Here is a 62,500-nt window from a genome sequence, read left to right as displayed (position 1 = left end):
AACTTACAGTATTGTGTCTCTAGCTGTATAACCATTCCTGCTGCTATTTGTTCTGATATATATTTTAACAGTATTGTTTCTCCAGCTGTATCAGGTTGGGTGTGTTGGGGTGGTCCCAGGAGGGGTTGGAGGGTGGTTTGGGGTGGTCCCTGGAGGGGTTGGAGGGTGGATTGGGGTGGTCCCAGGAGGGGTTGGAGGGTGGGTTGGGGTGGTCCCAGGAGGGGTTGGAGGGTGGGTTGGGGTGGTCCCAGGAGGGGTTGGAGGGTGGGTTGGGGTGGTCCCAGGAGGGGTTGGAGGGTGGGTTGGGGTGGTCCCAGGAAGGGTTGGAGGGTGGGTTGGGGTGGTCCCAGGAGGGGTTGGAGGGTGGGTTGGGGTGGTCCCAGGAGGGGTTGGAGGGTGGGTTGGGGTGGTCCCAGGAGGGGTTGGAGGGTGTGTTGGGGTGGTCCCAGGAGGGGTTGGAGGGTGGGTTGGGGTGGTCCCAGGAGGGGTTGGAGGGTGTGTTGGGGTGGTCCCAGGAGGGGTTGGAGGGTGGGTTGGGGTGGTCCCAGGAGGGGTTGGAGGGTGGGTTGGGGTGGTTTTCCAGTAGGGGTTGGAGGGTGGGTTGGGGTGGTTTTCCAGGAGGGGTTGGAGGGTGGGTTTGGGTGGTCCCAGGAGGGGTTGGAGGGTGGGTTGGGGTGGTCCCAGGAGGGGGTTGGAGGGTGGGTTGGGGTGGTCCCAGGAGGGGTTGGAGGGTGGGTTGGGGGTGGTCCCAGGAGGGGTTGGAGGGTGGGTTGGGGTGGTCCCAGGAGGGGTTGGAGGGTGGGTTGGGGTGGTTTTCCAGGAGGGGTTGGAGGGTGGGTTGGGGTGGTTTTCCAGGAGGGGTTGGAGGGTGGGTTTGGGTGGTCCCAGGAGGGGTTGGAGGGTGGGTGATTGTATATGTGGTTTATCATAATTGTATTTATCTGCAATAACTAGTTTCCATAATATACTGATATATAATTTAACAGTATTGTGTCTCTAGCTGTATAACCATTCCTGGTGCTATTTGTTCTGATATATATTTTAACAGTATTGTGTCTCTAGCTGTATAACCATTCCTGGTGCTATTTGTTCTGATATATATTTTAACAGTATTGTGTCTCTAGCTGTATAACCATTCCTGCTGCTATTTGTTCTTGTCTGTGTTCCTTTGAAAATAAATAAAAAGTTAATCATAAAAAAAGGAAAAGTGCACAGAGTTTCAACTGAAAATCAGAGACGGGAAATCAAGTCACATGCTTCCACTGTGGCAAGGTAGGACATCAAGTATCAACATGCTGGTGTAAGGACATGGATTGTCCAGCCTGTGGTAAAAAGGGCAACATCGGACAAGTCTCCAGAAACAAAAAGAGAACAGAGAAATCACAAAAACGGGAAACAAGAAACAGGCATTCCAACGAAAGACAAATAGACATGTTCACACTGTTGAGTAAGAGAACACTGAGGTGAGTGACTCATCAGACCAGGAAGTCACACTGAAAATCCTGACTTTTTCCTGGCGGGCCGCACGGCTACTATGTCTCCCCCTTGCTAGAGGGACAGCCGGTGGGTATGGAGATTGACACAGGGACAGCTGTATATCTTGTGTCAGAAAAAATATACTGAAACACCTTCCACTTCAACCAGCGCACCTCGTGTTAAAGACTTACACAGGTGAATCTGTCGCTGTGAGAGGCATCACTGATGTCACAGTTCAGGTAAACAGACAAACTGAAAAGCTGCCACTCTATGTTGTGAAAGGAGACTATGCATCACTACTGGGATGTTCATAGATGGAGAAAATCACACTGGACTGGCCATCAGTGTATACAATGACACATGGAGTAACAGACCTACAGTGGGGGAAAAAAGTATGTAGTCAGCCACCAATTGTGCAAGTTCTCCCACTTAAAAAGATGAGAGAGGCCTGTAATTTTCATCATAGGTACATGTCAAATATGACAGACAAAATGAGAAAAAACATTCCAGAAAATCACATTGTAGAATTTTTTATTAATTTATTTGCAAATTATGGTGGAAAATAAGTATTTGGTCAATAACAGAAGTTTCTCAATACTTTGTTATATACCCTTTGTTGGCAATGACACAGGTCAAACGTTTTCTGTAAGTCTTCACAAGGTTTTCACACACTGTTGCTGGTATTTTGGCCCATTCCTCCATGCAGATCTCCTCTAGAGCAGTGATGTTTTGGGGCTGTCGCTGGGCAACACGGACTTTCAACTCCCTCCAAAGATTTTCTATGGGGTTGAGATCTGGAGACTGGCTAGGCCACTCCAGGACCTTGAAATGCTTCTTACGAAGCCACTCCTTCGTTGCCCGGGCGGTGTGTTTGGGATCATTGTCATGCTGAAAGACCCAGCCACGTTTCATCTTCAATGCCCTTGCTGATGGAAGGAGGTTTTCACTCAAAATCTTACGATACATGGCCCCATTCATTCTTTCCTTTACACGGATCAGTCGCCCTGGTCCCTTTGCAGAAAAACAGCCCCAAATCATGATGTTTCCACCCCCATGCTTCACAATAGGTATGGTGTTCTTTGGATGCAACTCAGCATTCTTTGTCCTCCAAACACGACGAGTTGAGTTTTTACCAAAAAGTTATATTTTGGTTTCATCTGACCATATGACATTCTCCCAATCCACTTATAGATCATCCAAATGCACTCTAGCAAACTTCAGACGGGCCTGGACATGTACTGGCTTAAGCAGGGGGACACGTCTGGCACTGCAGGATTTGAGTCCCTGGCGGCGTAGTGTGTTACTGATGGTAGGCTTTGTTACTTTGGTCCCAGCTCTCTGCAGGTCATTCACTAGGTCCCCCCGTGTGGTTCTGGGATTTTTACTTGTGATCATTTTGACCCCACGGGGTGAGATCTTGCATGGAGCCCCAGATCGAGGGAGATTATCAGTGGTCTTGTATGTCTTCCATTTCCAAATAATTGCTCCCACAGTTGATTTCTTCAAACCAAGCTGCTTACCTATTGCAGATTCAGTCTTCCCAGCCTGGTGCAGGTCTACAATTTTGTTTCTGGTGTCCTTTGACAGCTCTTTGGTCTTGGCCATAGTGGAGTTTGGAGTGTGACTGTTTGAGGTTGTGGACAGGTGTCTTTTATACTGATAACAAGTTCAAACAGGTGCCATTAATAAAGGTAACAAGTGGAGGACAGAGGAGCCTTTTAAAGAAGAAGTTACAGGTCTGTGAGAGCCAGAAATCTTGCTTGTTTGTGGGTGACCAAATACTTATTTTCCACCATAATTTGCAAATAAATTAATAAAAAATCCTACAATGTGATTTTCTGGATTTTATTTTTCTCATTTTGTCTGTCATAGTTGACGTGTACCTATGATGAAAATTACAGGCCTCTCTCATCTTTTTAAGTGGGAGAACTTGCACAATTGGTGGCTGACTAAATACTTTTTTTCCCCATTGTACCTGCCATCTTAAAGAAATATGGAGAAGTCTTTAATGGACAGCTGGGTAGTATGAACGACATTACAGGGAAGGTTAGCATTAAGCCAGACAGCAAACCAACGTTTCTGAAAGCAAGACCAAAAGTCAAGGCTGATTGGACGCTTTAGTCAAGAACAAAGTATTGGAGCCAGTCAGCATGAGTGAATGCATGAGCAACACCCATCTACCAGTCATTAACACTAGAATCGTCTGGCCTTTCAGCTAGTAGGGATGGGTACTCCAATCCTCGGGGTGTCACACTTTTCCCCCATCCCTAGCAAACACAGCTGATTAAACTAATCGCATTCTAAATTGTAGATTATGATTAGTTAATTATTGGAGTCAGGTGTGTTAGCTGGGGCTGGGGAAAAAGTGTGACACCAATCAGGCCCGGAGGACTGGAGTTGCCCATCCCTGCACTAGAGCAAGGTGTGACACCAATCAGGCCCAGAGGACTGGAGTTGCCCATCCCTGCACTAGAGCAAGGTGTGACACCAATCAGGCCCCGAGGACTGGAGTTGCCCATCCCTGCACTAGAGCAAGGTGTGACACCAATCAGGCCCAGAGGACTGGAGTTGCCCATCCCTGCACTAGAGCAAGGTGTGACACCAATCAGGACCAGAGGACTGGAGTTGCCCATCCCTGCACTAGAGCAAGGTGTGACACCAATCAGGCCCCGAGGACTGGAGTTGCCCATCCCTGCACTAGAGCAAGGTGTGACACCAATCAGGCCCAGAGGACTGGAGTTGCCCATCCCTGCACTAGAGCAAGGTGTGACACCAATCAGGCCCAGAGGACTGGAGTTGCCCATCCCTGCACTATAGCAAGGTGTGACACCAATCAGGCCCCGAGGACTGGAGTTGCCCATCCCTGCACTATAGCAAGGTGTGACACCAATCAGGCCCCAGAGGATTGGAGTTGCCCATCCCTGCACTAGAGCAAGGTGTGACACCAATCAGGCCCCGAGGACTGGAGTTGCCCATCCCTGCACTATAGCAAGGTGTGACACCAATCAGGCCCAGAGGACTGGAGTTGCCCATCCCTGCACTAGAGCAAGGTGTGACACCAATCAGGCCCCCGAGGACTGGAGTTGCCCATCCCTGCACTAGAGCAAGTTGTGACACCAATCAGGCCCCCGAGGACTGGAGTTGCCCATCCCTGCACTAGAGCAAGGTGTGACACCAATCAGGCCCAGAGGACTGGAGTTGCCCATCCCTGCACTAGAGCAAGGTGTGACACCAATCAGGCCCCCGAGGACTGGAGTTGCCCATCCCTGTGCTAGAGCAAGGTGTGACACCAATCAGGCCCCGAGGACTGGAGTTGCCCATCCCTGCACTATAGCAAGGTGTGACACCAATCAGGCCCAGAGGACTGGAGTTGCCCATCCCTGCACTATAGCAAGGTGTGACACCAATCAGGCCCCCGAGGACTGGAGTTGCCCATCCCTGCACTAGAGCAAGGTGTGACACCAATCAGGCCCCGAGGACTGGAGTTGCCCATCCCTGCACTAGAGCAAGGTGTGACACCAATCAGGCCCAGAGGACTGGAGTTGCCCATCCCTGCACTAGAGCAAGGTGTGACACCAATCAGGCCCAGAGGACTGGAGTTGCCCATCCCTGCACTAGAGCAAGGTGTGACACCAATCAGGCCCCGAGGACTGGAGTTGCCCATCCCTGCACTATAGCAAGGTGTGACACCAATCAGGCCCAGAGGACTGGAGTTGCCCATCCCTGCACTAGAGCAAGGTGTGACACCAATCAGGCCCAGAGGACTGGAGTTGCGCATCCCTGCACTATAGCAAGGTGTGACACCAATCAGGCCCCCGAGGACTGGAGTTGCCCATCCCTGCACTAGAGCAAGGTGTGACACCAATCAGGCCCCCGAGGACTGGAGTTGCCCATCCCTGCACTAGAGCAAGGTGTGACACCAATCAGGCCCAGAGGACTGGAGTTGCCCATCCCTGCACTAGAGCAAGGTGTGACACCAATCAGGCCCCCGAGGACTGGAGTTGCCCATCCCTGTGCTAGAGCAAGGTGTGACACCAATCAGGCCCCGAGGACTGGAGTTGCCCATCCCTGCACTATAGCAAGGTGTGACACCAATCAGGCCCCGAGGACTGGAGTTGCCCATCCCTGCACTATAGCAAGGTGTGACACCAATCAGGCCCAGAGGACTGGAGTTGCCCATCCCTGCACTATAGCAAGGTGTGACACCAATCAGGCCCAGAGGACTGGAGTTGCCCATCCCTGCACTAGAGCAAGGTGTGACACCAATCAGGCCCAGAGGACTGGAGTTGCCCATCCCTGCACTATAGCAAGGTGTGACACCAATCAGGCCCCAGAGGACTGGAGTTGCCCATCCCTGCACTATAGCAAGGTGTGACACCAATCAGGCCCAGAGGACTGGAGTTGTCCATCCCTGCACTATAGCAAGGTGTGACACCAATCAGGCCCCGAGGACTGGAGTTGACCATCCCTGCACTAGAGCAAGGTGTGACACCAATCAGGCCCCGAGGACTGGAGTTGCCCATCCCTGCACTAGAGCAAGGTGTGACACCAATCAGGCCCCGAGGACTGGAGTTGGCCATTCCTGCACTAGAGCAAGGTGTGACACCAATCAGCCCCGAGGACTGCAGTTGCCCATCCCTGCACTAGAGCAAGGTGTGACAACATGGTTGATAAATAAACGCTTGATAAATAGTGCATAAACTATTGTAAAGGATTAATTGCATGAAGAAATATTTGTGGAAATATATTTTTTTTGTAACTTAAAAAAAAGTTAATTCTACAAAGTAAAATAAAATAAAAAAAAGGCCTATAGCCTATTTCTGTTTCCCTTACAATAAAAACATTACAGTGTAATTATCCATGTGATCTACTTTATTTGTAGATTCAATTAGTAATAGAGTTTTAGTACTTAATAAAGTCCATTTACAGTTTATTTTGACAAAGTACAAATCAAAAAAAGTATTATAATAATAATATAACTAGCCAGGTGCTCAGATGAAATTATTTGCTGTATTCATAATCAAAAGCACCAGTGCATTAACAATTGTAAAGGATGAATTGCATAAATAAATATTTGTGGAAATATATTCATGACAAGATATAAAACAATAATGTGTTGATTGTATCAGACACTGTACCGAGCCTTTTCACATGAACCAGTCACGTCTTCTCTTTATGCTTCAGGTCCACAGTCAGCACACAGCTTCGGGGCTTTGTGTGAGCAAGCCCCACAAAGAAATCGGTTGCCCTGCACACAGTTTTTATGGGACTTTTTCCGTCCGCACTTACTTACTTGACATTGTGTCTCCTTTTTCCCCAGTGGGAGCTGTGGTGCTTGGGGAAGAGGGAGAACAGGACCTGCTGTCTTGGCATTGTGTCTTTTTCCCCTGTGGGAGCTGTGGTGCTTGGGGAAGAGGGAGAACAGGACCTGCTGTCTTGGCATTGTGTCTTTTTCCCCAGTGGGAGCTGTGGTGCTTGGGGAAGAGGGAGAGCAGGACCTGCTGTCTTGACATTGTGTATTTTTCCCCAGTGGGAGCTGTGGTGCTTGGGGAAGGGGGAGAGCAGGACCTGCTGTCTTGACATTGTGTATTTTTCCCCAGAGGGAGCTGTGGTGCTTGGGGAAGAGGGAGAGCAGGACCTGCTGACTTGACATTGTGTCTTTTTTTTGGGGCTCCACGTGTCTCAAAACCACAGTCTCAGACAGTCTCTCACTCAGCTGATCTGGTTTCAACTTTCCCCAGATATGGAAAGACACTGAGCAAGTTGGTTTCGACATCCGCTGCTAACCAAAACAGAAGTCACATGCATCATTATCAGTTTCTATCTGGTTTCTATTGGCCATTCATCCATTGACGACAGAATATTATGTTACTCGTTGTTGCTTAGTAGCCAGAGCAATGCTGGCACTAGAGTGGTCATGTGCTAAATGAATGAACAGCAGGGATGTTGGTGAAAAAATGATATTTGGAAATAGATCTTCACCTCTTGAATTTGGAGAGTTATTTGATAAAGGTAAGTGCCATAGAAACTGCAGAATATGCTCTTTCAGATACAGCACTATATAGAAATCACAATGTTTTACCTGCATGTGACTCTGAAGGAGGATTTGATAAAGAGATGCTCCTTTCCCTGCATCTGTCAATTACAAGATGCGCCCATCTCTTCATGTACAATTTGACAACTGATAATATTGTCACTCATCAGATTATTGTCAGTGTACTCTTATCATGTGTAAAATTAGTTTTGGTATAGTTTAGGTGTAGTTTTGATGGGCCGGCTGTGAGGCTGACTGGCATCATTTGTTTGTCACTCATCAACTTCGGTAGTCAAGGATATGTTTTGCATTATTCTAAAGGCCTACTTTTTGCAACACAATCTCACACTCAATTCGAGCAAATTTGTACAAAAAGTTTTTGAGCAGATTTTGTGCGTTTTTGTGTGGCTTAATTCGCCCCCCAAAATATATTTTCCTATGAATGAAGTCGTACAAAAATGTGTATTTTCCCACGAATTAAGCCACACAAAAATGCACAAATACGCACAAAATCTGCTGAAATACTTTTTGTGCATATTTGCACGGATTGAGTGTGAGATTGTGTTGACTGCAACACATAGCATGTTTTCATTTCCCACAATACATTTGATTAGTAATAGAGTTACAGTAAATAAAACAGTCCCATAAGAGCTTATTTTTACAAAGTAAAATGTAGAACAGAACGGTATCAACCTGCAAGATGCGGTCAAATGATTTGCTGCTGATAAACAGGCATAACACAAACTCATCATTACACTATTGTCTTTCTAAATTAAATCAACCTCTTCACCCTCCTTATCATTCAGTTGGGCCTAATTTAAATTAATTAATGAAGTAACGTGCACAATTATCTCCCATTTATCCATTTGTCATTCATTCAGTGAGGAAAGAGAGAGTCATTAGTGCCTGGCTGGGTACCAACGTCCTACAGCGGATTAAATTGGGAATAGGTTAAAAAACGGGTAAAAAAAAAAAAAAACGGGTAACAAGGCATAGAATACTTTTCTATTTGTGATTTTAAAATTCTGACAAATGAGCAGTGTAAAATACAAACAGATGAAAAGTCAGGGAGCAGGACATAGGTTTATTTGGGGTCTGATTCTAGTGTTAAAAGGCAATTCCGCCACTTTCAACCTCATATTCATCCTCTCCAGCACCACAACAGTGTCTATATTTGTGAAAACAGCACGTTTCTATGATCTGCAGTTAAAAAGACAAGAAGAAAAGTCTTTACAAAATGTGACATAAAAGTAAACCCAGTGATTTCCACCTGCAGTGAGTTTCTAGTTTCCAGCCCAATGGAGTAAACCCAGTGATTTCCACCTGCAGTGAGTTTCTAGTTTCCAGTCCAATGGAGTAAACCCAGTGATTTCCACCTGCAGTGAGTTTCTAGTTTCCAGCCCAATGGAGTAAACCCAGTGATTTCCACCTGCAGTGAGTTTCTAGTTTCCAGTCCAATGGAGTAAACCCAGTGATTTCCACCTGCAGTGAGTTTCTAGTTTCCAGTCCAATGGAGTAAACCCAGTGATTTCCACCTGCAGTGAGTTTCTAGTTTCCAGTCCAATGGAGTAAACCCAGTGATTTCCACCTGCAGTGAGTTTCTAGTTTCCAGTCCAATGGAGTAAACCCAGTGATTTCCACCTGCAGTGAGTTTCTAGTTTCCAGCCCAATGGAGTAAACCCAGTGATTTCCACCTGCAGTGAGTTTCTAGTTTCCAGTCCAATGGAGTAAACCCAGTGATTTCCACCTGCAGTGAGTTTCTAGTTTCCAGTCCAATGGAGTAAACCCAGTGATTTCCACCTGCAGTGAGTTTCTAGTTTCCAGTCCAATGGAGTAAACCCAGTGATTTCCACCTGCAGTGAGTTTCTAGTTTCCAGTCCAATGGAGTAAACCCAGTGATTTCCACCTGCAGTGAGTTTCTAGTTTCCAGTCCAATGGAGTAAACCCAGTGATTTCCACCTGCAGTGAGTTTCTAGTTTCCAGTCCAATGGAGTAAACCCAGTGATTTCCACCTGCAGTGAGTTTCTAGTTTCCAGTCCAATGGAGTAAACCCAGTGATTTCCACCTGCAGTGAGTTTCTAGTTTCCAGTCCAATGGAGTAAACCCTGTGATTTCCACCTGCAGTGAGTTTCTAGTTTCCAGTCCAATGGAGTAAACCCAGTGATTTCCACCTGCAGTGAGTTTCTAGTTTCCAGTCCAATGGAGTAAACCCAGTGATTTCCACCTGCAGTGAGTTTCTAGTTTCCAGCCCAATGGAGTAAACCCAGTGATTTCCACCTGCAGTGAGTTTCTAGTTTCCAGCCCAATGCAGTAAACCCAGTGATTTCCACCTGCAGTGAGTTTCTAGTTTCCAGCCCAATGGAGTAAACCCAGTGATTTCCACCGGCAGTGAGTTTCTAGTTTCCAGCCCAATGGAGTAAACCCAGTGATTTCCACCTGCAGTGAGTTTCTAGTTTCCAGCCCAATGGAGTAAACCCAGTGATTTCCACCTGCAGTGAGTTTCTAGTTTCCAGTCCAATGGAGAGGATTGTATTGCTCCCCACACCACTGCAAATCTGATTGGGTTTGAAAATCACTGGTTTTAAAATGTTTAAACTTTTAAATTAGGTCTTTTTAACTTTATATATTTTTCTACAAAACTTAGAAATGCACAATTTTCACATATGATCTTCTTTTATTTTTACGGCTGCATTGGACCTTTAAAAATTAAAGGTAGTTTTTTGTAAATATAGTTTGCCTCCACAGCAACATGGACACCTGCATACACCTGCACGCTATAGGAGGACAGGCTCATTGTAAATATAATATATATATATAGTTTGCCTCCACAGCAACATGGACACCTGCATACACCTGCACGCTATTGGAGGACAGGCTCATTGTAAAGACTGGAATGGAATAAATGGAACGGCATCAAACACTTCATTTATTTATTCAATTTCAGCCATAAAAATGAACCCGTCCTCCTATAGCTCTTCCCACCAGCCTCCTCTGGGAAATGTCTCTGTTCTGGTAAAAGAGAAGTAGATAGTACCACATCTTGTTTCTGTTGTATCTACATGTTTCTACATTAAACCCCAGGTTCTGTTCTTGAGACTGATGGGGAAGAGTGGGGTGGAAAGGCTTTTGCAACACTACTTAGTTAGCACAACCTTGTGACTAATTTTACTTCCTGTTTGCGATACTTGGGGGAAATGCAATGTTATCTTTCTACCTTCCCAATACCTTCCCCCATGTCTCATATTCACTGTTATCTTTCTACCTTCCCAATACTTTCCCATAGAGTGTATAGTCCTTTAGTCTCTATGGACCAGATGGCCAGTTGGTGAGGGCCACAGCATGGGGAAAGAAACTGTTCAGATGGGGGTCTATAACATCCAATCACATAGGTTTACAGCAGCTGACAGTTGCAACGTTATTGCTAATAACTCAAACTGTGTGGTTTAGATAAAGACAATATCTGTAAAGATGTAGGATCTTAATTTAATGACCCGGTTGCTAATTGCAACTAATTTAAACTGCGTGGTTTAGATAAAGACAATATCTGTAAATGTACACTTTTCCACAACAGAATTCCATTAATTATAATCCACATAATAATTCACATTTCCCGTCGCTTCAGGATTATTTTCCAGCTGTAGCAAACTGGCTCAAATTAAGATCCTACATCTGTAGCAATATACCTGTCTTTAATGTACATGGCTATATTAGGAGGACATGATTCTCTTTACACCATTGTTTTTTGACCATTTGACATATTTTATTTACTGTTGTTTAGGCTGGTTGAATGAGTTCCCTATGAGAGGCTACTTCATCTGCAAGAAAACAGGCGGCCGCACCAGTTTCCTCATATGAAATTAAAAGTAAGTGTGTAGCCTACGCAGTTACACAATGGATGTTGAAACTGTGGTGCAAATTTCTAGGCAACATTAGAAGCCGGATAAATGTGTTGATTTGAAGGAAAGACGGGCAGACTCTGGTAAGTCTAGGCTAACTATTATGAAGTTCGGTCGTCAAACATTCAATAGAGTAGCCTTGAGATATGATATCATTCAGTTAAGCCTCATTTAAATTAAATTCTGAAGTAAGGTGCACAATTATCGCCCATTCATCCATTTGTCATTTATTCAGTGAGGAAAGAGAGACTCATTAGTGCCACATTGTCTTGGCAGATTAAGTTGGGAATAGGTGTGAAAACAACGGGTAACAAGGCATAGAATACTTTTCTGTTTGTGATGTAAACATTCAGACAAATGAGCAGTGTAAAATACAAACATTTAGGAAAAGTCAGGGAACAGGACATAGGTTTATTTGGGGTCTGATTCTAGTGTTAAAAGGCAATTCTGCCACTTTTCAACCTCATATTCATCCTCTCCAGCACCAAAACAGTATCTATATTTGTGAAAACAGCACGTTTCTATGATCTGTAGTTAAAAAGACAAGAAGAAAAGTCTTTATGAAATGTGACATAAAAGTAAAACCAGTGATTTCCACCTGCAGTGAGTTTCTAGTTTCCAGCCCAATGGAGTAAACCCAGTGATTTCCACCTGCAGTGAGTTTCTAGTTTCCAGTCCAATGGAGTAAACCCAGTGATTTCCACCTGCAGTGAGTTTCTAGTTTCCAGCCCAATGGAGTAAACCCAGTGATTTCCACCTGCAGTGAGTTTCTAGTTTCCAGCCCAATGGAGTAAACCCAGTGATTTCCACCTGCAGTGAGTTTCTAGTTTCCAGCCCAATGGAGTAAACCCAGTGATTTCCACCTGCAGTGAGTTTCTAGTTTCCAGCCCAATGGAGTAAACCCAGTGATTTCCACCTGCAGTGAGTTTCTAGTTTCCAGCCCAATGGAGTAAACCCAGTGATTTCCACCTGCAGTGAGTTTCTAGTTTCCAGTCCAATGGAGTAAACCCAGTGATTTCCACCTGCAGTGAGTTTCTAGTTTCCAGCCCAATGGAGTAAACCCAGTGATTTCCACCTGCAGTGAGTTTCTAGTTTCCAGTCCAATGGAGTAAACCCAGTGATTTCCACCTGCAGTGAGTTTCTAGTTTCCAGTCCAATGGAGTAAACCCAGTGATTTCCACCTGCAGTGAGTTTCTAGTTTCCAGCCCAATGGAGTAAACCCAGTGATTTCCACCTGCAGTGAGTTTCTAGTTTCCAGCCCAATGGAGTAAACCCAGTGATTTCCACCTGCAGTGAGTTTCTAGTTTCCAGTCCAATGGAGTAAACCCAGTGATTTCCACCTGCAGTGAGTTTCTAGTTTCCAGTCCAATGGAGTAAACCCAGTGATTTCCACCTGCAGTGAGTTTCTAGTTTCCAGTCCAATGGAGGGGATTTTATTGCTCCCCACACCACTGCAAATCTGATTGTGTTTGAACATTCCTGGTTTTAAAATATTTAAACTTTTAAATTAGGTATTTTTAACTTTATATATTTTTCTACAAAACTTAGAAATGCACATTTTTCACATATTATCTTCTTTTATTTTTACGGCTGCATTGGACCTTTAAAGGTAGTTTTTTTTTATATATATAGTTTGCCTCCACAGCACCATGGACACCTGCATGCTGTCACATAACCAGAGGAGGCTGGTGGAGGAGCTATAGGAGGACAGGCTCATTGTAAAGACTGGAATGGAATTAATGGAACAATATCAAACACTTAATTTATTTATTCAATTTCAGGCATAAAAATGAACCCGTCCTCCTATAGCTCTTCCCACCAGCCTCCTCTGGGAAATGTCTCTGTTCTGGTAAAAGAGAAGTAGATAGTATCACATCTTGTTTCTGTTGTATCTACATGTTTCTACATTAAACCACAGGTTCTGTTCTTGAGACTGATGGGGAAGAGTGGGGTGGAAAGGCTTTTGCAACACTACTTTAGTTAGCACAACCTTGTGACTAATTTAACTTCCTGTTTGCGATACTTGGGGGAAATTCAATGTTATCTTTCTACCTTCCCAATATATTCCCCCATGTCTCATATTCACTGTTATCTTTCTACCTTCCCAATACTTTCCCATAGAGTGTATAGTCCTTTAGTCTCTATGGACCAGATGGTAGTGTACAGTTCAGAGATGGCTTGATGTGGTGAGCAGCATAGAGTGTATAGTCCTTTAGTCTCTGTGGGCCAGATGGTAGTGTACAGTTCAGAGATGGCTTGATGTGGTGTGCAGCATAGAGTGTATAGTCCTTTAGTCTCTATGGGCCAGATGGCCAGTTGGTGAGGGCTACAGCATGGGGAAAGAAACTGTTCAGATGGGGGTCTATAACATTCAATCACATAGGTTTACAGCAGCTGACAGTTGCAACATCATTGCTAATAATGCAAACTGCCTTGGTTCAGATAAAGACAAGCTATGTACAGATGCAGGATCTTAATTTAATTAGCCTGTTGCAGGAGAACTAAAACTTGTTGTGAATTTGAGGGTTAAAAAGGCTTCTGAAGTTTGTAATTTAAATTTTTTAACCTTTCCCTTTTGAAAAATGTCAATTTATTATTACATTTACGTCATTTAGCAGACGCTCTTATCCAGAGCGACTTACAGTTAGTGAATACATTTTTTTATACTGGCCCCCCGTGGGAATCAAACCCACAACCCTGGCGTTGCAAACGCCATGCTCTATCAACTGAGCTACATCCCTGCCGGCCATTCCCTCCCCTACCCTTTACGACGCTGGGCCAATTGTGCGCCGCCCATGAGTCTCCCGGTCGCGGCCGGCTACGACAGAGCCTGGATTCGAACCAGGATCTCTAGTGGCACAGTTAGCACTGCGATGAAGTGCCTTGGACCACTGTGCCACTCAGGAGACTGATTATAATCCACATAATATTTCAAATGTCGTGTTGCTTCAGGATTATTTTCCTGCTGTAGCAAACCGGCTCAAATTAAGATCCTACATCTGTAGCAATATACCTGTCTTTAATGTACATGGCTATATTAGGAGGACATGATTCTCTTTACACCATTGTTTCTTGACCATTTTACATATTTTATTTACTGTTGTTTAGGCTGGTTGAATGAGTTCCCTATGAGAGGCTACTTCATCTGCAAGAGAACAGGCGGCCGCACCAGTTTCCTCATATGAAATTAAAAGTAAGTGTGTAGCCTACGCACTAACAAAATGGCTGTTTAAACTGTGGGACACATTTCTCGGCAACATTAAAATTAGGGTACATTTGTTGATTTGAAGGAAAGACGGGCAGACTCTGGTAAGTCTAGGCTACATAGAACTATTATATTAAAAAGTTAGGTTGTTTACAGACATTCAATAGTCAGAGTAGGTTTGATATATGATCACTTATCATGCTGACCAACCTGATGGTCTCTGTTGGAAATGTGAAACATGTCATGCCTAGGCAACATGCTCTGTCCTGCTACTGGTAGGCCTGTAACATTATGGGAACTGATCTGAACAGGTTTAGGCTGGTCATCTAGGATATGTAGGCTATAGCTGAGGTATAGACCTCCATCTGCATATCACTAACAAACCGCTATTATATACTCAGCAAAAAAAGAAACGTCCTCTCACTGTCAACTGCGTTTGTTTTTAGCAAATTTAACATATTTAAATATTTGTGTGAACATAACAAGATTCAACAACTGAGACATAAACTGAACAAGTTCCACAGAAATTGAAAAATGTGTCCCTGAACAAAAGGGGGATCAAAATCAAAAGTAACAGCCAGTATCTGGTGTGGCCACCAGCTGCATTAAGTACTGCTGTGCATCTCCTCCTCATGGACTACACCAGATTTGCCAGTTCTTGCTGTGAGATGTTACCCCAGTCTTCCACCAAGGCACCTGCAAGTTCCCAGACATTTCTGGGGGGATTGGCCCTAGCCCTCACCCTCCTATCCAACAGATCCCAGACGTGCTAAATGGGATTTAGATCCGGGTTCTTCGCTGGCCATGGCAGAACACTGACATTCCTGTCTTGCAGGAAATCACGCACAGAACGGGCAGTATGGCTGGTGGCATTGTCATGCTGGAGGGTCATGTCAGGATGAGCCTGCTGGAAGGGTACCACATGAGGGAGGAGGATGTCTTCCGTGTAACGCACAGTGTTGAGATTGCCTACAATGACAACAAGCTCAGTCCGATGATGCTGTGACACACCGCCCCAGATCATGATGGACCCTCCACCTCCAAATCGATCCCGCTCCAGAGTACAGGCCTCGGTGTAACGCTCATTCCTTCGACGATAAACGCGAATCCGACCATCACCCCTGGTGAGACAAAACCGTGACTCATCAGTGAAGAGCACTTTTTGCCAGTCCTGTCTGGTCCAGCGACAGTGTGTTTGTGCCAATATGTGACGTTGTTGCCGGTGATGTCTGGTAGGGGCCTGCCTTACAACAGGCCTACAAGCCCTCAGTCCAGCCTCTCTCAGCCTATTGCGGACAGTCTGAGCAGTGATGGAGGGATTGTGCTTTCCTGGTGCTTTCCTGGGCAGTTGTTGTTGCCATCCTGTACCTTTCCCGCAGGTGTCATGTTCGGATGTACCGATGCTGTGCAGGTGTTGTTACACGTGGTCTGCCACTGCGAGGATGATCAGCTGTCCGTCCTGTCTCCCTGTAGCGCTGTCTTAGCCGTCTCACAGTACGGACATTGCAATTTATTGCCCTGGCCACACCTTGCAGCATGCCTAAGGCACGTTCACGCAGATGAGCAAGGACCCTGGGCATCTTTCTTTTGGTGTTTTTCAGAGTCAGTAGAAAGGCCTCTTTAGTGTCCAAAGTTTTCATAACAGTGAACTTAATTGCCTACCGTCTGTAGGCTGTTAGTGTCTTATCGACCGTTCCACAGGTGCATGTTCATTAATTGTTTATGGTTCATTGAACAAGCATAGAAAACAGTGTTTAAACCCTTTACAATGAAGATATGTGAAGTTATTTGGATTTTTACGAATTATCTTTGAAAGACAGGGTCCTGAAAAAGGGACGTTTCTTTTTTTGCTGAGTTTATATTATAACCTAGCCTACTTTACATAATATAAATATCCTACTTGTTGCAAAAAAAACTTTCTGAATGTATCAATGATTTCCCCTCAGATCAATCATGCCCGTTTTAGCCCTTCTGTCCACATTCTCAGATACGTTTAGAAAAGAACAGATTGAAAGACAATAAATAGCCTACTTTTAATTAATACAAATACTGTAAGTGTGAGACATGGCCTTGTGTTGCTGCACTGTCTATAACTACCTTAACAAACAGTGACTTATTATTATTATTGACAGTTAACATGGAGAAGAGATGTCACAACCAGATGTTCATGTGATTGCATTAAATAGCCTGACTGTTTCGATATGTCTGTTAGTAAATGTTTTATTTCTAAGAGAATATGAATAAGAGAACAATGGAAATTCTAGAATTAGTTGTCACTGTGTTCACCACAACCAACATGCTGCATCTCTGTTTAGGGGTCAGTGGTCTAAAATGAGTCTCTCTGGGGAGAGAGAGGAGGGGGGCCCTGCCTCTAAAATGAGTCTCTCTGGGGAGAGAGAGGAGGGGGGCCCTGCCTCTAAAATGAGTCTGTCTGGGGAGAGAGAGGAGGGCCCTGCCTCTAAAATGAGTCTCTCTGGGGAACATGACACCAAAGCTAAGAGGTGAGATTACAGTTTTGTTTAAGAATTATTAAGTACATTTCCAAAATTCTATGTCCACAATTTTTTCAATTTATTGCTTATGGGTACCTAAAATATTACGGTTTGAACACACCGACTGCGTCATTGCGCAAAATAGTTTGCAGCATCATCTAAATATGTGTGCAACAAAAGTTAAACATTCACTTTCTGCTACCATTTCTGTCAAGCCGTCTATGTACACATTTTGACGCATACGTTCGATTAATCCAATTTATGCACCACACAGAACGCACTGCAACTGCCTCTGCAACGCAATGCTGCAAGGCAAAGCAGTGTTCCATTGGAAATGAATGTACTTCTGGTACCAAAATGCAATAACGCAGTCGGTGTGTTCAAAGCGTTACTGATCTCAGATTTTTAATTAATAGATTTTAGATGTATATGAAAATGTGTTTTTCCGCAAAACGCTATATATCCAATGTTTAGCTGGAATGGGATGTTCGTTTCCTGTATATTTGACTGTGATATGTTGTTGTCTCACTTAGCTATCTTAAGATAAATGCACTTAATCCACATAATAATTTGACCCAGTTTCTCGTAGCAGAAAGATTATCCTGGAGCAACAGGAAATGTGAATTATTATGTGGATTATAATTCATTAACATTTTTTGTTAGGGCAAATCAAGTCTTTTTAAAGCTAAAATACACTACAATACGGCAACTGTATTGTAAGTCACTCTGGGCCCGTTTTTCCGATAGCGATGGAATTTAGGTTTACGAGTGTTTTAACGGTCGCTATGATGACTGAAAACACAACCGTGGGACAAACGAGTGACACCTTTCTGAAGATGTAACATGCATTTCCCACGCACCACGCAGAGAGAACGGGCCATTTAAAATGCATTTCCCACGCACCACGCAGAGAGAACGGTCCATTTAAAATGCATTTCCCACGCACCACGCAGAGAGAACGATCCATTTAAAATTCTTTTCCCACGCACCACGCAGAGAGAACGGTCCATTTAAAATTCATTCATTCTTCCCTCACCCTTTGCCCTGCAAGTGTCCACTCATCATACGACATGATACGTCATCAGAAGTGTCCACTCATCATACGTCATGATACGTCATCAGAAGTGTCCACTCATCATACGTCATGATACGTCATCAGAAGTGTCCACTTAACTTGAGGGCTGAGGGGAGAGGGAGTCTTTGAAGTGTTTGAAACGCTGCCATGGATAGTTTCGAAGTAACATTACCACATGATCAATGACGTCCGAAGCTTTGTTTAATCTCGTGCTTTTTCAAACCATGTGTTGCAAAATGCGAGAGATCTCACTGATTTCTCCCTGGTACCGGTGCTTTTTTCAAAGCAAAGTCTTTTTCTAACACTGACCTCTACTGGACACCTTATTTACACATTTAGTTTGATGTCTTCCAGTTTGTAGCCCCTGAATGGGAGCTCAGCAGGTAGGGACGGGGATTGGGATCAGACATCAACATAGGCACAAGATTGAATCCCTGCTATAGTTGAACAATTATTTTCTGTGAAACCGCACTATCTTCCCATTGTTGTTTAAATAATGTGTTTTATTTAGTGTAGCCAATAATAATATTATGTCTTTAGTATCCTAAATAATACCACATATGCATCGTTTTTGAAAACATAGTGAACCTGGAGGCAAAAAGCGAACCCCACATTCTAACTAAATGTTGTTTATTAGCACTCAAATCTATCAAGGGGATTTTCGGCACAATTTGGTGAAAGCCCCAAAGCGTTCAGAAAGCCTCTGATTCCCATCACTAGTGGACACCCCCATGAGTGTCTTTCAGAACCCCTCCTAAAACCACCTGTTTCGTTTTGGTTGTTGTTAGTGACTCTTTGTTAGTTCCTTCTTCTGTTTGAGAGACAATGTTTTATTTCTTGTCGAGGAATGTAACAATGTTCATGTGATTAAATTAAATCACCTGAATGTTTGGATATGTCTGTTGGTAAAATTTTTATTTCTAAGAGATCATGAGTAAAAGAGAACAATTGACATTCTAGAATGAGTTGTCACTGTGTTCACCACAACCAACATGCTGGATCTCTGTTTAGGGGTCAGTGGTCTAAAATGAGTGTCTCTGGGGAGAGAGAGGAGGGGGGCCCTGCCTCTAAAATGAGTCTCTCTGGGGAACATGACACCAACGCTAAGAGGTGAGATTACAATTTTATGAAGAATTTATTATGTTTATTTCTAAAATAAATAGCTATCTTAAGATGAATGCACTTACTGTAAATCACTCTGGATTAGAGTATCTGCTAAATCAGGAGTTCCCAATCCGGGGTCAGTGGAGGTACTGCAGGGGTTCTGCAGCACCCTGACTGGACTCGTTGCAATGGAAGACATTTTATAGAATTTTAATACGACATGACCACTTTGCCTACTCTTCATTATTGCCTAATATAATGGAATGCATATTTCTTTTACCAATTCTGATGGTTGTTACAAGCGGAATTTTGACAATATTACCATTTTACCAATACACTCTTCACACCTGTTTAACAACTCTAAATAGCTTTGGCAGAAAAAACATTTGTCTCTCTGAAATGAAGCCATTAAGTGATCGATTTTAAACAAACACATGTCTGTCATTGAACAACACCATGCCATGATTAGCTAGTGAGAAAACACAACCATTTATTTGATAATTTCTTTAAACAATAGAAGCTAATTTACGAATATTTCTGAATATGGATATATAGCGTTTTGGAATGAAACTCTTGTTATGTTTCCAAATCTGAGCTCAGAGTAGATGAGAGACGTAATGTTTGTCTCTGTTGTGTTGAAGTCCAATCATGCAGGAGAGACCAGCCTCCCCTGTACCCAGCTGTGTGTCCATGAAGAGTGACCGGTCTATGGAACTTCCTATATTCTTCAGAGAGGGAGACTTTTCTAGTGAACAAAGGTAAGAAGAACTCATGGGTCATGGTCAGTGAGTTAAACAACACTGTCTCTAGTCATTTCTCCTCTCCCATTTTCCCATTTATTTTTGTTGTTTTCATAATCCATATGCTAATCATTTTTTCCATTTTCATAGTCCTGAAACAATATTAAACAAACACAACATTCCCTCCCTGTGTGTGAGTGTGTGTGTGTGTGTGTGTGTGTGTGTGTGTGTGTACTCCCTGGATGAGGAGATGTAATCTCTATCCTGATTGCCTAGTCACTTTTACCCCTACCTACATGTACATATTACCTCAACTACCAGGTACCCCTGGACATTGACTCAGTACTGGTACTCCTTGTATATAGTCTAGTTATTACCTCAACTACCTGGTACCCCTGCACATTGACTCAGTACTGGTACTCCTTGTATATAGTCTAGTTATTACCTCAACTACCTGGTACCCCTGCACATTGACTCAGTACTGGTACTTCTTGTATATAGTCTAGTTATTACCTCAACTACCTGGTACCCCTGCACATTGACTCAGTACTGGTACTCCTTATAGCCTCATCATTAGCTTCCGCATTGTCTCCGTGCTGCTCTGCTGTTTGTTGCTACTCGGCTACCTGCCAAACTATTCACGTTTTACTTTTAATAAACGTTTAATCAATCTCTGTGTTCAACAAATTTACCAACTTTTTAGTTTTGTCCTCACTCATCTTTTTTCGTTAAACTTTTTCACCCCGGACGTTTATCCCGAGACAGAAGAGTCATTTTCCTGTGCGTTTTAGCTGCCAACTTTACGTTATTTTCCTTTTTTCCATCGCAACTTTTTTCCCTTATTCAACTTTTTCACTCCGGACGCTTTATCTGGACATGGTTCATCAACATCTTCAACAGCCCGAAGCTAAGTAGTAACATTAACATGATGTCTTCTAATTGCAGTCGCTGTACTCATAATATACAGGAGAATTCTCGCCTTACGGCGAGAATAGCTGTGCTACAAGCCCAGCTTCAGACGCAATCGTTAGGCAAGGGTAATATCAGTGTAGGAAAGGAAGAAACAGCGTCTGTGCCACCAGTAAGTACAGACAGTAATGTTAGTATAAATCCCCCCGCACAGTCCCGCTGAGCCGGACAACTTTCTCATGGCTTCTGGAGGGAAATACTGTTGGAATGCTCAACCGGTGTCGCTCATTCAGCCGACAGAAACCTTCAACCGGTTTTCCCCATTATGTAGCGAGTCGGAGTCTGAGTCGGAGTCTTCTCTAGTCTCTACTCCTCCCGTTACGGGGTCTGAGACTCCGAAGGCTCCCACCATTAGCTCTGACAAATTGAAAACCCTAGTCATTGGCGACTCCATTACCCGCAGTATTAGACTTAAAACGAATCACCCAGCGATCATACACTGTTTACCAGGGGGCAGGGCTACCGACGTTAAGGCTAATCTAAAGATGGTGCTGGCTAAAGCTAAAACTGGCGAGTGTAGAGAGTATAGAGATATTGTTATCCACGTCGGCACCAACGATGTTAGGATGAAACAGTCAGAGGTCACCAAGTGCAACATAGCTTCAGCGTGTAAATCAGCTAGAAAGATGTGTCGGCATCGAGTAATTGTCTCTGGCCCCCTCCCAGTTAGGGGAAGTGACGAGCTCTACAGCAGAGTCTCAGCACTCAATCGCTGGTTGAAAACTGTTTTCTGCCCCTCCCAAAAGATAACATTTGTGGATAATTGGCCCTCTTTCTGGGACTCACCCACAAACAGGATCAAGCCTGACCTGCTGAGGAGTGACGGACTCCATCCTAACTGGAGGGGTGCTCTCCTCTTATCTACCAACATAGATAGGGCTCTAACTCCTCTAGCCCCACAGTGAAATAGGGTGCAGGCCAGGCAGCAGGCTGTTAGCCAACCTGCCAGCTTAGTGGAGTCTGCCAATAGCATAGTCAGTGTAGTCAGCTCAGCCATACCCATTGAGACTGTGTCTGTGCCTCGACCTAGGTTGGGCAAAACTAAACATGGTGGTGTTCACCCTAGCAATCTTATTAGGATAAAGACCTCCTCCATTCCTGCCATTATTGAAAGAGATCGTGATACCTCACATCTCAAAATAGGGTTACTTAATGTTAGATCCCTCACTTCAAAGGCAGTCATAGTCAATGAACTAATCACTGATCATAATCTTGATGTGATTGGCCTGACTGAAACATGGCTTAAGCCTGATGAATTTGCTGTGTTAAATGAGGCCTCACCTCCTGGTTACACTAGTGACCATATTCCCCGTGCATCCCGCAAAGGCGGAGGTGTTGCTAACATTTACGATAGCAAATTTCAATTTACAAAAAAAAAATGACGTTTTCATCTTTCGAGCTTCTAGTCATGAAATCTATGCAGCCTACTCAATCACTTTTTATAGCTACTGTTTACAGGCCTCCTGGGCCATATACAGCGTTCCTCTCTGAGTTTCCTGAATTCCTATCAGACCTTGTAGTCATAGCAGATCATATTCTAATTTTTGGTGATTTTAATATTCACATGGAGAAGTCCACAGACCCACTCCAAAAGTCTTTCGGAGCCATTATCGACTCAGTGGGTTTTGTCCAACATGTCTCTGGACCTACTCACTGCCACAGTCATACTCTGGACCTAGTTTTGTCCCATGGAATAAATGTTGTAGATCTTAATGTTTTTCCACAAAATCCTGGACTATCGGACCACCATTTTATTACGTTTGCAATCGCAACAAATAATCTGCTCAGACCCCAACCAAGGAGCATCAAAAGTCGTGCTATAAATTCTCAGACAACACAAAAATTCATTGATGCCCTTCCAGACTCCTTCTGCCTACCCAAAGACGTCAGAGGACAAAAATCAGTTAACCACTTAACTGAGGAACTCAATTTAACCTTGCGCAATACCCTAGATGCAGTTGCACCCCTAAAAACGAAAAACATTTGTCATAAGAAACTAGCTCCCTGGTATACAGAAAATACCCGAGCTTTGAAGCAAGCTTCCAGGAAATTGGAACGGAAATGGCGCCACACCAAACTGGAAGTCTTCCGACTAGCTTGGAAAGACAGTACCGTGCAGTACCGAAGAGCCCTCACTGCTGCTCGATCATCCTACTTTTCCAAATTAATCGAGGAAAATAAGAACAATCCAAAATTTCTTTTTGATACTGTTGCAAAGCTAACTAAAAAGCAGCATTCCCCAAGAGAGGATGGTTTTCACTTCAGCAGTGATAAATTCATGAACTTCTTTGAGGAAAAGATCATGACCATTAGAAAGCAAATTACGGACTCCTCTTTGAATCTGCGTATTCCTCCAGGGCTTAGCTGTCCTGGATCTGCACAGCTCTGCGAGGGCCTGGGATCGGGAGAGACACTTAAGTGTTTTAGTACTATATCTCTTGACACAATGATGAAAATAATCATGGCCTCTAAACCTTCAAGCTGCATACTGGATCCTATTCCTACTAAACTGCTGAAGGAGCTGCTTCCTGTGCTTGGCCCTCCTATGTTGAACATAATAAACAGCTCTCTATCCACCGGATGTGTACCAAACTCACTAAAAGTGGCAGTGATAAAGCCTCTCTTGAAAAAGCCAAACCTTGACCCGGAAAATATAAAAAACTATCGGCCTATATCGAATCTTCCATTCCTCTCAAAAATTTTAGAAAAAGCTGTTGCGCAGCAACTCACTGCCTTTCTGAAGACAAACAATGTATACGAAATGCTTCAGTCTGGTTTTAGACCCCATCATAGCACTGAGACTGCACTTGTGAAGGTGGTAAATGACCTTTTAATGGCGTCAGACCGAGGCTCTGCATCTGTCCTCGTGCTACTAGACCTTAGTGCTGCCTTTGACACCATCGATCACCACATTCTTTTGGAGAGACTGGAAACCCAAATTGGTCTACACGGACAAGTTCTGGCCTGGTTTAGATCCTACCTGTCGGAAAGATATCAGTTTGTCTCTGTGAATGGTCTGTCCTCCGACAAATCAACTGTACATTTCGGTGTTCCTCAAGGTTCCGTTTTAGGACCACTATTGTTTTCACTATATATTTTACCTCTTGGGGATGTTATTCGAAAACATAATGTTAACTTTCACTGCTATGCGGATGACACACAGCTGTACATTTCAATGAAGCATGGTGAAGCCCCAAAATTGCCCTCGCTAGAAGCCTGTGTTTCAGACATAAGGAAGTGGATGGCTGAAAACTTTTTACTTTTAAACTCGGACAAAACAGAGATGCTTGTTCTAGGTCCCAAGAAACAAAGAGATCTTCTGTTAAATCTGACAATTCACCTTGATGGTTGTAAAGTCGTCTCAAATAAAACTGTGAAGGACCTAGGCGTTACTCTTGACCCTGATCTCTCTTTTGACGAACATATCAAGACTGTTTCAAGGACAGCTTTTTTCCATCTACGTAACATTGCAAAAATCAGAAATTTTCTGTCCAAAAATGATGCAGAAAAATTAATCCATGCATTTGTTACTTCTAGATTAGACTACTGCAATGCTCTATTTTCCGGCTACCCGGATAAAGCACTAAATAAACTTCAGTTAGTGCTAAATACGGCTGCTAGAATCCTGACTAGAACCAAGAAATTTGATCATATTACTCCAGTGCTAGCTTCCCTACACTGGCTTCCTGTTAAGGCAAGGGCTGATTTCAAGGTTTTACTGTTAACCTATAAAGCGTTACATGGGCTTGCTCCTACCTATCTTTCCGAGTTGGTCCTGCCGTACATACCAATACGTACGCTACGGTCACAAGACGCAGGCCTCCTAATTGTCCCTAGAATTTCTAAGCAAACAGCGGGAGGCAGGGCTTTCTCCTATAGATCTCCATTTTTATGGAACAGTCTGCCTACCCATGTGAGAGACGCAGACTCGGTCTCAACCTTTAAGTCTTTACTGAAGACTTATCTCTTCAGTAGGTCATATGATTGAGTGTAGTCTGGCCCAGGAGTGTGAAGGTGAACGGAAAGGCTGGAGCAACGAACAGCCCTTGCTGTCTCTGCCGGGCCGGTTCCCCTCTCCACTGGGGTTCTCTGCCTCTAACCCTGTTGCAGGGGCTGAGTCACTGGCTTGCTGGTGCTCTTTCATGCCGTCCATGGGAGGGGTGCGTCACTTGAGTGGGTTGAGTTACTGACGTGATCTTCCTGTCTGGGTTGGCGCCCCCCCCTTGGTTTGTGCTGTGGTGGAGACCTCTGTGGGCTATACTCGGCCTTGTCTCAGGATTGTAAGTTGGTGGTTGGGGATATCCCTCTAGTGGTGCGGGGGCTGTGCTTTGGCGGAGTGGGTGGGGTTATATCCTTCCTGTTTGGCCCTGTCCGGTGGTTTCTTCGGATGGGGCCACAGTGTCTCCGGACCGCTCCTGTCTCAGCCTCCAGTATTTATGCTGCAGTAGTTTATGTGTCGGGGGCTGGGGTTAGTTGGTTATACCTGGAGTACTTCTCCTGTCTTATCCAGTGTCCTGTGTGAATTTAAGTATGCTCTCTCTAATTCTCTCGTTCTCTCTTTCTCTCTGAGAACCTGAGCCCTAGGACCATACGTCAGGACTACCGGGCATGATGACACCTTGCTGTCCCCAGTCCGCCTGGCCTTGCTGCTATTCCAGTTTCAACTGTTCTGCCTGCGGCTACGAAACCCCTACCTGTCCCAGACCTGCTGTTTTCAACTCTAAATGATCGGCTATGAAAAGCCAACTGAGAGACCTGAGCCCTAGGACCATACGTCGGGACTACCGGCCGTGGTGACTCCTTGCTGTCCCCAGTCCGCCTGGCCTTGCTGCTATTCCAGTTTAAACTGTTCTGCCTGCGGTTATGGAACCCCTACCTGTCCCAGACCTGCTGTTTTAAACTCTAATGATCGGCTATGAAAAGCCAACTGAGATTTATTCCTGATTATTATTTGACCATGCTTGTCACTTATGAACATTTTTGAACATCTTGGCATGGTTCTGTTATAATCTCCACCCGGCACAGCCAGAAGAGGACTGGCCACCCCTCATAGCCTGGTTCCTCTCTAGGTTTCTTCCTAGGTTTTGCCTTTCTAGGGAGTTTTTCCTAGCCACCGTGCTTCTACACCTGCATTACTAGCTGTTTGGGGTTTTAGGCTGGGTTTCTGTACAGCACTTCGAGATATTAGCTGATGTAAGAAGGGCTATATAAAATAAAATTGATTGATTGATTGATTGATTATTGTTATTTTATTGTGTTACTATTTCCTTTTTTTATTTAGCTAATTTTTGTTACTTTTTAACTAAATTGTTGGGAAAGGGCTCGTAAGTAAGCATTTCACGGTAAAGTGTACCACTGTTGTATTCGGCGCATGTGACAAATACAATTTCATTTGATTTAATTTGAAGGTCATGCGTAAAAACATGTCATCAGGTCGAGCAGTGGTCTCACGCCGAACGGTCGTCTCACGCCGAACTGAGCATGTGCAGGCTGTCAAATCAAAGGCACTCCTTCCATATAAAGTTGTTTTTGACTAACATGAAAACGTGTCAGTTTGTCACTTTCACGAGGTTGAAGTAATAATGTGTTCAACTACTAAAGACAGAACATTTATAAAATGAACAAATCAATCAACCAAATTAGATTTGTCACATGCTCCTAATACAAAAGGTGTAGACCTTACTGTGAAATGCTTACTTACGAGCCCTTAACCAACAATGCTGAGTTAAAAAATGTTTTACTAACAACTAAGGAAGTCATTTTTACTTCTTTGACTTCTCAAACCCTAAACCCTGGCCTGGTCTGCTTCATATGCGTACCACAATTATATATTTTTTTACATCAGCAGTTGTCACAAAGTGCTTATATAGAAACCCAGTCTAAAACCCCAAAGAGCAAGCAATGCAGATGTAGAAGCACGGTGGCTAGGAAAAACTCCCTAGAAAGGCAGGAACCTAGGAAGAAACCTAGAGAGGAACCAGGCTCTGAGGGGTGGCCAGTCCTCTTCTGGCTGTGCTGGGGGGAGATTATAAGAGGATATGGCCATTAAGTTCAGATCGTTCTTCAAGATTTTAAAATGTTCATAGATGACCAGCAGGGTCAAATAATAATCACTGTGGTTATAGAGGGTGCAACACGTCAGCACCTCAGGAGTAAATGTCATTTGGCTGTTCATAGCCGAGCATTCAGAGGTCGAGACAGCAGGTGTGGTAGGGAGAGAGAAGGAGAGGGAGGGAGGGAGGGAGAGAGAGGGAGAGAGAGGGAGAGAGAGAGAGAGGGAGAGAGGGAGAGAGGGAGAGAGGGAGAGAGGGAGAGAGAGAGAGAGGGAGAGAGAGAGAGAGAGAGAGAGAGAGAGAGAGAGAGAGAGAGAGAGAGAGAGAGAGAGAGAGAGAGAGAGAGAGAGAGAGAGAGAGAGAGAGAGAGAGAGAGAGAGAGAGAGAGAGAGAGAGAGAGACGAAACAGCAGGTTCGGGACAAGGTCGCACGTCCGGTGAACAGGTCAGAGTTTCAGATCCGCAGGCAGACCAGTAGAAACTGGATCAGCAGCACCGCAAGGTATCACGTCCGGTGGAGCATGTGTCGATACTGATAGGATCGAAAGAAAGGGAGCGCTGCTCTCGGATCAGTTTTCTCCATTAAAATCTTTCCTTAACATTATAATTACTTCCCAATACTGACCACGGATCAGCTTCTAGAAAGATATTACTACCTACGGCTGCAAATATTGAGGTAGTTTATTCTAATGCTTACACAATAAAAATGCACTAAATCACAGATTTGGCACATCATTGCGCACATGTTAGGCTACATATCATTAAATATACTGAGACAAATTACAGACAGTAGCCCACAAGTAGTCAAATAAAACTAAATATATTGAACATTGAATATATTCCAATATGATTGAAATAGGCCTTTAGCCTACTGTTTATATTTTAATGCAGTCATCTCTGTTTTCATTTGAAGCGAATTTGTATAAGTCCCTTGTTTTGCAACTTTGTATTTGTAGTCAACTTTGTTCTGAATTTATCGGCGGTCACAGAGAGACGGATAAACCATGTGATTCTATGTTTAGCGGAGATATTCTGTGTATAAAGTGACGCGGGAGGGCAAAAAAGCATCTAACGACGCACTTGGCTGTTCTACAAGTGGTCTGAGGCAGGAGTTAGAATATGAGCGTTTTCAAGTGCAACGTTAATAACGATGGTTTTGGGAAACAGCTCAGAGATTTAACAATGCTCCTACGAAGGTTCTAACGATTAACTTAGCCTTAAAATGCTTTTGGGATACCAGGCCCTGGACAAAAACATCTGCTAAATTCAAAGGTAAATGTTTTACATACAGATCTCATATTACTGGATAAAATGTTTTAAACAATTTTTTATATTGATGTTACAAATGTATCATGTGTACAGTTCTTTATAAAAAATGTAGTTATTTGTTACATTTGACTGTGTAAAACCTAGCAGTACTACTTATTTCTCTGAGAGTGCGGCAGATGTACATTCAAGAATTAGTTGTCACTGTGTTAACCACAACCAACATGCTGTATCTCTGTTTAGGGGTTAGTGGTCTAAAATGAGTCTGTCTGGGGAGAGAGAGGACCAATTTGCTACTCTGAGACGCTTTTTGGATACGTGCACTGATCTCAAAATATTACTAATGTACCCGACTTTAAAGACTTGGTTTAGTTTATTGTGTTGCTCTGCTCATGTCCGCGTTCTGGAACTGTCCGCGTCCCCGTACGGTTTGGCGCCAAGCATATTGTCCAGTTACGCGCAGAGTGGTCTGAGGTGATGTTGGGGAACAACGACGGAGTTCTTGACAGTGTTGAGATGCCGAAGTTTATTGTTCAATTTGCTTTTTGCGTAATGGTCAGTGACAGTATGAGTGTAGCCAGATCCTTTTCACTCGCTAGTCTTGTTTAATTGTGTGGTTCACCGGATTCATCATCATCCTCGAGGGACAGACGAATGACCTGCTATTAGCCAAGCTAGTCGGTACAGCTAGCTAAGCTAGCTACTCTACCAGCAGCATCCTAGTTATCCTGGCTACCACTACATCATCACCGGCTGCCTGCATTTCTTGTGGACCGATGGAGCTCCCGGGTTGTTTCTTCCACCTGTTAAATACCGTGGAGGGCTTCTCCCTCTCTCGTTGATGGATGCTGGCCTACGCTCCCTCTGTCCGGTTCTCCTCTCTTCACTAGATGGACGGTAACTTTAGTGTTTAACCCCTCTGTGTCCAAGGACTGAACTTTTGAATATTATTTTCGGGGCGCCTCAAGTTAAATTTTTTACAACGTTTATTTCTGATAAAATTAGTTCATTGCATCCGTCATGGAGCCCAGTTTCATAATATTACCTTCTGTCCCTGGTTATGAAGTAATCGCGAAAAAACAGGCCTTATGTTTGGGCATTTTTCACCCTGCCAACTCCTATTAGTTCTATTGAGCTCCGTGACACCGACTCGCCTTCAGAACGTTCTATTCCCAGCCCATTGTTCTGCGTCACAATGCCAGCTTCACTGTTGTTATCAATGAGACCTGCCTGCGTTAACCCTGTAGGTTTACCTTAGGTAACTTATTATTAACAAGGTTATGGCTACTTGGTGAGCGCGCACACTGTTCACCCGAGTACATGTTGTGGTCATCAATAGTGAGGTGAGACACAGTTTAAGAGGCGATGGTTGGCGGATAGCCATCAAACATTAAACATTTTCTTGTCATGGTTAACCATATTTGTTTTAAGAAAAAAGTGTACAATCTAAATAAAATGCATGTCCCTGTCCTCTTTTTCAAGATGTGGGCGATTTAAACAGCCAGAATAGATTTTTTAATTAACAAATAACCTTTTCTTTGAGGACTTGTTGTTTCGAAATGGCTGCTGGGTAATTTGATATGCATCGAAATCTTCGTTCGTAGGCATCAAATTGAGCGAATACTGCGCAGGTTCACTGAGTTGCAAACCAAATGGGTATAATGGGGTGATTGTTGTCTAATCGGGTGGTCTAGCTAATGGATTTGTAGATCTGACGCAGTTGCTACCTCAGATTATGAGCCTAGCAAGTGTCATTAATGAATTATATAGTACCCACATTCGGCCACAAGGAGGAGCAAGAGTGCCATAAACCCATACTGTTTTTTGCCATATAAACCCTAAACCTAACAATCAATCAAATGTATTTATAAACAGGGGTGCACATACCTTTTTCAGTGAGTTACTCAGGGTCAACAGCAGGCTTTGGGTCAAATGTCTCTGTGGTCTGCTTTGACAGGTGAATGTGCATCAGGGCTGAGAGACGAGCATGTGACAGACGAGATCTGTACTTGGTTTTTATTATGTTGAGATGTGAGAATCCCCTCTCATAAGCTGCACTGCTTAAAGGCAGTGTAAGAGACAGCTTAACCACCTTGTTGATGTTGGAGTAAGCATCTGGTTTTCTTGGATTTACTATTTGGACCAAGTCATACACAAAAGAGGCTCCCAGGCGTTTTCCTGCCTGCTTTAAGCGCATCCATTCTGTCACAGTGGTATCTTTGTCAAGTTGCAAGGTGGCCTCATATTTCTTGAGAATGTTGCAAACTGTTGTGTTTCCAAAACTGTGTAGGTCTTGCATTTCCTGAGGCCATGTTGAAGGATCAAATACTAAGAAATGATCACATGACTTGAGGGAGTCATATCTGATTTCAAACTCTTCAATTAACCCTGAGTAAGTGTGTCTTGTCTCTGTCAGCATCAGCATTGGAAACAGTGTGTGCCCTGTGGCTTTCACCATCAAGCAGAAGTGTGAACTGTCCAATGGCCACCATGAGTTCATCCTTACATTCTCCAATGGTCAGCTTTTCCTTCTGAAACCTAATGGATGTGGTCTTCAAAATGTTGCAAATGTCAAGCATGTTTGACAGAAAGCACTGAAAACGCTCTGTGCAGAAATGCTGCAAGTCACTGTTATCGCTCGTAACCAGTTGCATTTTAATGGCTGGCAATAGTCTTGATATTTGAAGTGTTTCATGCCTCCATGCAGACCATCTGATATTATGAAACTTACCCAGTTTCACAAAGGAGATCCCATTTTCTTCACATAGCTTATTCAGTGCAGCAGTTTTTTTTGCTCCACCTTTTTGTAAATAAAACTGCAGCAGCTTGACCACAGAGCGATTAAATGTCTCACAGTAAGGAACGTTGCGATCAGCTGATTTCGCGCAATTCTCCAGTGTGTGTGCGGTGCACAGAATTGCACAAGGGAGTCTCCAACCGCAGCAAGTTGCCGGAGTTTTGGTACAACGCCGTTGTAGATACCTACGTTAACAGCAGCCCCGTCTGTGCACACAGCGACCAACTTTGTTGTCCAGTCATCCAAGCCTGTGTCCTGGAAAAGTCTCACAAGTCCGTCTGTTATGGCCTGCGCGGATCGGTCAGCACCCAATTCAATCAGTCCAATAAAGTCCGAAGTAAACTCTCCTTTGCTGGACACAGACACAATGTAAACGATTTCCTGCTCAGTTTTTTAGATGTCCTCAGATCCATCAAAAAGCAGCAACTTGGCTCGTAACTCCCCGCTGATGGTGTGAGCGATGCTCTGCATGATCCGTGTGCCCCCTACACGTGAATGATATGCACCTCCGACATTTACTCCTAGCCGCTTCAGTAAAGGAACATCCTCAGAATAGGAAGACATGGGACGTGCGTGTTTAGCTTTATGGAAGGCGAGGAGATAAATATTAAACAGAGCTTGCCGCTGTTCTTCATTCAGCTTGTCTCGCCATCTGGCAAGTGGGCGACTGGACATTTCTTCTCGGCTAGCTTAGCAATGGCTTGCGCCATATTCGTGTGCTCCTTGCTCTTTTCATGTTTGTCAAATAAAGGATGGTTGAAATTCTTTGAGCCTTTATAAAATGCACCTGTTTTGTCTGCTAGATGTGGATTTGAGCGGCAAATCTTGCACCACATTTCAGTGCGCTCATCAATTGGCTTCAAGCCACTGCACATCTTGGAGCCACTTTTCCGGAAAAAGTATTTTCTTCGGCTCTGGCTCCAGTTGGCGTTTCTTTGTAGGTGGCGAAACGCCAAAGAAGCTGCTTAAAGTCTGTTGCTTTTTGGACATCCCTGTCACGGTGTTTAAATGGTGTGGTGTGGAATCAGGCGCAGAAGCAGATGTACAGTCCAACAAGACTTTACTAGTGAGAGCAAAATAATCCAAAAACGGCCTGAGGCCAAACAGACGCACACAGGCGTCAAACACGAGCGCACAAACACAGGGCGCAAAACTCTCCTCAACCGAGGAGGAAGCTAATCGTAACTGGCGTACCGAAACACGGGTAACGCACAAACACCTGACACGAAACAATTACACACAACACTACACTAACAACAAGGAAACTAAATAGGGTGCTTAATGAGACATAACACAAGACAGGTGTGGCTAACAGACAAAACTAATCAAACAGGAAACATGGAACATACAACGGTGGCAGCTAGAATTCGGAGACGACGAGCGCCGAAACCTGCCCGAACAAGGGAGAGAGGCAGCCTCGGCCGAAACCGTGACAGTACTCCCCCCCTTGACGCGCGGCTCCAGACGTGCGCCGACTCCGGCCTTGGGGGACGACCCGGAGGACGTGGAGCAGGGCGCGTCGGATACCCCCGATGGAATTCCGTCCAGGAGCGACGGGTCCAAAATGTCTCTCCTCGGCACCCAGCACCGCTCCTCCGGACCGTACCCCTCCCACTCCGCTAGATACTGGAGACCCCCATCCGACGTCTCGAATCCAAGATGGACCTCACGGAGTACGCCGGTGCCCCCTCGATGTCCAATGGGGGCGGGGGAGTCTCCCCTATCTCATTTTCTTGGAGCGGGCCCGCTACCACCGGGCCTGAGAAGGGACACATGGAACGAGGGGTTAATACACTTATACTCCACAGGTAGCTGTAATCTATAACATACCTCGTTCAACCTTCTCAGGACTTTAAATGGCCCTACAAACCGCCGACCCAGTTTCCGACAGGGCAGGCGGAGGGGCAGGTTTCTGGTAGAGAGCCAGACTCGATCACCAGGTGCGTACACCGGTGCCTCACTGCGGTGGAGATCAGCGCTCGCCTTCTGACGTCGGAGGGCCCGCTGCAGGTGGACGTGTGCAGCGTTCCAAGTCTCCTCCGAGCGCCGCGCCCACTCATCCACCGCAGGAGCCTCGATCTGGCTCTGCTGCCAGGGTGCCAGAACCGGCTGGTAACCTAACACACATTGAAATGGAGTTAGGTTAGTGGAGGAATGGCGTAGGGAATTCTGGGCCATCTCGGCCCAGGGAACGCACCTCTGACCACTCCTCCGGCCGGTCCTGGCAGTATGTTCTGAGAAACCTACCCACATCCTGGTTTACGCGTTCCACCTGCCCATTACTCTCCGGGTGGTACCCCGAGGTGAGGCTCACCGAGACCTCCAACCGCTCCATAAACGCTCTCCAGACTCTGGAGGTGAATTGGGGACCCCGATCAGCCACAATGTCCTCGGGTACCCCGTAGTGCCGGAACACATGGGTGAACAGTGCCTCGGCAGTTTGTAGGGCAGTAGGAAGACCCGGCATGGGGAGCAAACGACAGGCCTTAGAGAACCGGTCCACAACGACCAGGATAGTAGTATTCCCTTGGGAGAGGGGAAGGTCTGTTATAAAGTCCACAGAGAGGTGGGACCATGGTCGTTGTGGAACGGGCAGGGGTAGCAACTTACCCCTAGGCAGATGTCTAGGCGCCTTACACTGGGCGCACACCGAGCAGGAGGAAACATAAACCCTCACATCCCTTGCCAACGTGGGCCACCAGTACTTGGCACTAAGACAGTGCACTGTCCGGCCGATACCAGGGTGTCCAGAGGAGGGTGACGTGTGAGACCAATAGATCAATCGATCCCGAACCTCGAGCGGAACGTACTTCCGACCCTCCGGGCACTGTGGTGGACTAGGGTCGGTGCGTAACGCCCGCTCGAGTTCAGTATCGACCTCCCACACTACCGGTGCCACCAGACACGACTCAGGCAGTATGGGGGTGGGCTCCACGGACCTCTCCTCCGTGTCATACCGCCGAGACAGCGCATCTGCCTTGCCATTCTGTGACCCAGGGATGTACGTGATCTTAAAAGTAAACCTGGTCAAGAACATACTCCATCTTGCCTGGCGAGGGTTCAGTCTCCTCGCCGCCCGGATGTACTCCAGGTTACGGTGGTCCGTCAAAATGAGGAAAGGGTGTTGAACCCCCTCAAGCCAGTGCCTCCACACCTTTAGAGCCTGTACCACGGCTAACAGCTCCCTGTCGCCTACGTCATAGTTCCGCTCCGCCGGACTGAGCTTCTTAGAATAAAAAGCACAGGGGCGGAGTTTAGGTGGCGCGCCAGACCGTTGTGAAAGCACGGCTCCTAAACCGGCCTCTGACGCGTCCACCTCTACCTGGAACGGCAAAGAGGGATCCGGATGCGCCAGCACCGGGGCCGAGGTAAACAGGTCCTTCAGCCTCCCAAACGCCCTGTCCGCCTCGGCCGACCACTGCAGACGCACCGGACCCCCCTTCAACAGAGACGTGATGGGAGCTGCCACCTGTCCAAAACCCCGGATAAACCTCCTGTAGTAATTTGCAAACCCCAAAAACTGCTGCACCTCCTTCACAGTGGTTGGTGTTTGCCAATTACGCACGGCCGACAACCGGTCTACCTCCATCTTCACCCCTGACGCAGACAACTGATAACCCAAAAAGGAGACCGACTCCTGGAAAAACAGACACTTCTCTGCCTTCACATACAGGTCGTGCTCCACCAGCCTCCGCAACACTCTACGCACCAGGGCCACATGCTCGACACGGGTAGGCGAGTACACGAGAATGTCATCAATGTACACAACCACCCCCCTGCCCCTGCATGTCCCTGAAGATCTCATCCACGAATGATTGGAAAACTGACGGAGCGTTCATCAACCCGTATGGCATGACCAGATACTCGTAATGGCCCGAGGTGGTACTAAAGGCTGTCTTCCATTCATCACCCTCCCTGATGCGCACCAAGTTGTACGCGCTCCTGAGATCTAATTTCGTGAAGAAACGCGCCCCATGCAACGACTCAGTCATGGTCGCAATCAGCGGGAGTGGATAACTGTACTTCACCGTAATCTGATTAAGACCACGGTAATCGATGCACGGGCGCAAACCACCATCCTTTTTCTTCACAAAAAAGAAACTCGAGGACGCGGGGGAAGTGGAAGGCCGTATGTATCCTTGTCTCAGAGATTCGTCTATGTAAATCTCCATAGCTTTCTTCTCCTCCTGAGACAGAGGATACACATGGCTCCGTGGGAGCGCAGCTCCTGCCTGGAGGTCTATCGCACAATCTCCCTGCCTATGGGGTGGCAACCGCGTCGCCCTCGCCTTACTAAACGCAATAGCCAAATCCCCATACTCGGGGGGAACGTGCAATGCGGGCACCTGGTTTGGACTCTCCACCGAGGTAGCCCCTACGGAAACGCCCAAACATCTACCCACACACTGAGCAGACCACTCCATCAGATCCCTCTCCTGCCACGAAATAGCTGGGTTATGGGTACTCAACAAGGGCATGCCCAGCACCACCGGATACGCAGGAGAGTCAATCAGGAACAGCTGAATCATCTCCTGATGATCCCCCTGCGCACACATCCTAAGTGGCGCCGTGACCTCCCTGATTAAGCCCGTACCCAACGGACGACTATCTAGGGCATGAACGGGGAAAGGAACATCAACAGGAATAAGGGGAATCCCTAACGCTAAACAAAACCTTTTATCAATAAAATTCCCAGCCGCACCTGAATCTACCAGCGCCTTATGCTGGGAATGAGGTGCTACCTGTGGAAAACGCACAGGCATCCAAAAATGGGCAACAGTGAGCTCTGGGTGAGTGGGGCGCCTACTCACCTGGAGGGAATCCCCAGTGCGGGACCCGTCGTCATCCCCCCTAGGAGGCCATCCCCAGCACCTAGCCGCGGTGTGTCCTCCCCGACCACAGTTGGTGCAGTGGATGGACCCCCTAACCAACCGACTCCTCCTCTCTCTAGCGCCAGCGCCCCCGAGCTCCATAGGACACGGCTCGGAGGCGCTGGAGGGTGAAATGGACGGACCCCCCTCAGGACGTCCGCGGGTGGCCAATAGGTTATCCAACCTGATGGACATGTCGACCAGCTGGTCGAAAGAGAGACTGGTGTCCCTACAAGCCAGCTGCCGACGGACGTCCTCTCGTAGGCTACATCTGTATAGATCGACGAGGGCCCGCTCATTCCACCCTGCATCTGCCGCTAGAGTACGGAATTCGAGAGCGAATTCTTGGACACTCCTTCTCCCCTGCCGGAGGAAGACCAGACGCTCCCCCGCCGCTTTCCCCTCCGGGGGATGGTCAAACACCGCCCTGAAGCGGCGGGAGAACTCGTTGTAGGTGATCGTCTCGGCGTCGATCTTCCTCCACTCCGCGTTGGCCCATTCCAACGCCTTCCCGGACAGGCAGGAGATCAGGGCGGACACGCTCTCATGCCCCGAGGGTGCCGGGTGTACGGTGGCCAGGTACAGCTCCACCTGGAGGAGGAATCCCTGACACCCAGCCGCGGTTCCGTCGTAGGCCCTCGGGAGAGAGAGTCGGATTCCTCGGGGTTCTGGCAATGGAATGGGTGGACTGGCCGATGGTGCTGGCAGTGAGGGAGGTGGTGGAGGCGCTCCCCAGCCTCGGAGCGTGGTGATCACCTCCTGCAGGGCGGTCCCCATCTGCTGTATCTGGTCCTGTTGTTCCCGAACCTGGACCTCCAGTCTCGTCGGGGCTGCTTCGGCTCCTACTGATACCATGTCGGGTGTGTAATTCTGTCACGGTGTTTAAATGGTGTGGTGTGGAATCAGGCGCAGAAGCAGATGTACAGTCCAACAAGACTTTACTAGTGAGAGCAAAATAATCCAAAAACGGCCTGAGGCCAAACAGACGCACACAGGCGTCAAACACGAGCGCACAAACACAGGGCGCAAAACTCTCCTCAACCGAGGAGGAAGCTAATCGTAACTGGCGTACCGAAACACGGGTAACGCACAAACACCTGACACAAAACAATTACACACAACACTACACTAACAACAAGGAAACTAAATAGGGTGCTTAATGAGACATAACACAAGACAGGTGTGGCTAACAGACAAAACTAATCAAACAGGAAACATGGAACATACAACGGTGGCAGCTAGAATTCCGGAGACGACGATCGCCGAAACCTGCCCGAACAAGGGAGAGAGGCAGCCTCGGCCGAAACCGTGACAATCCCTGACAGTAGTTGACAAGCAACATGTCATGTGTAAGGTTAGATGAGAAGATCGGTCAAGTACGCAAAGGCGCGTAGTAACACAAGTGGCATTACGCATTCTTGTTTTTTGTTGCGCTTGCGTACCTGCGTACCAGTTATGTGCACCCCTGTTTATAAAGCCCTTTTTACACCAGCAGATGTCACAAAGTGCTATACAGAAACTCTTACCCTACTTATAACCTATTTTAGCCGTAACCCTAACCCCTAAATTTAGGGTAGAGTAGCCTAGAACACTTTTAGAACCTATTTTAGTAATAATATTATCTTAGTAAATACAATTATAGTATTAAATAGCATTTTGATTATTTTGTTGTTATTTTATTATATGTATAATTGCAAGACAGAACACTTGATAAATAAGACACATTTGTTTTATTTTTCAAATATGGTTTGAATTGGGTGACCTAGTAACCTCTGTGTGAAAGTCCAGCAATTGGCGTGGGGCAGGTTTGAGACTGATCTAATACACTTTATTTCTCAGCTGCCTCACCAATGTCTGTATGTGAATTAATAACTTTTAATTGCTAAATATTTCCAATAGATGGCAGCATAAGACAACGAAGCATCAGTTATAGGCTACAAGCAGCAATATGATTGACATAAAATATTATGCAACCAAATACTATATGTCCCATGATTTTCTAAGATGGTCACTCATTACTTTAGTTAGCTATATATCTCGTATTAGGCCTGTGATGCTTTTGGAAGAGCAACAAAATAGTGACTATAGCTGGTGTTGAACCCCTGGTAAATAATCACTAGTCAGATGCACTAACCTCAACCCTAGTTTACATGCATTATAGAAAACAATCTTAATATATGATATTGGGAGTAAATAACCTCGGAATAGAAAAGCCCACCAATAAATTACATCAAATCAAATCAAATGTTATTTGTCACATACACGTGTTTAGCAGATGTTATAGCGGGTGTAGCGAAATGCTTCTGCTTCTAGCTCCGACAGGGCAGTAATATTTAACAAGTAATATCTAACAATTTCACAACAAATACCTAATACACAAATATCTAAGTAAGGAATGGAATTTAAGAATATATACATATATGGACAAGCAATGACAGAGCGTCATGGACTAAGATACAGTAGTATATTATAGAATACAGTATATACATATGAGATGAGTAGTGCAAGATATGTAAACATTATTAAAGTGACTAGTGTTCCATTTCTTAAAGTGGCCAGTGATTTCAATAGGCAGCAGCAGCCTCTAATGTGCTAGTGATGGCTATTTAACAGTCTGATGGCCTTGAGATAGAAGCTGTTTTTCAGTCTCTTGGTCCCTGCTTTGATGCACCTGTACTGACCTCGCTATTGGATGATAGCGGGGTGAACAGGCAGTGGCTCGGGTGGTTGATGAATCTGACTATGAATGAATGTACTAGGAAAATATGTTTTTCTCGACCAGAGGTGACTAAATTAATGTTCAGGCTTATTGCGTTAGCAGTGTGGAAAGGGACAGTAAAAAGTTTGTGCAGGAGTTTTCCTGTGAGGGGGTGATGGTGTATCCAGGGAGAAAACTAAACTAACATTCTGAAATGTCATTCATGGTCTTATGCTGCATTCTATTGGAATTATTTAGCAACTGCTGTAGTACTGAATAAAGTGAATATCCTTAATAAAGTAGTAATTACTCAGAATTGCAAAATATGACATATTCTAGTTCATTTTACAACTTACAACAATAAAATAACACTTCATAGCATAGCACAATGAAACTGACATAAACCAAAAACAACATACATTTAGTTAATTATTAAAATAAATAAAAAACGATGTATTTCGATGGGTGACATTATCTGCCAAAGTAACACCTCGATCGAGCGTTCTTCTTTATTATTATTACTGTGTAAAACCTAGCAGTACTACTTATTTCTCAGAGAGTGAGGCAGATATATATTATTACTGTGTAAAACCTAGCAGTACTACTTATTTCTCAGAGAGTGAGGCAGATATATATATTATTACTGTGTAAAACCTAGCAGTACTACTTATTTCTCAGAGAGTGAGGCAGATATGTAGTATTTAGCAAAAAACATGATTATTTGTCTCTCTGAAATGAAACCATCACGTGATAGATTTTAAACAAATACATGTCTGTCATTGAACAACCCCATGCCATGATTAGATAGTGAAAAAACACACCAATCTCTTTAATCATTTCTTCAAACAATAAAAGCTAATTTACCAACATTACTGAATATGGATATATAGCGTTTTGGAATGAAACTTTTCTTATGTTTCCCCATCTGAGCTCAGAGTAGATGAGAGACGTAATGTTTGTCTCTGTTGTGTTGAAGTCCAATCAAGCAGGAGAGACCAGCCTCCACTGTACCCAGCTGTGTGTCCATGAAGAGTGACCAGTCTATGGATCAACCTATGAAGTTTAGAGATGGAGACTTTTCTACTGAACAAAGGTAAGAAGAACTCATGGGTCATGGTCAGTGAGTTAAACAACACTGTCCCTAGTCATTTCTCCTCTCCCATTTTACCATTTATTTTTGGTTGTTTTCATAATCCATAGGCCAATCCTTTTTTCCATTTTCATAGTCCTAAAACAATATTAAAGAAACACTACGTTCCCTCCCTGTGTGTGTGTGTGTGTGTGTGTGTGTGTGTGTGTGTGTGTGTGTGTGTGTGTGTGTGTGTGTGTGTGTGTGCACTCCCTGGATGAGGAGATGTAATCTCATGTTTTGTCCACAGAAACCAACAGGAGAGATCAGAGTCAGAGATTCTCAGTGGTCAGTCTTCCCAGAGTCATCAAACAGACCTGGCCTCCATATTCAGTGTATGTGGTCCTGTTATGTACATTTGTTTTTGTTTACCTCAAGTAAAGTTGATCTGTCAGTCATTCATTCATGTGTTAATGAGAAAGCATTTCTTATCTTGCTTAACTTTTTTACTTGATTTATTTCAGTTGCTTGAAGAGAATATTATGACATTTTTGAAGAACGAGCTGAAGATGTTTAAGAGGATTCTTAGTCCAGAACTCCCAGAAGGCTTTGAGAGTCAGAAGCAGGATAAGGAAGTGGTGGACGCTGAAGATGAGAAGCAGGAGAGCAGTGCCAGAGAGGGGGCTCTGAAGATCACACTGCATGTCCTGAGGAAAATGAACCAGAAGGAGCTTGCTGACACACTGGAGAAAAGTAAGAGCTGTCTGCCTCATGTTAAATGCTGTTTTAGAACATTTAAAAGCTGTAGCTAAAGTACAGCTAAAGTAGCTGTGTAACTAAATGATATTGTAGCAGCCTTAACACAACACCTAGTGACCTCATCAAGTAGCAGCAGGGATGTGTTGTGTTGATTAATTTAGAGAGAGAGAGAGAGAGAGAGAGAGAGAGAGAGAGAGAGAGAGAGAGAGAGAGAGAGAGAGAGAGAGAGAGAGAGAGAGAGAGAGAGAGAGAGAGAGAGAGAGAGAGAGAGAGAGAGAGAGAGAGAGAGAGAGAGAGAGAGAGAGAGAGAGAGAGAAAGTAATCAGTCACTCCAGTCTGTAATGCATTATGAAAACATTTATACAGTCAGTTAAGAGAATAAATTATAATTTAAAATGTTATATACAGTCAGTTAAGAGAATAAATTATAATTTAAAAATGTTATAACAATCCTAGAATACTGTAGGCATTAAAACAGACGTAATATTAATATCCTCTGTGTTATTTCTAGATTCAGATGAGCTTGCTGTGATTTGCCAACGTGAACTCAAATCTAATCTAAAGAAGAAGTTTCAATGTGTATTTGAGGGGATCGCTAAACAAGGAAACCCAACACTTCTCAATAAGATCTACACAGAGCTCTACATCACAGAGGGTGGAACAGGAGAGGTCAATAATGAACATGAGCTGAGACAGATTGAGACAACAACCAGGAAACAAGCAAGACCAGAGACTGCAATCAAATGTAACGACATCTTCAGACCCTTAACTGGACAAGACAAACTTATCAGAACTGTGCTGACAAAGGGAGTCGCTGGCATTGGAAAAACAGTCTCTGTGCAGAAGTTCATTCTGGACTGGGCTGAAGGAAAAGCAAATCAGGATGTCCAATTTGTATTTTCATTCCCTTTTCGGGAGCTGAATTTGATGAAAAAGGAGAAACACACTTTGATTGAACTTCTCAATCACTTCTCAATGGAAACCAAAGAATCAAGAACCTCCAACTACGACAAGTACAAAGTTCTGTTCATCTTTGATGGTCTGGATGAGTGCCGACTGCCCCTAGACTTCCAGAAGAACAAGATCTGTTGTGACGTCACAGAGTCAACATCAGTGGATGTTCTGCTGACAAATCTCATCAAGGGAAATCTGCTTCCCTCTGCTCTCCTCTGGATAACTACCCGACCTGCATCAGCCAATAAGATCCCTTCAGTGTGTGTTGACCAGGTGACAGAGGTACGAGGGTTCAATGACCCACAGAAGGAGGAGTACTTCAGGAAGAGATTCAGTGATGAGGACCTGGCCAGCAGAATCATCTCACACATAAAGACATCAAGGAGCCTCCACATCATGTGCCATATTCCAGTCTTCTGTTGGATTTCTGCAATAGTCCTTGAACACATGTTGAGTACAGACCAGAGAGAAGAGATGCCCAAGACTCTGACTGAGATGTACTCACACCTTGTGGAGTTTCATACCAAACAGAAGGATGAAAAGTATCTTTGGAAAGAAGAGACAGGTCCACACTGGAATAAAGAGAGCATTCTGTCACTGGGAAAACTGGCTTTTCAACAGCTTGTGAATGGCAATCTGATTTTCTATGAAGAAGACCTGAAAGAGGCTGGCATTGATGTCAATGAAGCCTCAGTGTACTCAGGATTGTGCACACAGCTCTTTAAAGAGGAATGTGGGCTGTACCAGGACAAGGTGTACTGCTTCGTGCATCTGAGCATTCAGGAGTTTCTGGCTGCTGTATTTGTGTTCCTCTCATTCTTCAACAACAATGAGAATCTAATGGCCGATCCGCAAGTTACTGAAGTTACTGTCTACAAGAGTGCTGTGGATAAAGCCTTACAAAGTGAGACAGGAAACCTGGACCTGTTCCTCCGCTTCCTTCTGGGCCTCTCACTGGAGTCCAATCAGAAGCACTTACGAGGTCTACTGACAAAGACAAGAAGCAGCTCACAGAGCCATGAAGAAACAGTCAAGTACATCAAGGAGAAGATCAGGGAGAATCCCTCTCCAGAGAGGTGCATCAATCTGTTCCACTGTCTGAATGAACTGAATGACCATTCTCTAGTGGAGGAGATCCAAAGATACCTGAGATCAGGAAGTCTCTCAGAAGAAGAACTGTCACCTGCACAGTGGTCAGCTCTGGTCTTTGTGTTGCTGACTTCAGAAAAGGAGCTGGATGTGTTTGACCCGAATAAATACTCCAGATCAGAGGAAGGTCTTCTGAGGCTGCTGCCAGTGGTCAAAGCCTCCAGAGCTGCTCTGTGAGTACATAAAATGACATTTAAGTACTAATCATCAGGAAGAAATATTCAGTTTAGAGAAAAATATATATTATAATATGTATATAATATATTATATTATATTGAAAAACTTACTGAATCAATGCATTGATGTTCACATTAGTATAACAATATGACCATACAATTCTAGGAGACGGAAGATTAATCTATATGTTGTTTAAGAGAATAAACCAAATGCATCTGCCATTGTCCTTCTACACTACTGGTGTTAAAATAACAGTGTGTTTGTGAAATCATGATGATCTCTTTGCAGGCTGTCATTCTGTGGACTCACAGAGAAAGGCTGTGCTTCTCTGGTCTCAGCTCTGAAGTCAAACCCCTCACACCTGAAAGAGCTGGATCTGAGTAACAATGACCTGAAGGATTCAGGAGTGAAGCTGCTCTCTGCTGGACTGGGGAATCCCCACTGTAAACTGGAGACTCTGAGGTCAGTATTCCTGTAGTTGGTCAACAAGTGATAACTGTTCACCAGATCCACATGTGTTTACCAGGTACACATAGTCCACACCATATGTGTTTGGACAGTGAAGCTTACAGTTTTACATTTGGTGCTATGCTCCAGCATTTTGGATTTCAGATTGAATGTTTCATTATAGAATGTCACCTTTTATTTGATGTTAATGGTGAGAGGTTAGCATGTTTTGTTGTAGCCTCTGTAACTTTCTCACTCATTATTATTCATGATTCATTCATGATCTTTCTCAATCATGGTATCATTAGGATTCATTCAGTAGTGTTTAGAAACATGTTATCTACTCACAGAAATAAAATTACTCAACACCAAAGAATAGCAGTGTGGTTTTAATATGATTTGACTCTTTACAGGCTGTCACGCTGTCTATTCACAGAGGAAGGCTGTGCTTCTCTGGTCTCAGCTCTGAAGTCAAACCCCTCACACCTGAGAGAGCTGGATCTGAGTAACAATGACCTGAAGGATTCAGGAGTGAAGCTGCTCTCTGCTGGACTGGGGAATCCCCACTGTAAACTGGAGACTCTGAGGTCAGAATTCCTGTAGTTGGTCAACAAGTGATAACTGCTCACCAGATCCACATGTGTTTACCAGGCACACATAGTCCACACCATATGTGTTTGGACAGTGAAGCTTACAGTTTTACATTTGGTGCTATGCTCCAGCATTTTGGATTTGAGATAGAATGTTTCATATTAGGCAACAGTACAGAATGTCACCTTTTATTTGAGGATATTCATATATATTTTACTGTTTAGAAATGAAAGCACTTAATGTATCTAGTTCTCCCATTTGAAAAAGTATTTTATTATTTGGACAAATTAATTTAGTCCAAAGTTTAGTATTTGGTCCCATAATCCTTACCTGCAGTGATTACATCAAGCTTGTGATTCTACAAACTTGTTGAATACATTTGCAGTTTGTCTTGGTTGTGTTTTGGATGATGTTTTTCCCAATAGAAACTGAATTTTGAATAATGTCCTGTGTCATTTTGGAGTCACTTCACTTGTATTGTCAGTAAGAATAGAATATGTTTCTGAACACTTCTACATTCATGTGGATGCTACCATGATTATGAATAATCATGAATGAATCGTGAATGATGATGAATGAGAAAGTTACAGAGGAACAAGGATCATACCCCCTCTGTTATTGGTAATGGTGAGAGGTTAGCATGTTTTGTTCATGATTCATTCATGATTATTCTTAATCAAGGCATCATCAGGATTAATTTAGTAGTGTTTAGAAACATGTTATCTACTCACTTAGACAGAAAATTACTCCAGTCATCATCCACCATTCAGTTACTATCGGGCAAAACATAACCCAAAACACAACCAAAACAAACTGCAAATGCATCCAACGAGTTCTGGACCAAATACTAAACTTTTGACTACTTTAATACACTATACGTGAATTGGTCAGAATACTTATGACTTCTTCAAATGGGGGGACAAGATACATAAAGTGCTTTCATTTCTAAATGTTGAAACATACTTGTATAAAAATACCCTCAAATTAAAGGTGACATTATATACTGTCACATATGAAACATTTGATCTCAAATCCAAAATGCTGGAGTACAGAGAAACATTTAAAAATGTTAGCTTCACTGTCAAACTAGATATGGTGTGGACTGTATACTCAATACAATCTAAATCTGATACCTCACTGTCTGTCTTTTGACTGATACTGCTCTTTAAACTGGTCTGGTCAGTCAACTCAAATATTTGTCATATACATTTTTCTATCTACAAGCAATACTTTGATAATTTGTCATTTCTAATAATGATACATTCATTTATGAATAGATATGGCAGGTTTCAGGACACTGATATATCTGAACATTTTGAAAAAATATACTGCCACTATTTTCACCACCAAAGAATAGCAGTGTGGTTTTAATATGATTTGACTCTTTGCAGGCTGTCAGGCTGTCTAGTCACAGAGGAAGGCTGTGCTTCTCTGGTCTCAGCTCTGAAGTCAAACCCCTCACACCTGAGAGAGCTGGACCTGAGCTACAATCACCCAGGAGACTCAGGAGTCAGACTGCTCTCTGCTGGACTGGAGGATCCACACTGCAGACTGGAGAAACTCAAGTATGTAGAGGGTTTATGTCAATGTTCATATCAGACATGTTGGAGTTATCAGGCTAGTTAAGACAAAGATTCTGACCACCACTTGGACTAAGTTATATAAAGACTGTGTGTGTGTGTGTGTGTGTGTGTGTGCGTGACCAGTGTGTGTGTGTGTGTGTGTGTGTGTGTGTGTGTGTCCAATGTGTGTATGTGGGTCCTTTGTGTGTGTGTGTGTGTGTGTGTGTGTGTGTGTGTTGTGTGTTTGTGTGTGGGTCCTGTGTGTATGTATGTGGGTGTGTGTCTGTGTGTGTCCAGTGTGTGTGTGTGTGTGTGTGTGGGTCCAGTGTGTGTGTGTTTGTCCAGTGTGTGTGTGTGTCCAGTGTGTGTGTGTGTGTGTCCAGTGTGTGTGTGTGTGTGTGTGTCCAATGTGTGTGTGTGTGTGTGTGTGTGTGTGTGTGTGTGTGTGTGTGTGTGTGTGTGTGAGAGTGTGTGTGTGTGTGTGTGTGTGTCCAATGTGTGTTTGTGGGTCCTTTGTGTGTGTGTGTGTGGGGGGGTCCTGTGTGTATGTATGTGTGTGTGTGTGTGTGTGTGTGTGTGTCCAGTGTGTGTGTGTGTGTGTGGGTCCAGTGTGTGTGTGTTTGTCCAGTGTGTGTGTGTGTCCAGTGTGTGTGTGTGTGTGGGTCCAGTGTGTGTGTGTTTGTCCAGTGTGTGTGTGTGTCCAGTGTGTGTGTGTGTGTGTGTGTGTCCAGTGTGTGTCTGTACAGTACACACACTTGACAAACACACAAACACTGGACACACACACACACACTGGACAAACACACACACACACACACACACACTCTGGACACACACACACACACACACACTGGACACACACAGACACAAACACTGGACACAGACAAATACACACACAAACACTGGACACACACACACACACACACACTGGGGTCACACACACACACACACATACACACACACACACACACACACACACACACACACACACACACACACACTGGACACACACACACACAATGGACACACACACACACACACACTGGACACGCACTCACTCACAATGGACACACACTGGACACACACACACACACTGGACACACACTGGACACACACACACAAACACTGGACACACAAACACTGAACACACACACACACTGGACACACACACAGGACACACACACACACACACAAAGGAAACACACACTGGACACACACACACTGGACACACACACACACTGGACCCCCCACACACACACACACGCTGGACACACACACACACACACACACACTGGACACACACAAACACAAACACTGGACACACACAAAAACACACACACACTGGGGTCACACACACACACACACATACACACACACACTGGACACACACACACACTGGACACACACACACTGGCCTCACACAAAAAAACGTTAACACACACAGAGTGGACACACACACACACATACACACAGAGTTATATATGCTGACTGTGTGTGTGTGTGTGTGTGTGTGTGTGTGTGTGTGTGTGTGTGTGTGTGTGTGTGTGTGTGTGTGTGTGTGTGTGTGTGTGTGTGTGTGTGTGTGTGTGTGTGTGTGTGTGAGAGTTCAGGTGTATCCCTCAATGACTGTCTGTTCTTCTGCTTACCGCTACAGTGTGGAACATGGTGGAGAGAACACAATGAAACCTGGACTTAGAAAATGTGAGTGTTGACTGCTGTGAAGAATATGACTAAGAATAAGTCTTAATTCAAGTGAAGTCAAAGACCACCATCATTACTTACTTGGTCATATTAAATATCAGCTGTAGTTCTACAGAAGTACAAATCAGGGTCAAATGTGTGTTTGTATTCATGCATTCAGGATGTGTGTGTGTGTGTGTGTGTGTGTGTGTGTGTGTGTGTAATTAATGGGAATACGTGTGTTTTATATTACCATACAGTATAACATATGATCATTGAATAAATCTCAAGTTACCTTAACTTCTCCTTTTGATACCTTGAAACATCTACATTAAATGAATTAGTGAAAAGTGAGTTAACATTCTAATGTGAATGATGATGATTTCTAATATTGTGTCTGGTTTCATCCATCAGATGTCTGTGATCTCACACTGGACCCAAACACAGTAAACAGATTCCTCTCTCTGTCTGAGGAGAACAGAAAGGTGACATGTAGGAGAGAGGAGCAGCCGTATTCTGATCACCCAGAGAGATTTGAGGTCTGTAGACAGGTGCTGTGTAGAGAGGGTCAGACTGGGCGCTGTTACTGGGAGGTAGAGTGGAGTGGGAGAAGGGCTGTTATAGGAGTGACATATAAAGGAATCAGCAGGAGAGGAAGGGGTAATGACTGTGTGATTGGATACAATGACAAGTCCTGGAGTCTGATCTGCTCTGACAACAGTTACAGAGCCTGGCACAATAATAAGTCCATTACCATAGACGTCCCCTCCTCCAGCTCCCACAGAGTAGGAGTGTATCTGGACTGGCCAGCCGGCACTCTGTCCTTCTACAGAGTCTCCTCTGACACACTGACCCACCTGAACACATTCCACTCCACATTCACTGAGACCCTCTATCCAGGGTTTAGGGTTTTGTATGACGGGGACTCAGTGTCCCTGTAAATAATAATAATAACCATGGTAACACTGACACACACACACACACACACACACACACACACACACACACACACACTGGACAAAAACACACACACTGGACACACACACACACACACACACACACACACTGGATACACACACACACACACACACACACTATACACACACACACACTGGACACACACACACACACTGGATACACACACACACACACACATTGGACACACAAACACACAGTGGACACACACAGTGGACACACACACACACACACACACTGGACACACACATACGCACACTGCACACACGCACACACATACACTGGACACACACACACACACTCGACACACACACACTGCACACACACACACACACACACACTTGACAAACACACACAATGGACACACACACACTGGACACACACATGCAGGACAAACACACACACAGACACACTTAACACACACTGAACACACACACACACACTGAACACACACACTGGACACACACACACACACTGAACACACATACATACACTAGACACACACACACACACTGAACACATACACACACACTGGACAGACACACACACACTGGACACACACACACACAATGGACACACACACACACACCTGAACTCACACACACACACTGAACACTGAACACATACACACACTGATCACACACACACACTGGACACACACATACACTGAACACATACATACACTAGACACACACACACTGAACACATACACACACTGGACACACACACACACACACACACAATGGACACACACTGGACACACACACATACTGGACACACACACACATACACTGGACACACACACACACACACACACAAACACACACACACACACACACACACACAAACACACACACTGGACACACACATACACCGGACACACACACACAAACGCACACTGGACACACACACACTGGACACACACACACTGCACACACACACACACACACACTTGACAAACACACAAATTGGACACACACACACTGGACACACACACACAGGACACACTTAACACACACTGAACACACACACACACTGAACACACACACACACTGGACACACACACACACACTGAACACACATACATACACTAGACACACACACACACACTGAACACATACACACACACTGGACACACACACACACTGGACACACACACACAATGGACACACACACACACACCTGAACTCACACACACACTGAACACACATTCATACAGTAGACACACACACAAACACTGAACACATACACACACTGAACACTGAACACATACACACACTGGACACACACACATACTGGACACACACACATACACTGGACACACACACACAAACACACACACACACACACAAACACACACACTGGACACACACACACACTGGACACACACACACACACACACTGGACACACACACACACATATTGGACACACACACACACACACTGGACATACACACACACACACACACACACACACACACACACACACACACACACACACACACACACACTGGATTCACACACACACATGTGGACACACAAACTGGACACACACTGGACACACACTGAACACACACACACACTGAACAAACACACACACTGAACACACACACACACTGTACACACATACATACACTAGACACACACACACACACACACTGAACACATACACACACACTGGACACACACACATTGGACACACAAACACACTGGACACACACACACACACACACTGGACACACACACACTGGACACATTTCCATGTGTTGTATTTTGATGAAAGGAAGTCCCATATAGCCAACTGGACAGGACTTTGCTATGGCATCTTCTGTTTGGGTGTCTCAGGTCAGGTCTGAGCCATGATCAGAATGTGTCTCTGTGTCTATTTCCAGCCCTGCCATTTCTACCTGTCCTGATCTAGTGTTTCACCCCTGACCTCCTCACACCGTCTCACTGTCCATGTCTGCTTTTAGCTCCCACCTCTACTTCACTGTGTTATAATGGACCTTATGCTTGTTATGTCACCTCTGTAACCAGTTATCAAACATACTGACCTTTCTGACCCTATCCCATGGCCCTACTTTCTACAACTGAACATTTAAATTCCTCTGAGTTTTATTTCGTGTCCATTTACTTATCTATGTATTTGTTGTATATTGGGGTTGTGCTGCAGAGCATCATGGGGGTTTGTATGTGTTGAGATGATCACGTTCCAGATAAATGGTTGAACTGATTCCTGTCTCCTGTCTCATCATTATTGAATTGTTATACAGACATGGTTATTAAACCCACGAGACATAACAAAAGATTGGTGATGAGTAAGTCTGAATCTACAGGAACTATTCTGTCTGGAAGAAGTGGGTTTTTACAACTGTTTAAAACTGTTATTTTCTGTGGTAATGAATAGGCTAATGTTAGCACAGTATATTGATAGCAGAGGCAAGTGCATAGTCTAGCTAGCTAAGAAAGAGAGTTAACATCGTCATGGACGGCAGAAAAGGACTCGAGACGGACGTCGGAGCGGGAAAACAACTTGATTAGAAAGGAGGAATATACATTGATTAAAGGAAAGGACATTTATTCAACTGTGAAGACAAACCTTTTAATTAAATCTGCTAAATGAGCGAACTTAGGAGGAAACGTCAGTGAGTGAAGTGAATGAAGATCACGTGACTGAGGAAAATATTGCTTTGGTTGAGAACAATATTGAAGTGAGTGACAATCAGGAGCTTATTGAGAAACGAAAAATTATTGGAATTGTTGGAAACATTGGACAATTTGATGAAAGTATTGAGCAGTGGAGCTCATATAGAGAACGGTTTTAATATTTTGTTATTGTAAATGACATGGATGAGGACAACATTGTGCCTACATGTTTTAGTGTAATGGGGCCAAAGACATTTAATTTACTAGGCAGCCTGCTACAGCCAGTCAGAACAGGTAGTAAGACGTATGGGGATATTGTGGAGATACTTAAAGGACATTTTTCACCAGAACCACTAGTTAATGCTGAAAGGTTCAGGTTCCACAGGAGACATCAGGAAGAGGGAGAATCAGTAACAATGTTTGCTGCAGCATTAAAGAAACTACCAGAACACTGAGTTTAATGCTGTTCTAAATGACATCATTAGAGACAGACTAGTATGTGGGCTACGGAGTGAAGCTACACAAAAGAGACTGTTGACTGAAAGTCATCTGACCTTGGCAAAGGACATTGAAATCAGTGTGTCCATGGAACTAGCTGCTAAAGAGGCTCACCAGTTGAGTTCATCAGGAACTTAGTGGGTTCATCTAACAATCCTAATCACCAGCTGATACATTTTAATCTCATACACTGGGTAAACCTTCCACCTAGAAAACATAGTTTAATGAACATATTAACCTCTCTTCTGTGTGATCTATGTAATCAATGTAAGGTTCTGTATTTATTTTTCTCAGTTCACCTTGTGTTCTTGAACATAGCCCTGTTTCTTTGTGTTCTTGAACGTAGCCCTGTTTCTTTGTGTTCTTGAACATAGCCCTGTTTCTTTGTGTTCTTGAACGTAGCCCTGTCTTTCATTTTTGTTCATTGACATGGATCAGGACAACATTGTGCCTACATGTTTTAGTGTAATGGGGCCAAAGACATTTAATTTACTAGGCAGCCTGCTACAGCCAGTCAGAACAGGTAATAAGACATATGGGGATATTGTGGAGATATTTAAAGGACATTTTTCACCAGAACCACTAGTTACTAAGACTTTTCCTAGCTCGTTTGTGAGAACCAGTTTTAGCCTTCAGTCCTAGTTTTGTTTCACCTGCCTGTTTGCCTACCTGTGTATGACCATTGCCTGCCTGTGACCACGATTCCTGTCTTCTGTAAAGGCGTAATACACACCTGCCGCGCTCTGCGCGTGAATCTACACCTTTTTCTCCCTGAGTATTCATTACAGTACCCTAATGTTAAGTGTCATAAATGTATAGTTATTAGGAGCATCTTTAAAGATAATAAGAAAGAGGGAAAAAGATAGAAACTAAATGAAATGATGAAAGTATAAAATAGTAACCATCTGGTGAGCTAATACCCTGACCCTACCACAAACCCACCAACCCCCTCCCCAACTGAGGGAGTTAATAAACCATACCCTTAGACGCTAGTCTTTAAGCTAGATGTACCTGCTATGCATAGCATCGCCCCAAAGAGGTTCATTCTAAATTATATGTATATGGCATTAGAAGTGCATTGACTGTTCCCTGTAACATGAATATATTGTTAGTCGAGTCACAAAATACAATTTGAATCAAAGCGACAAACATCGGCAACAATAATGACTGGACTATTTAGCCCCACGTGAGCATGTCTCAACAACAACAACAACAATAACAACAACAACAGAGGATGTGTTCATAGTCACCAACAGCGCCTACCCGCACACACAAACGTCAACCAATCAGCATTTTTATTTATTTTATTTATATTTCCCCTTTATTTAACCAGGTAAGAAGCCAGTTGAGAACAAGTTCTCATTTACAACTGTGACCTGGCCAAGATAAAGCACCAAGGCGCCCTGAAACCTGCGCTGTGAAACAAATGCACCCAAGCAGCACAGGAAAAAAGACATCAAGCTATGATGAATAAATGAAAACCTTTACCAGACGATAACTATTATCCCTCAAATATAAAATAGAGACAATTAGTTAAACAATCACCATCCTCCTGAGTTCACTAGCTGATATAGATGGTAGATCCAAGAGCAGGCCTCTGCTGTCATCTAGAGGGCGTTTCTCTGTACTGCTTGACACATGGAGACTCAATGGAGGCACAGTGCAAAGTGCTCAAAGTAAGGCCCAAACAATTGTTTGTCAGGCTGGGATCTATAAAACAGTATGTTCTTCAATTAGATGCCAACTAATATTCATACAGGGACCATAGGTGGGCCAGGAGGAAGAATGGTGTTCCTGATTTTCAGAAGAATTCCCCTTTTTTCTTTATAGCTTCAGATTGAGATTGTTGTTATTCTCCAATATGTTTTTCTTCAGTGAGCCACTCTGGATTCTCCAAGGGGAATACTCCCTCTATTCTCCACTAGAGAGTTGGAGCTCCATGCTTTTGCTGGGAATTGTCCACTGTTGGTATACATTTATTTGGTCCCCAAAATACCAAAATAAAAAGGTGTATTTGTCTAGTTTTAGCTGAGTCCCCAGTTAGCATCCATGTGGCTCATTTAAAAGTTTCAAAAAAAAAAAAAAGTACTCCTGACGTTTCACCACAATAGGCTTCTTCAGACAATGGACAAAAAGTAGCCAAACAAAGCCAAAGGAGAGTGATGAGCAGCAGCAGCATCATCAAACCAGCGAGGCCGCCGGCAAGCCCAACAGTTATGATGCTGCCGAGCTCCAGTTAGCTCCGTGTGCAGAGCCTACCCACCCTTCCACAAGCACCGCCAGGATAATGGCTCCACAGCCCCCTCCACCTCAGACTGTTCCTGACTATCTTGGAACAGAGGTGCCAGCCCAGATTAGCCTAGAATCCTACCGTAGCCGCAGGTTTTCTGTCCAAAAACCTTCATTTAACAGCAACTGGTTCATAAGAAGAGAGTGTCTGGAATACTCGCTTACTGAAGATGCTGCATTGCTGAAAGTTCTGCGTGGGGTCCATCTATTGGCAGATGGCTAACTAGTCTGTCCATACATTGGCTGTAAAAGTGGGTAAAACCAGACAAGCATATAACTGTATACTTGAGTGTGTTTCAGCAGGGTGAGGTCAGAGAGATGCTTCCAAGTCAGTATTTTTCTGAACTCATAAAATCTTTTACACAATCTGATGGGATGAATGTTCAACCCCATTAAAATGACCATAAAGTCTATATAGTACCTTTAAGTTAAGACCTCACAGATCTGTTCATGGCAAAGCAGTTCATTTAATGATATTAATTGATTCTTAAAGAATATAACTTATAAATCATGAGCCTCATCTTGAGGAGTCACCTGTGACAGTATTCATAAAGAGTAGGAGTACTGATCTGGGATCAGTTTAGCCTTTTAGATCATAATGAAACAGATTAAATGGACAGGGGGGACCTGATCCTAGATCAGCACTCCTCCTCTGGGAAACTGCATGTATGAAACCGAACACATAGTCGTAGTCTAGTTACAGCAGGTGTTTACTGCCATCTAGTGGAAGATACCAATAAAACACTTTATTATCAGGATGGGGAGACGGTTGAGCTGAAACAGAAAGTAAAGTTGTTCTTTTGTACAGGATCCATTTTGAGACGACAGAGCAGAAAACACTATATGGAGAAAACCAAAAAATAAAGTGAGTATTTCTGAAATAAAATCTATTCTAATGGACAGAGTAAGAGAATGAATACCTGGAATGAGATAGTACTAGTTAGTAGAACTGATACTTGTGCTTAGTTGCTGACAGACAGCAGTTTTCAAAGTGTTATCACATGTTATCAGTCAAACGTCTGGTAAAGATGGTGGAGGAGCTTTTAAATGATAGGGTTTTATGTTTATCTCAGGGTTTCTCAATCATTTTGTTCTTGCCCAGCATTTACACACCTGATTCAACTAATCATCAGATAATTTAAGACAGATTAATATTTGAGGCATACAAATGAACATTCTCAAATTAAAACCTTTTGGATTTGTAGGTGTCGTATATGAAGATTATGACGTTGTTAATGTTTTTAAGTGGAACCGGAGAGGACGGTTATTTTAGTGTCAGAGGGAATGGTTTTAATGTGACACCCCGGAGAGGACAGAGAAGTCTGTGTGTTGTAGACAGGGGATTGGACAGTAGAGGGAGCCACCCACATCTTGGGGAGATTATATATACTGGGTGAAAAACGAAGGGGAGGTTAGAGCGACCATTGCAATCTGGGAAGTCGCTCTCCGGGTGTCATGACATCCGTCACTTATGCTGAAACCTTGTGATATGAATAAACCTTATCATCCAAGTTCAGTATGAGCAGACTCCTTTGTTTATCAGCAATAATTGCCAGCATTTACTCGATACGACAAATGGCGCCCAACGTGGGGCTGGTCTGCATCTCTTCTTTGTTTCATTCGTTGCCGCCAAGCTAACTCGTTCTGAAGTCATGGCCAGAAAAGGGTGAGTTTTTCCTCACCGCTTTGGAAGTTTGTTAGTTTGGATGCTATGTGATTGTGCACTGGAGAAATGTACCATTAGGACCGAAATGTGCCTCGTGTGGCGTTATTGCTGAGAACTGGGGGTCTGGCTAATCATTATAAATTGTTGCACTGGTAGACAGTGCAAAAGGGGGGAGAGTAGGCTTGGAATTTTAGAGCAATCGATGGTAGGGATTAAGGCAGATATTGGCAGATATAATACAAGGCAGATGTACAAGGCAGATATACGTATACATCAATCAATCAATCAATCAATTTTATTTTATATAGCCCTTCGTACATCAGCTGATATCTCGAAGTGCTGTACAGAAACCCAGCCTAAAACCCCAAACAGCTAGTAATGCAGGTGTAGAAGCACGGTGGCTAGGAAAAACTCCCTAGAAAGGCCAAAACCTAGGAAGAAACCTAGAGAGGAACCAGGCTATGAGGGGTGGCCAGTCCTCTTCTGGCTGTGCCGGGTGGAGATTATAACAGAACCATGCCAAGATGTTCAAAAATGTTCATAAGTGACAAGCATGGTCAAATAATAATCAGGAATAAATCTCAGTTGGCTTTTCATAGCCGATCATTAAGAGTTGAAAACAGCAGGTCTGGGACAGGTAGGGGTTCCATAACCGCAGGCAGAACAGTTGAAACTGGAATAGCAGCAAGGCCAGGCGGACTGGGGACAGCAAGGAGTCACCACGGCCGGTAGTCCCGACGTATGGTCCTAGGGCTCAGGTCTCTCAGTTGGCTTTTCATAGCCGATCATTAAGAGTTGAAAACAGCAGGTCTGGGACAGGTAGGGGTTTCGTAACCGCAGGCAGAACAGTTGAAACTGGAATAGCAGCAAGGCCAGGCGGACTGGGGACAGCAAGGTGTCAGCATGCCCGGTAGTCCTGACGTATGGTCCTAGGGCTCAGGTTCTCAGAGAGAAAGAGAGAACGAGAGAATTAGAGAGAGCATACTTAATTCACACAGGACACTGGATAAGACAGGAGAAGTACTCCAGGTATAACCAACTGACCCTAGCCCCCCGACACATAAACTACTGCAGCATAAATACTGGAGGCTGAGACAGGAGCGGTCCGGAGACACTGTGGCCCCATCCGAAGAAACCCCCGGACAGGGCCAAACAGGAAGGATATAACCCCACCCACTTTGCCAAAGCACAGCCCCCGCACCACTAGAGGGATATCCTCAACCACCAACTTACAATCCTGAGACAAGGCCGAGTATAGCCCACAAAGGTCTCCACCACATTAGGGCACTCCACCGTGTAAGACCCCAGGATGGGCCGAAAATCTGTTTGCGCGTTAGATGTGCATTTGGTGTGTTCTAAAAAACTCGGGTTGATGGAATTTATCTGATTGTGATTATTGCTCATCTTTCATCCAAAGGGGTGTCTGCTTGGGGTAATCTCTCAGTAGATGGTCATTGAACTCACGGCATCACAAACGGTAGAGAATAGACAAAGGAAAGGGCAGTGCAGGTACCTGTTACGTGTTGCAAGCTACAGGTTAGCTAAAGGCTAATGCTAATGCTAATGCTAAATGCTGGTTGTGTTTCATGCCACATTGTACATAAAGGCTAATACTAAATGCAAATTGTGTTGCGTGCTACATAATAATATAATAATATGCCATTTAGCAGACGCTTTTATCCAAAGGGACTTACAGTCGTGCGTGCATACATTTTTGTGTATGGGTGGTCCCGGGGATCGAACCCACTACCTTGGCGTTACAAGCGCCGTGCTCTACCAGCTGAGCTACAGAGGACCACCATGCTAACGCGTGACCTTAGGGGGCCATTGCGATAGAATAAAGCCTCTTAAATTATGTTTGTGTGTGTGTGGAATTCAAGTTCTATGTTTTGTGAGCGCTGTTAAATGTTGTTTGACTATGAGGGGAAAACGGAGGTACAGCAGGACTGGTAACTGTCTATTTGGGTTGGGGAGAGAGCTAAGAATCTCCCTTCCACGGTGAAAAAGTATTTTTGAATGTATCGCGCATGCGTGGGATTTTACTAAACTACAACACGTTTGATTTTACGACACTACACTACAAAACGGGGGAGTTTACGGCACTAGATTATGACACGTTTGTTTTACGGTACTAAACTACAACACGTTGTTTACTAAAACTACAACAAGGGGAATTTTGGGTAAATGGGTCATACTTCTGTTACACTGCAGGGGGAGACAGAGACACAGATGAGGGAACAAAGAGGAGAGATTTTAACACGAATCTTCTAGTTGTTAAAGCGGCTGTTGTTTGAAAATGAAACTATTTGTTGAGATGTAGTGAATTTATAAATTAGATATATGTTGACGGATTATAATAAATTAAATTAAATGACAGATTAAAATAAATAAAAATGTTATTGAGATATTTAGTCCTGAGTTAAGTCTTAGAGCGAATATGAGTGGGGGAATATTGAATGTGGATAACTCAGTGATTGCATGACTGCTAAATTCTTTTTCTGTTTCTATGCTCTTTTGTCATATGAGAGGAACGAGAGGAGAGAGAGGGAGAAAGAAAGAGAGGTGCTGACGTGACATCACGTGACAAGGGGAGGATCGAGTAAAAAAGGTTTTGGTACTGGTCTGTTTACAAAATCTTCCCCTACAGGATATTTGATGTTATGACAATTTCACAGAGGTTTGGCAACAGACTGATCATTTGAATAAAATTTGCATTTTGGAGTTTCTGTGCATCACTTGGTTGATTACGGTTGTGTTGGGAATCGAGGACTGACATTATTCTGTAAAATTTAAATAATTGGGTGCTTATAAAGCAAGGGGGTTATGGGTATTGTAGTCTGAAGTTGACTACTTGTATTTACTGTCCGGATGGGTTGTGGTAAGATAGCCACTAATTGATAAATTGATAAGATAGGATATAGAAATAAAAAATTGGTTTTAATTATTCATAATTTTTAATAGATTTTTTAATAGATTTTTTATTTAAATTAGAAGTATTTTTTGAATAAAAATATTAATTGAATTTTTTTTTATATTCATATTTTTATTGATTGATTTTAAAAAAATAATTAAAGGGGGGAAGCCATAGGCTATATAGTCTAAAATAAAATAATTCACAATAAAGGAATATAAAAGAGTAGTTACAATGGGGAGAAAGGACAGCAAGGCTATGAAAGTCATTACACCGGTTGATATAGTTGAGAATAGTAATCCTTTAGTTAAGGGTATTGCGAGGTTATCCGGCAAATGGAACAAACGTTGGCCTGACATTGAACAACCATGGCCAGTGGAAGGGACTCTTAACCCTGACGTCATCAATATCATGAAAGTGCTTCTGTCAATTTACAAGGCAGATCAGAAGAAGGGAAAACAAAAGGAACGACGTAAAGAAAAGAGACAAAGGGAGCTGGGTGTTCTTAAGCTGTTTGAAAATGAAGGACAAAAACTGATGAAAGATACCAACGATAAGAGAAACAAAGGTATAGAGAAAAGGCTAAAAGAAGAGAAGGCGACAGAAAAACTAAGGGCAGAAGTCAGTATACCTTTCTCACATACGGATTCAGCAAAAAGACACCCACCTTATGAGAAGGAAGTAGAGCTTAGGGATGTTTATCCTCAGCTTCCGGTGATCATCCAGGAGGGTGATTATTGCATCAGAGATGAAGATGAACGAATAATAGATAGAGGACAAGCAGAAATGACAATAAAAATGAATCCAAAACTGAGATGTCCAAAAAAACTGAGATGTCTGGAAAAAAAACCGAGATGTCTGGTAACTAAGAGAAGAATGAGGTTCGGAAAGATGAAGATGAAGATACAGAAGAGAAGAAAAACTGCTGAGAAAAGAATCCCAAGAATTGGAGGAGAAGAATACATTGAGGTCAAGGAAAGGCCACTAGTAAGAAGATGATGGAAGATGATATTTAGAGGACAGAACTTAGAATATAAGCTTTTGAAGAATACTGATAGGTCAACAACAAGACGGAACAGGACCAAGAAACTCTCAGAAGACTCAATCATACAACTGGTGGAGAAGAGAAGCTTTGGTTATGAAGAATCAGAGTGAACCAAATCAACAATCACTGCTACAGCTTCAACAGGACCAGTTCCAACCGCAATTGTACCAGCCACCAAGGGGGGTACCAGTTATCCATATCCACAGCCAGTTTCTGGACAGATACAGAATTGGAGAGGAAAAGGACGAGACGGCTTAGAAGAGGAGGAAGATTTCAGCCACACTTCCAGCAACTTTCAGAAGAGTGTTATAATTGTGGACAGATTGGTCACTTTACCTGTGAGTGCAATAAGTCAGGAGGAAACATCAGAGGGAATTTCAGAGGAAGATACAGGGGCCAGTCAAGATCATCTGGAGGACCGGTGAACCCCTACAGGGGTCCAGAGCAAGGATTCTAGAGGTGCCTAGAAGATCCGAAAGGGGGGTGTCAGCTGATAGCACCGATTAGAGAAGAAGAGAAAATATCTAACAATTGAAGTAAAAACAAAGGACTATGAGAAGTGATGGTGAATAGTGGAAAAACTTTTATCTGTGTTGAGCCTAAAGAGGTTAAACATCTCACTATGTAAAATTAACTAATTAGGATAGGGATTTGAGGTAGTAAAACAGTTAATTACTCTTAAGGAACCAATTGAGCTCTGCAATAGAACTCAAAGAGAAATTAAAATAGACATACTAATATTAGAACATATACAGTGGGGCAAAAAAGTATTTAGTCAGCCACCAATTGTGCAAGTTCTCCCACTTAAAAAGATGAGAGAGGCCTGTAATTTTCATCATAGGTACACGTCAACTATGACAGACAAATTGAGAAAAAAAAATCCAGAAAATCCCATTGTAGGATTTTTAATGAATTTATTTGCAAATTATGGTGGAAAATAAGTATTTGGTCACCTACAAACAAGCAAGATTTCTGGCTCTCACAGACCTGTAACTTCTTCTTTAAGAGGCTCCTCTGTCCTCCACTCGTTACCTGTATTAATGGCACCTGTTTGAACTTGTTATCAGTATAAAAGACACCTGTCCACAACCTCAAACAGTCACACTCCAAACTTCACAATGGCCAAGACCAAAGAGCTGTCAAAGGACACCAAAAACAAAATTGTAGACCTGCACCAGGCTGGGAAGACTGAATCTGCAACAGGTAAGCAGCTTGGTTTGAAGAAATCAACTGTGGGAGCAATTATTAGGAAATGGAAGACATACAAGACCACTGATAATCTCCCTCGATCTGGGGCTCCATGCAAGATCTCACCCCGTGGGGTCAAAATGATCACAAGAACGGTGAGCAAAAATCCCAGAACCACACGGGGGGACCTAGTGAATGACCTGCTGAGAGCTGGGACCAAAGTAACAAAGCCAACCATCAGTAACACACTACGCCGCCAGGGACTCAAATCCTGCAGTGCGAGACGTGTCCCCCCTGCTTAAGCCAGTACATGTCCAGGCCCGTCTGAAGTGCATTTGGATGATCCAGAAGAGGATTGGGAGAATGTCATATGGTCAGATGAAACCAAAATATAACTTTTTGGTAAAAACTCAACTCGTCATGTTTGGAGGACAAAGAATGCTGAGTTGCAGCCAAAGAACACCATACCTACTGTGAAGCATGGGGTTGGAAACATCATGCTTTGGGGCTGTTTTTCTGCAAAGGGACCAGGACGACTGATCCGTGTAAAGGAAAGAATGAATGGGGCCATGTATCGTGAGATTTTGAGTGAAACCCTCCTTCCATCAGCAAGGGCATTGAAGATGAAACGTGGCTGGGTCTTTCAGCATGACAATGATCCCAAACACACCGCCCGGGCAACGAAGGAGTGGCTTCGTAAGAAGCATTTCAAGGTCCTGGAGTGGCCTAGCCAGTCTCCAGATCTCAACCCCATAGAAAATCTTTGGAGGGAGTTGAAAGTCTGTGTTGCCCAGCGACAGCCCCAAAACATCACTGCTCTAGAGGAGATCTGCATGGAGGAATGGGCCAAAATACCAGCAACAGTGTGTGAAAACCTTGTGAAGACTTACAGAAAACGTTTGACCTGTGTCATTGCCAACAAAGGGTATATAACAAAGTATTGAGAAACTTTTGTTATTGACCAAATACTTATTTTCCACCATCATATGCCAATAAATTCATTAAAAATCCTACAATGTGATTTTCTGGAATTTTTTTTCTAATTTTGTCTGTCATAGTTGACGTGTACCTGTGATGAAAATTACAGGCCTCTCTCATCTTTTTAAGTGGGAGAACTTGCACAATTGGTGGCTGACTAAATACTTTTTTTCCCCACTGTACCTATTGCATTGTTGGGAAGAGATGCATGGTGTAAATTGAACTGTACAATAAGATGTACACTAGACGGCTGTCTGGTAGAAGATTTAAAAAAGTAGGGTTTTTGGGAATCATATTGGCTTAAAAAGATAATATCATAGGAAGGATGATAATCTATTAGACTGCCTATTAGACAATCTGTCTGAAATATAAAGTTAAAAGGGGTGACTGTTATTCTGGGTTACATTCTTACACCAAGAGATTTCAGGCTAGGCTAAAAGGTGTTTAGTCGTTTGCCAAGTCTGTGTGTAAAGAAGTCAGAAGCAGGTGGGGACTTCCCAATCACATATTCTAAAAAGTGGATTTTGTGAATAAATCAGTGGAAAAGGTTTTTAAAGGTTAGGAGAAAAGATTAGATTAAAAAAGTTAGGAGAACTAAGGTTGAAGGAACACTAAGACAGTAAGCTAAGTTTCAATGTTAGTTAGTAGTAAGAGAGAGAGAACAGTGGTGAAGGACATTTTAGAGTTTAGTGGGAAGATAGATATGGTAGGAGTTTAGATCTGTTAGGAGCAGATGCGTTGCTGAATGATAAGAGAAGATTGAGGGTGATTGAGTATCTATATTTACAATTCCCAGCAGGAAGATCAAGGTAATTGTGGGTGTATTTTTTTATAATCAAAAGTTTGAAAGTCAGGGATTAGAGGTAGGACTGAGAGTTGGAAAAAGTGACACTAGTGGTGATAGATGGAAGTACAAGCAAAGAGTTCAAAGCTTTGGGGAAACTAGATGAAGTAACAATAATGACATTAACACTTCAGTATATTAAAACAACAGTGAGAAGCAATTTAACTCTTTCAATATTGATAGTTATTAAAGCCATAAATATATCGCATTTGATTATAAGGGAACCAATAGCTCCAGCACCAATTTTAGGGGGAAAAAGACTGTTGTTAGGGTTAGGATGGTGACGTTCCTCCCACATGGAGAGATCATTATGGAGAAGAAGTATTGTTATCAGGACCAGATGTAGAAGCGGTATACACACACAATGGACACACACACACACACACACACACACTGG

The 62,500-nt window shown here is 43.9% G+C and overlaps 1 protein-coding gene and 1 long non-coding RNA gene across 3 annotated transcripts; both read left to right on the top strand.

The window, feature by feature from the left end:
* The first annotated feature begins 7,452 nt into the window (after positions 1 to 7,452).
* Positions 7,453 to 16,962, top strand: LOC123483043. 2 transcript variants are annotated; one of them, XR_006658041.1, is made up of 4 exons: positions 7,453 to 7,488; positions 11,289 to 11,489; positions 14,515 to 14,599; positions 16,927 to 16,962. It is a non-coding gene; the product is annotated as an uncharacterized LOC123483043 (long non-coding RNA). The 2 variants fall into 2 exon arrangements; XR_006658042.1 differs by lacking the exons at positions 14,515 to 14,599; positions 16,927 to 16,962 and adding an exon at positions 12,011 to 12,048.
* Positions 16,963 to 40,277: 23,315 nt separating this feature from the next.
* Positions 40,278 to 48,004, top strand: LOC123483033 (NLR family CARD domain-containing protein 3-like; the record flags this gene model as incomplete). Its single annotated transcript, XM_045212444.1, has 5 exons — positions 40,278 to 40,497; positions 41,021 to 42,779; positions 43,072 to 43,245; positions 43,644 to 43,767; positions 47,489 to 48,004. Coding segments are annotated over 5 exons (2,793 nt in total), but the record flags the coding sequence as incomplete, so codon positions are not given.
* Between the last annotated feature and the right edge of the window lie 14,496 nt (positions 48,005 to 62,500).

This window comes from Coregonus clupeaformis, unplaced genomic scaffold, assembly GCF_020615455.1.
Source record: "Coregonus clupeaformis isolate EN_2021a unplaced genomic scaffold, ASM2061545v1 scaf0014, whole genome shotgun sequence".
NCBI lineage: Eukaryota > Metazoa > Chordata > Actinopteri > Salmoniformes > Salmonidae > Coregonus > Coregonus clupeaformis.
Note: the sequence above shows the minus strand (reverse complement) of the source record. Positions and strands in the feature narration are given on the sequence as shown.